At 40.3% G+C, this 72089-nt stretch overlaps 1 protein-coding gene and 1 long non-coding RNA gene across 2 annotated transcripts in view; one reads left to right on the forward strand and one right to left on the reverse strand.

Moving 5' to 3' along the window:
- Positions 1-20950: 20950 nt before the first annotated feature.
- Positions 20951-42945, reverse strand: LOC124287662 (EGF-like domain-containing protein 2). The gene is made up of 15 exons (XM_046724165.1): positions 42873-42945; positions 38724-38801; positions 34675-34919; positions 33984-34065; positions 32999-33303; positions 32521-32611; positions 32104-32232; positions 31784-31921; positions 30889-31112; positions 29193-29341; positions 28944-29083; positions 28646-28736; positions 28080-28251; positions 22915-23035; positions 20951-21165 (listed from the first exon to the last, which is right to left on the reverse strand). The coding sequence occupies exons 2-15, from the start codon at positions 38785-38787 to the stop codon at positions 20951-20953; spliced, it is 2166 nt and encodes a 721-aa protein (XP_046580121.1). The 5' UTR covers positions 38788-38801; positions 42873-42945.
- Positions 42946-71618: 28673 nt separating this feature from the next.
- Positions 71619-72089, forward strand: part of LOC124287670 — a 937-nt gene continuing 466 nt past the window's right edge. The window contains exons 1-2 of the long non-coding RNA XR_006901313.1: positions 71619-71703; positions 71936-72089. The exon at positions 71936-72089 is cut by the window's right edge and continues 466 nt beyond it. This is a non-coding gene — a long non-coding RNA (uncharacterized LOC124287670). The remainder of the gene's footprint in view (positions 71704-71935) is intronic.

Genomic DNA, 72089 nt, shown 5'->3' on the forward strand with positions numbered 1-72089 from the left:
TCTCCCGCCATGGTATTGCTGGGATATAGCTGAATCTGGAATGCTCTGTTGTATTTATCAGGTGATTGTAGGCGGATGGAATGAGACATCATCCTTCTCTGTTGATTGAGGGCTCAAAGAAACACGTTTCAGAGTGAAAAACAACAACCAACATAACACACTCCTAATTTTGAGCAGCAAAGCCCTTACATTTGCACAAACATTTTTTCTTCGGAAACATGTGTATACATACACAACATAAAATCATAAGACAACATTTTATATATTCAACCAACCTATGTAAAGTATTCTGTTTGACTGACACTTTAGATATTGATAAGTAATATGAAAGACATGATCCTTTATGGACGACTTCTTATTACATTATAATGCAACGTTTCGGTATAGATAGTTATACCGTTGTCAAGCAAGACTGAGGTACGATTGCAGAGATCAGACATTAACAGGCATTGACAAAGACAGCATGATAGTTTGCATGAAAGGATTTAACAATAGCAAAGAGTATTTGATAATTTTGGCAACGATAACTGGAGTAGTCTGTTGTTTCTATCAGTTCATTCTGTCAAATCTGTAACTGTGGCAATGCGCCTCGACGTAACGCGTCTGTCTGGTAACTAGACTCAAAAGCCTTTATGGACGACTTCTTATTACATAATAATGCAACGTTTCGGTATAGATAGTCATACCGTTGTCAAGCAAGACTGAGATACGATTGCAGCGAACAGATTTATAAACATCTAACAGGCATTGGCAAAGACAGCATGATAGTTTGCATGAAAGGGTTTAACAATAACAAAGAGTATTTGGTAATTTTGGCAACGATAACTGGAGTAGTCTGTTGTTTCTATCAGTTCATTCTATGCGGAATAAATGAGAAATCTTTAGTCTCTGTTAAAAAGTAATACAACCTATCAGTGTTAAAAAACACAATAAGTCAGTACTAACATGTAACTTCAAGACCCTTACATTTGCACAATCATCTCTCCTCGCCCATTCCATTTCGAGCCATGATCAACACTGAATAATTCTCCACCAGCGTTGGAAGAGGCTTCTAACAGCTGGCTCCACGCGATCGCGTATCCCCACGATCAGATTACACACAACCCACACAGTATCCCACCTTCCAAAGAGTCATACCTGAGGACTTCGCCAGTGGCCTAAAACTACTGGCTCATAACGTTCATATCGATTATCGACAATCCCTGCCATCAGATCACAGTCACCAACAAGATAGCCTTCCAAAAGAGACATGCCAGTTGAAGGAGCAACCCAATATTTCAAAACGGTGTGTTCCTTAAAGAAGCTGCCTTATCTAAAATATCTGCCTTAAATCCATATTATAAACTCATTAAACACCATGAATCTATTCCTTGGCGTCAATGTGGACGTTGTAACGTAACGTCTCTTCAGCTGTTATTCGATATATAACGAGCGTTTAAGTATAAATGAAAACAAATGACAATCGTTTGCAATCAAAAGCATTTTATTGGATTTTCGAAAGAAAGTAGTAATTACGCTCAGGAAACATAATTCAAAGCCGCTCACAAACGTGACCCAGGTCCAACCTAAAAACACTTTTATTGTAATTCGTGTTGTAGTGTCAATCGTATCAACGACATGGCAAGACTTTTCTTTTTGGAGGTAACGGAATTTTGTCTCTTTACGTTGCAAATGTATTTTCAAATATATTTATACGAGGACATCATAGGATTAGGGATTAATTGATTGTGCTGTGCAGATTTGTAAGACTGATAGCGACAGTAAATGGATTTTTATCGCATTTCAAATTTCTCCAATTCTTCGGATTGTAAATCAGGTAATGAAAGAAAACAGATTTAGCTTCAGATGTTTTATCAGTTGTCAGGATAGTAGTACACGCAATATACCACAGTTACAGGGCATGGCCACTCCTAAACTTTATGAAAACGCTACTAAGATGAAAAAAGTCCACGAAACACAGCTCACATAGGATTGAAAACACACTAATGATTCTACTATCAAATAGTCACAATAGACCAATCGTTCCTCAGATTAAATATTTGCAATGGTCAAAACGGGTGCATAGGTTGTTTTGCCGGACATTCAGTTCGACAACAAGGATGGGTGTGCATTCTTCACCAATCTTATTTATCCGGTCTGGTTCACAAGATGTGAAACAAACAGATACATGTGTAGCAAAACATATCCAATCTCACTCATCTTAATCACATGGTGTATTAAAGAGGAAAACGCCGAAGCCTGTCAAATCTGTAACCTTGGCAATGCACCTCGACGCAATGGGTCTGTCTGGTAACTAGACGCAAAAGCCAATGCAACAAATAACTACAATGACGCAGGTGTTTTTTTAACAATACACACAAGGACATTGCATACTCCAGCCGACCTTTCATCTATTGCTTTACAGCTGTTTTCTGGTAGCAACATAGAAAATGAGAGTTATATGAAAATAGATCAAGCAGGGAATATATGTGTATGCTTTGATACAGCACAACCGACATAAGCGGATTTTTTGTGTGTCTGTGTTAATTAAAAGAAAAGACTTGAGTGCATTTAAGCGATATACTTTCCAATAAAGATTTGTTTGGAATATAAAGATTATTCCAACAACAAATTAAACTGAATTAGTAGCCGTATGGGTAATGCTTGTGACTCTTTTCGGACTTCAGGTCGTCCTGCTTGTCTTCTTGCTTGCGTCTTTTCTTCATCAGCAGGAAGCACATGTACATGATGACGATGATAAGCAGCAGGGTGACGACGCAGACCACGATGATGGCCGGGAAAATCACAGACATCTCCAGGAGGCAGTTCTGTGCAGTTGGAGAAACTTCAGTTTCGGCTGGAAAAAAACACATCAGTTAGTTACATCTCCTTTTATATATGTGTTTCGCCTGTTTTATGGTGCGTGATCATCGATCTCATCGCCAGTAAGTCTTGACATATACCATTATAAATTATATCATTGTTCAGGTTACGTCATCCTCGTTGTGATATTTTCACTGTGATAAGAAAAGTGATATCTCACTGTAGTGATGAGCACTTTTCTCACTGTTTAGCATGTAATAAATCTCAAATACAGTTCACTGGATTCTTTTTTCATGCTTGACACCAATCGAAAGAAGGTGCAGGGTCCAGTTGAATTTGGTGACCTTGACATATGTTTTAAGGTCACGGTGACACATTGAAGATTTCAGCAGACCTTCACTATCATTCCGCTTTAATTTTGGGGTTCGAATCCCCACATGGGCACAATGTGTAAAGCCCATTTCTGGTGTCCCCCGCCGTGATGTTGCTGGAATATTGCTAAAAGCGGCAGAAAACCAAACTCAGTCAGTCTTTAATTTAGAATTGTCACCTGAGGAGATTATGTCAACTTAGTCACAATAATTGTATATTTGAATATTTGCACCTAGTTGTTTCCTGTTAATGAGATCATTTACCTTGCATTGGCAAATACATACAAATGTTATTGTTTATTGTGGAATATATGTTTGGCTTCAATGCAAGCCCAATATTTTGTGATATGCACAACACCACAAGTGTTTATGTGATAGTGTAAAAATCATGTTGAAATAACAGATTGGCCTTCCTAACTTATTGATATCTATTTACCTTCATGGATTGTGATATAGCTCAATCATTACTATATTTATAATGGCTTATTGAATATATTACCAGGACTTGTCAATACTTTTTCATTTATAACATAGATGTGTCCATAGCTGTTACATCAAGTGATTATAATGCTAAACTTGTATATCCCAAATGTTATGTATGACTTTAAAATCAAATGTACATGTATTAATGATATAAAATACAAAATACAATAATGCAATCAATGTAACATCTTAGTGTTAAGATTTTTTTTTTTGTTATTTCAAATTAACATTATTAAATGATTACTCCATTGTGAAGATAGTTTAGAATAATATAACCATTTCAGTCAATGGTGAGTAATGCCCAGTGTGTCGAATTTCTTAACTATTCACCTTTTTTGCTTAAAATATCAGATAAATGTTAACATGGATGTACTTAAGGGAAGATATTTTAATTGTCAATGCAGTAGAATTATTCAATTATTAGAGGAGAAACTATTTAAGCCACATATATCCTTAATTTTATCATAAAAAATACATAACATTGGTGCAAATATGTAATATAATGTTACACATTGTGTCATAGCGGAAAAAAATATCCTCAGTGACGCATGTTTTTTAATACTTATTTTTATAGCAAAACATGTCATTAACATATCGGAATTTCGAAAAATATTACAAATTATGAAAATGAGGGATCATGTAAAATGTTTGCTGATTTTCCCATAGACCTCCATTTTAAAAATCTTGGCTAACCAAGGAATCGGTAAGACTCCATATCTCAAGAAAACCCACAGCACCCCCTGCTTTTCCGGGCTTTTTTGCAAAGACAAACGTCATACATTAAAAATATACCAATTAGATAAAAAGTTTAATACCCGTATTTATATTACCAGCGAATATCCTTAAAATTGCATGAGGTATAATATGTCTACATTTAATTTTCATGAAATTTATGTGTGATTGTTTAACCGTATTTGGAAATATAAGGTGAACAGCTGGTAATAATTACGCTACGTGTTATTGTTGTGTCACAGTAATATACTCTCCCAAAAAAGAAACGCATATAGGAATTTCAACTGTATTTTTATGTTTATTTTGAAAATTCTTGTAGGCGTTATGAGTCAATGAAATATGTCGAAATTGCACACTGGGAATGCAGACTTATCCGTCATTGACACCAACTCGAGGAAAGTCCGTATGGTGGCAGTGAAGTCAGTACCTCGTATGACCACCGTGGGCATCCTGAACGGCACGGCATCGCCTCGGCATCGAACGAATAAGTCTCAGAATCTCGTGTTACCCAATCGCAGCCCACTCTGCCTGTAGTGCCTGTGCGAATTGCTGAAGTGTCTGGGGCATCCCACAGATGTTCGATCGGGTTTATGTCCGGTGATCTTGAGGGCCAGGGGAGCACATTGATGGTGTGGTTCTGGAAGAAGTTTCCAGTGTGACGTGATGTGTGGGGCCTGGCATTGTCCTGTTGAAACAACTCCCTCTGGTGATCAATGATTGGAAGGAGGTGTGGGAGGAGGATTTTGTCACAGTACCGTTGAACTGTCAGATTGCCCTGGATCATCACCAAAGCACTTCTCCTACAGCAGGTGATTGCTCCCAACATCACAACACTGCCACGGCCGAACCGGTCCACCTGGGGAACGCAAGCGTCGGCGAAACGTTCACGTCGACGTCTCTACACCCGCATTCTTCCATCGCGTCGTTCCAATAGAAATCGTGATTCATCACTGAACCAGATTCTACGCCAATTCGGTAGGTTCAAGGCCTGAACGTTGGTGCACCATTGAACTCGATGTCGACGATGATGTTCTCGAAGCACAGGGCCAAAATAAGGTCTTCTGGCACGTAAACCAGCCTCTCTCAACCTGTCCCTGACGGTCTGTGCAGAAAGCCTCCTCAATCCGGGTATTTGTTGAGCGGTACTGGTCGCCGTAGCTGTTCGATGACGCAGGTTATGTACCCAGATGTAGCGATCCTGCGCCGCAGTGGTCGCTCGAGGTCGCCCACTACGAGGGGCATCTGCTACCGAATTCTGCCGGCGATGTCTCTCCCAGAGCCGTGAAATGGTGCTTTGGTGAACATTCATGCGTCGGGCAACTGCATGTTGAGACTGGCCAGCTTCAAGCAAACCAAGGGCGATATGACGGTTGGCTTCACTTAGACGTGGCATTTTGCGTTCGTCAACAATATTCCAAATTCAGTGAATAATCGACAGACAGCGATCAACCTTTTATACCCATTATTGAGACTATCTGATCCCCAACTTTCACTTGCATTGCATGTGAATTGTGTATTCTGTGACACTACAAAGCGAAATTGAAAATCATACTTTTAAATACGGGTATTTTACGGATGGTGCGATTTGTTGTGATGTTTCAAAACATAAACACCATAGGACTCATAAACAGAGCAAACCCCTTTGTAAAATGAATCATGTTTTAATTCATTGCTACATGAAACTGCTATTTTCATGATGCTTTTCTTTTTGGGGAGAGTATATTTAAACACGCAGGTTTAGGTTTACAATTAAAACAATACGGTGGCATAAACAAATGACAATGTATCAAGTAAACCTTTATCCTTAAAACAGTTCTTGGGAATTTGAGTAAACATATGGCTTCATTGTATCTGTTACATCTCTACGAACAATGTTTTTCAAAATGATAAAGACTATGATGCAAATTGTGGAATTCAGGATTTGAATATGAAGACTGTTTCCCTATGCTGCCTGTTAGTTCTGAGTTCTTTATGGTTTTCGGTTAACAGTTGGGAACCAGATCCTGCTGTCCCATTAGTGATAATGAAAGGAACAGGAGACATAACCTGCCTGTGCAGGAGTTATGGGCTGGGAAGATGGGGTGGAGTGTGGACGGTCTAGAGTGTGTGTAGGTGAGGGTAGATATGAATAAACGTGCAGTAGGGATGTGCTGTGTGAGATGAAGGGGAAGGGACATTATAGGGTGTCTACACACGAGGGTAAATACAAGCTGGGATATGGCCACTGAAGGGTTTTCCCAAGTAGCTTGCCCGCCGTGATATATAATGTGCCTGACATACATGTACTGTTCACATAAACTGAAAGTGTGTTTCTGCATTGTGCGCACTGGCGCCATTACAAAAACTGGGGAATGTTTAATGGCAAGATAAGGAATGCACATACTACTGGAAAAAGGTAACTGCGAGTACTTTGATGTTATGCCATTTTATCATGCGAAAATTTCTCAAGCTGGAAAATGTTGTTTCGGTGACGTGCGAAATGTGGTATGACGTGGGGTCTGAGAGTTTGGTCGATGTAGCGCACCGCTGTGATGCCGCCTCCTCTCCCTGGAACAAGGTTCTGGAACACCACAGGACCCACTCTCTGGTTCAGGCCTATTTCACCCCATACCATGATGCTTGCACCTCTCAATAAGTCTCTTTCCATAACACATTGGTCTGAGTAACGCTGGCCACGCCGTCGCCATATTCTTGTTCTGCCATCTGCAGTTGATACGCAGTACCGACTCTCATCTGTGAACAGAACAGCTCTCAATTGCCTGTATCGCCAGTTTTGGTGTTGTAGGGCAAACTGTAGCTGTCATGGGGGGGTGCATTTTATAGGGTTGGTCCTTGTGACAGCACGTGCAGCATGAGTTGCATGATAACCATGGAGAACACCGTACCATCTCCGAGATCAGGTTGCGTTTTTGAGACCATTTCCTGGGTTCCATTCTGAGTTTCGGAAGGAGTGTCTTGGGAAGGAAGGTAAAGTTGGAGATGTTGTCAAAAATATACAATCAAAACATTAAATGAGTTTACAGTTATCCGTTTCTGCGAAGGAAAATTCCAAACTGACGTTTCTTTTGCTGCTGAGTATATATTAGACGTATAGCAGGCCAGGGTCGGATGTTGTGCTCCCTAAGTCCGCTCCGTACAGTCCTGGAACTGATTGGACGTAAGTCAGAAATGGTCCGAATTCTCAAAGATAGGTGACATCAAGGTTCATGCAAAGTGCTTTGCTATAAGTTTATTAGGGCTCCTTTGCCTTTAGGCAGGAGACCTATTGTAATCGTTCGTGTTTTATTATTATTATTATTATTATTATTATTATTATTATTATTATTATTTATTCTTCCGCCGTATTTTGTAACAGAGCTACAGAGAGCACCGCTGGACAGAATGCCTTGACAAAAATCACCCAGATGCCCACCGAGGTGTAGATATCGCGCTTTAAACTCTCTAGGCTGTAGGCCCAATAGCAAAGGGCAGATAATTCAAAATTAATTCAAAAATTTCAATTTCAAATGCAAATATCTCCGTAACTAATGCTCCAATGTGTGCCAAAGTTCTTAAGCAGATGCGCAATCAAAATGCCTACAATTTCGCCTGGACGGCTCAAGTCGCTAAAATGCACCGTTTGGCCGCTATGTTGAATTGAAGTTTTTGGTGATGTTTTTCAGCAGAATGCTGACTGCATACCTCCCAAAATGTGCTGCACTAAAACTACAAGGGCTACGGCTTTCAAACGTTGCATATTGTGTGTCTATGCATGTTTCTACACAGTAGCATCGTCAAATGTGCCTATGTTTATATGATGGCCGCCATATTGGACGCTACTTTTGGGCAAAAGTTGTCTTCAAAAACTTTCACGGGCTAATTTGCTATTTTGTGCCAAACGAAACTTACCACATACAACACTTTAAACGCTTGTTCTGAAGTTGCCTTTGGTTGTTGAACATTTTCTGTTCTTGGTCCTATGTCAAAAGTCACATGATGCGGCGGCCATATTGGATTGAAGATGTTTATCGGAAATGTGCAGATTTTGTTGGGTAGGCATTTTTCGCAATCCATAACTCTGAATGTATGAACTGCAGAACGCTGTAAATGTGCAGATATACAATATATACCTCAAATAATAATGCCCATAAGCTATGTTGCGATATCTTTATTAGTTACGGATATCTAGATGTTTGCTTCTGTTGTTTACTTTGTACTAAAATGTATTTTCAAAAAATCGCAGCGTCATAACTATTTCAACTATGCAGCTAGAATCTGGCCGTACGTAGTAAATAAGTGTGTTGAACTTTTTTTGTTCTTGGGTGTATGTCAAAATGTGTATTGCTTGGCGGCCATATTGGATTTCGTCAGATTCTGATGATACTACATTATAAACAGCATAGTTGCTCACGTTCTGCACAGAAGGCAGTAAAACTTGGCAGTATGCATCAACATCAAATGCTTAACATTTCGTTTTCTTACATGCATATCAAAAGTTTGATCGCTTGTCGGCCATATGGCATTAAAAATTGCACAAATGCATTATGTGTCCAAAACGGCACAAAACAGCATATAACTCCACCACTATTGTCCCAATCGCTTCCATATTTGGTATGTGACTTGGTCATGAGATTCCGATCATTTTTGTCTGTTGTCCCAGAGCGATATCTCTAGCCGTTTGGCCGCAATCTTGGATTGAAGTTTTTCATTTATCAGGTTGCCATAGCAACAACAGTTGAAATTCAAATGACTTGATTTTTACAGCATCGTTAGGCACAGTCAAGGGAATGCTGTGTGCAAAATCTCAACTCTGTGCGTTTCATAGTTCCGGAGATATTAACTATACAGTATTTTGACGGACAGACATGCGGACAGTAGGCGGACATATTTGTCACTAAATCTGACCAGCGCATATGATACATCGGGTCTGGGCAAAGCAGAAACACTAATTCCTTTCACCCTACAGGTAATAACAACGGCGTCTTAGCTCGCCAAAAAACGTGTTTTTGTTTTGTGATGGACCAGTCAAATGACCTTGACCCCCGTGACCTTGGTGACCTTGACCATTAGAAAGCATTTTCGACATTCTATCAAGTTCCGGGGTCAAAACCCCGAAAAACTCAAAAATAACGATTTTTAATTAGGGCTCCTTTGCCTTTAGGCAGGAGACCTATTGTAATCGTTCGTGTTTTTATTAGGGCTCCTTTGCCTTTAGGCAGGAGACCTATTGTAATCGTTCGTGTTTTTATTATTATTATTATTATTATTTATTCTTCCGCCGTATTTTGTAACAGAGCTACAGAGAGCACCGCTGGACAGAATGCCTTGACAAAAATCACCCAGATGCCCACCGAGGTGTAGATATCGCGCTTTAAAATCTCTAGGCTGTAGGCCCAATAGCAAAGGGCAGATAATTCAAAATTAATTAAAAAATTTCAATTTCAAATTCAAATATCTCCAAAACTAAAGCTCCAATGTGTGCCAAAGTTCTTGAGCAGATGCGCAATCAAAATGCCTACAATTTCGCCTGGACGGCTCAAGTCGCTAAAATGCACCGTTTGGACGCTATTTGGGATTGAAGTTTTTGTTGATGTTTTTCAGCAAAATCCTGACTGCATACCTCCCAAAATGTGCTGCACTAAAACTACAAGGGCTACGGCTTTCAAACGTTGCATACTTTGTGTCTATGCATGTTTCTACACAGTAGCATCGTCAAATGTGCCTATGTTTTTATGATGGCCGCCATATTGGACGCTACTTTTGGGCAAAAGTTGTCTTCAAAAACTTTCACGGGCTACTTTGCTATTTTGTGCCAAACGAAACTTACCACATACAACACTTTAAACCCTTGTTCTGAAGTTGCCTTTGGTTGTTGAACATTTTCTGTTCTTGGTCCTATGTCAAAAGGCCCTGCAAGCGCTACGGCTTTCAAACTTTGAAGAGCGCCATAAAATTTACTGATCAAAAACATCTGTTCAACATTATCCATGTGGATAAAACGTATGGGAGCTAAAAGGGAAAAAAACTGTTTGAGACGTGCCCCAAATGAAAGAAAAAGAGTGCCAAACAAACTGACCCTCAAATCCAAGCAGAACACGCGAAACGTCACGCAAAAAGTCTTCCAACAACGTAATAGTCATCATAAATAATGCTTACATTCAAAAACCCAAAGTTTGGGCAGATTTAACGAAATAGGGACTTCTTTTTATCGCCGACGGCCCAGGGATACATTGCCGAATGTTTCATAAGTTTCATCGACATTTACAGCACGGCAGATTACCCGTGCAAAACATGCGACAGTCTGAAGGAAAGCGCAAGAACGATATCTCCTATAAAGAGATTACCACTGCAAAGCGTGGTCCACGTGCATATATGGGAGACGATGTCAATTTCAATTGACAATGACGAGAGCTGTCCAGCGTGAGCGGGTTAAACACAAGCTAAACGATACTGAAGTAACAAATAGTATGTCTAAGTGTATTTTCAAAGACAACAGAGGGACAAGTGAAATTCTATTTTCCTCACTGTATAGTTGCTATCTTTATTGGTTCTCTAGAGAGCACAATGAAAATTTGCAGTATGTATCTCAAACGTTTGCTGATCATTTTCTGTTCATGATGAGAGCATAAACATGTGATTCTTTCCGTCGAATGGCACAGGTGTTATGTGCCAAAAAACCCAGAGCGTTACACAAAATTAAAATACAGTGCAGTAGAGGCGTTATATCTTCATTGAAATTCAGTCTTTTGCAAGGGGTATGTCTTTAGGCAGCTTTTAAAGATTGCCAATGAATGAGCGTTCCGGGTCATGGTAAAAGTTGTAGCTGTGGTCTAAGGGGGGGGTAACTCTGGTCTAGCTGAAGGAAGGGCTAGTAAAATCGTTCAACACTGCTCACTCGCCGGCTTTGCAATTCCCGAAGAGTAATGCGCTTTTGCCAATCAGTTCTGTCTTGTGGAGCTTGCATGGATGTAAAACTTCATATGTGACCTTTATCGAGCTGTTAGGTGTATTTCCAGTATATATACCTGCTCTCGATTCACTATTCATTTGCAACAGCCCGAGTGTAACAGTGTAATGGATACTAATACAAACTACTGAAGTACCTTCATTGCTGTGAAATTACAAGTTCACTTGCATCAGCGTGAGAGTGAGTGAGTGAGTTTAGTTTTACGCCGGAGTCAGCAATATTCAAGCTATATGGCAGTACTTTACATCACCGACGGCCCAGGGATACATTGCCGAATGTTTCAAAGAGTTTCTCACACATTTACGACACACGGCACACTACTCGTGCAAAACATGCGACAGTCTGAAGAAAAGCGCGAGGACGATTATAGCCGCTCCTTCAAACGCGCTGTTTGTAATCGATTCCACACAAACGCAGACAAGTTGTGCACGTTTATTCACAGTGTCAGCATGGATAGCACTTGAAAAGTAATAGGTAAGTATGCAGTCATAACATCTACATCTATATCTACATATCAACATGTGCATGGGATACCTTGGCGACAGTTTGTCGGCTTAATTTCCCCCTCATGATATGTCCTATAAAGAGACTACCACTGCAAAGCGTGGTTCACGTGCAGATATGGGAGACGAGAGAAGTGTGTATGGTTGCGAAAGCTATGTAAGTGTGCAAATGCCGCGCTCCTATCGATCTGCCCTTTCCAAGTTTAGATCCGGTTCTGCACCTCTAAAGTTGGAAACAGGCAGATATTCAAATATGCATGTAAATGAAAGAGTGTGTTTTCAATGTAGTGATAAGATTTAAGTCGAACGTCATGTACTGTTGGCATGTCCGCTGTACGATGATCTACGTGAAAGTTTATATGGCCATATGTGGTTCAGCCATTCTCAACTTCCTAGATTTATGTTATAATGAAGAAATGATTTTACTATTTAAAGAACATGTTTATTTTACAGCCAAAACCTGCGTTCTTCAAAGAAGAAAACTTATTTTATGCGGCTAAATCCATAGTGTACCTTTTATCATATATGCCACTTCTATGTAATAGTCTCTCATAACCCCTTAATTGTGGCTCATTTTATGTATATGTCTGTATATATCTGTACTTTTACATGAGGTGAGACTTAAGTAAAATATTTGTCTGTCTTCTCAGGACGTGGACAGACGGTTTTCCTTTGATGTCGTCTGTTTTTAAGTAAGGGATTAACTGGTCGGGAAGTGTTAAAATCCTAACTGTTACCGGAATTGTGAAGGTTTTGAGAGTCTGTTCACTCTGGTAGTTCACTTTTATTTCCCCCACTAATAGTTTTAACTCCAGTTTTATTGTACAAAGTGTTATGCAGAAATTATTTGATACTTTTAGACATGAGTGGAAGGAATCGGTAGGGAATACCTGTGGTCCTTCTAAACAGGGGGCAAATAAGCTACGCTTTTATGTTACTTTTAAGGATGTTTATACCCCAGAATTTTACGTAACTCATCCCATGCCCCGCCCATACAGAAGTGCATATGCTAAGTTCAGATCCGGCACTGCACCAATTAATATTGAGCTGGGTAGATACAACAATATTCCACTCAACGACAGAAAATGTTTTTATTGTAAACACTGTGTTGAAGACGAAGTTCATGTTTTAATTAATTGTCCGGTTTATAGGGATGAACGTTTTAGTCTTTGAAATACTTGTGATAGCCTATGTCAGAATTTTAGTAATCTTACTGATTTACAAAAAACTGCTTTTATCCTGTCCAATAGCAATATCTGTTTTATAGCTGCCAAAACCTGCCATGTTATTTTAAAAAGGAGAAAATCCACATTATATAACTTTTAATTATTGTTATTCATAATACATGTACATGCAATTTTTAAAGAATTTTAGTCTCTCATAATTCCGTATGGAATGGCCCTATGTAAATATATGTTTAATTAGTTTGTATATATGTATAACAGGGGTGAGACTTTAATAAATAATCTGTCTGTCTGTCTGTCACTCTGGTAAGCGTGGTTAGCATGTGACTATGATAGGTGAGTGAGTTCACTCAGAAATCGCTTGCAGTGTTGACTGATTTCATAAAATGTGTTCACTCCGATAAGTGTACACGCTAGGTGAGTAATAATCACTGTCAGGAAATTGTTGCTACAGTTAGATTACAAATTACTTCTGACATTTCGAGGCGGAAGATATTTCTGCGTGAATTGACACACATACAGAATCCTGAAGAGAAGAAGAAATGACTGGTGTTCGTGGCATCAAGTGTTGTAAATCAACTGTATCTACAGGAAACGACATCCTCACACAACCACCCCGCTGATCCAAATGAAACTGAGATTTGTCGTTGTTTAATAACCGTGGGAACATTAGCGTCATTGCCGACACAGTGTATTATAATTTTATTAAAACTGTAAATAAACCCTTGTTTCGTTTCCTTATAATTACGCAGTCTAGTATTGCCTGAAGTCTTGCAATCACAAACTCTGTCTATTGTCTGGCGTTAATTAGCTTAGTAACCCAAAGTGGACACATTTTTCTAGACTTTGCTTTTACGCGACTTAGGATGTCCACGTCCCGAGAATACCCCTACTGGAGTACGTTAGTTGCTGTAAAACCACATGTTCACTTGTGTCAGCGTGAGAGGAACAGTGTTATGGATATTGATAAACGCTACCGAAATACAGAGCACGAGTGCTTCGTGTCGACATGTCTTTTGGTTGCTGTTGATATTTAGATGGAAATGGTGTCTCACCAACAGTGCAGAAAAATCCGCACTAAACTCGCCAGGTACCTCTATCAGTAGGCAATGCACCATAATAAAGAGCATGAAAATGTCATTCTTTCCGTAAAATGGCACATGAGTTGTGTTTACTGACCGTTAAATGTGAATCACGACTTGTCAGCTACATGTGACGTACATTTAAATTCACATAATGTCAGTCACAGTGAACCTTTCAAATTATTTAGTTCAGGCCACAAAATTTTCTGTTTCTCTGACTGTTTGAACAAAGGGTTCTTCTGTTTTGATATTCATTGTACCTAAGTGATATTATTTAATCTACGAAAATAGGTTTTTTGATGAGTTTATCGAAACTTAATGACCTCCCAGTACTTCCAGTCGAAGAGCATTCGACTAGCAGTGATATGATTCATATTAACTAATACCATTACTACATTCATGAGATATGTGAGAGATGCAAAAAGCTCCAAAGAAGTAAAGCCAAGGAGCCCTACATCGCTGGTCGCAGCTATATTTTAGGGTTATTATCATAACGTTTCAAGTAAGTTTGATTTCATGCAATTTTATGTTGTGCACAGTTCCGATAGAATATATTTAAAAGAATGAATATAAATGTCGCTTGTCTGTGATCACTGTATCTTATTGTGATGGGTTGGTGTCCAACAGTCGTATTCAAAGCGTAAAGGAAGAAGCATACGTAAAAGGAAACAAAGAAGCCAAAGAATAATACCACTTGTACGGTAGGACTCATGAATGACCAACTCATATTATACCAGGACAAGCCCAATACCGACTCATACCCCTCTTGAAAGATTTACTATTGGAGTATGAACATTAGAACAACTTCAAACCAGAGCGACGGTGATAAACATTATGAAGCATTCATGAAAACATATCCAATTTGCAATTGTGTAACCGTATCTAAAATGTATCGTGAATAGCTGGTAAAGATTACGTTCTAGAATGTTTTCAACTAACTAAGTAAATCATATTTGCGATTGTTTAATTGTATTTGGAGATGAAGGTGGAGGTGAACTGATTGGAATAATTACATCTGAATGTTTGCAGCAAATCATTATTTAAAATAAAATAAAAAAATAGGTTACGATATTTTAAAAGCACAAACATTTGAGTGCTTCATTTATGTTATTACCGTTGTAACTGAACAGGAAAATACCTTTCGTTCTGGTTTGAATCCTTCACGAGGGGCACGAGCCAGTATTGGGCTTGTCCGGGCGATGGGATAGTCTAGTGATTAAAGCGTTGGCTCGTCGCGACGAAGACCCGGGTTCGATTCTTCACATGGATACATTATGTGAAGCCCATTCGTGGTGTCCCCCGCCGTGATATTGCTGGAATATTGCTAAAAGCAGCGTAAAACCCAACTCATTCACTCACCGTACAAATGATAATATTCCTCGGCTCCTTTTTTCTGTTACGTACGCTTCTTCCCTTAAGCTTGCTTTTTCTCTCCTGGTTTTATCACATACAGGAAATTGCAATGTTAAAAGTAAAATTCGTTAAACCTGACATTCCGGATTAACACTAGTACATTAAGCCACAGATAAAGAACAAGATCTTCAGATCTATCTGTCGGGTCCGTACTGTTTTTCCTTGCCCTGTGAAGAACCACACCCCAATAAACACACACAAAAAAGAACCCTATGTTTCGCTTTAAGATCAATGTTTGTGGACACTGTGTTTTTATGTATTTTTGCAAATGTCATTTTGTTATTACATTTTTTTATCTCGTTGATTTGAGTAAAACTGATACTAAAACATGACATTAGATACAGAAAGTGAAGTGTTTGACAATGACAGGAAACAGATTTTCGTCCAAAATAGATACATACTTCTCACTCTTGATGTGACCATCAACTTGGACCAGTGTACCAGCTCCAAGGTAGGAAATGCACCCCCAAATAATCACAGAATAGTCCTCCCTTTTTGCTGAAAAATCAGGGCACCTGCTGCCAAAACAATATCGTCTGTACTCCTCACCAGGCATTCTCCAAACTTTTGTTATTTTTCACAAGAATAATTTACTTTCTCATCACTAAATATCACTTTGGACCAATTAATTTGAGTTTTCCAAAGAAAATGTGTCCTACACCATGACATTCTCTTGTATCTGTTCATAGCACTTACTGTTAATTTCTTCCTCACTAATCTTTTCCTGTAATTCAGCTTGTGGAGACGTCTTTGAACAGTCCTCTTACTTACTTTAGTTGGTAATGCCAAAAACTCCTTCAAAACTGCCTACCACGTTTGGGCATGTTCTCTTCATTATTTTCCACTTGAACTCTCTGTAAAAACTTGGAAATGGTGCTTTGATCCCTCTGGGCGGCATCTGCACCTCTGACATGCTTTTCCTTCTCTTCCCCATTTTGAGAAGTTGACCTTGAAGACGCAGACGACGAGAGTACCCCACCCCCCTACATTACCTGTGACCCCCTGAAAATGTACCCTGTGAAATTTGACACATCCCCCATCATTTTGTTGCTTGCGCACGCACCAGGCATTTTAACTTGACCCACACCTATTACTCACCACTGCATGGTGGCCATTTTATGACATAATTATGGCACGTCACTGTATGTACATTTCTTATTATACCTATCAAACATATCTTCACGGGCGAACTTTTAATTTCAAGGGGCAGTGTGGTAGCCTCGTGGATAAAGCGTTCGCTCATCATGCCGAATACCCAGGATCGATTCCCCACATGGGTACAGTGTGTGAACCCCATTACTGGTGTCTCCCGCCATGGTATTGCTGGGATGTTGCTAAAAGTGACGTAAAACTTAATTCACTCACTCTTAATTTCAAGGGACGGTAACGTAGTCAAGTAGCTAAAGCGTTCGGGTCGTCACACCAAAGGCCTAGGTTCGATTCCCAACAATGTACAATGTGTGAATATGGAATGCTCTGTTGTATGTATCAGTTGATTGTAGGCGGATGGAATGAGACAGCATCTGTCTCTGTTGATTGAGGGCTCAAAGAAACACGTTTCAGAGTGAAACACAACAACCAACATAATACAGTACTAACTTTGAGCAGCAAAACCCTTACATTTGTTGTGACTTAAAATCTTAACTCTCACTCACCCTTACATTTGCACAAACATTTCTCCTCGGCCAAGGCCTGATCTTCGGAAACATGTGTATACATACACACATAAAATCATAAGACAACATTTCATATATTCAACCAACCTATGTAAAGTATTCTCTTTGACTGACACTTTAGATATTGATAAGTAATATGAAAGACATGATCCTTTATGGACGACAACTTCTTATTACATTATAATGCAACGTTTCGGTATAGATAGTTATACCGTTGTCAAGCAAGACTGAGGTACTACTGCAGAGAACTGACTTATAAACATCTAACAGGCATTGGCAAAGGCAGCATGATAGTTTGCATGAAAGGGTTTAACAATAACAAAAAGTAATTGGTAATTTTGGCAATGATAACTGGAGTAGTGTGTTGTTCTTTATCAGTTCATTCCACGCGGAATAAATGAGAAATCTTTAGTCTCTGATAATTTAGGGCTCAAAGTAATACAACCTATCAGTGTCTAAAAAAACAATACGTCAGTACTAACATGTAGCATCAAGACCCTAACATTTGCGCAATCATCTTTCCTCGCCCATTCCATTTCGAGCCATGATCAACACTGAATAATTCACCACCAGCGTTGGAAGAGGCTTCTAACAGCTGGCTCCACACGATCGCGTATCCCCACGATCAGATTACACACAGCCCACACAGTATCCCACCTTCCAAAGAGTCATACCTGAGGACTTCGCCAGTGGCCTAAAACTACTGGCTCATAACGTTCATATCGATTATCGACAACCCCTGCCATCAGATTACAGTCATCAACAAGATAGCCTTCCAAAAGAGACATGCCAGTTGAAGGAGCAAGCCCATATTTCAAAACGGTGTGTATTCCTTAAAGAAGCTGCCTTATCTAAAATATCTGCCTTAAATCCATATTATAAACTCATTAAACACCATGAATCTATTCCTTGGCGTCAATGTGGACGTTGTAACGTAACGTCTCTTCAGCTGTTATTCGATATATAACGAGCGTTTAAGTATAAATGAAAACAAATGACAATCGTTTGCAATCAAAAGCATTTTATTGGATTTTCGAAAGAAAGTAGTAATTACGCTCAGGAAACATAATTCAAAGCCGCTCACAAACGTGACCCAGGTCCAACCTAAAAACACTTTTATTGTAATTCGTGTTGTAGTGTCAATCGTATCAACGACATGGCAAGACTTTTCTTTTTGGAGGTAACGGAGTTTTGTCTCTTTACGTTGCAAATGTATTTTCAAATATATTTATACGAGGACATCATAGGATTAGGGATTAATTGATTGTGCTGTGCAGATTTGTAAGACTGATAGCGACAGTAAATGGATTTTTATCGCATTTCAAATTTCTCCAATTCTTCGGATTGTAAATCAGGTAATGAAAGAAAACAGATTTAGCTTCAGATGTTTTATCAGTTGTCAGGATAGTAGTACACGCAATATACCACAGTTACAGGGCATGGCCACTCCTAAACTTTATGAAAACGCTACTAAGATGAAAAAAGTCCACGAAACACAGCTCCCATAGGATTGAAAACACACTAACGATTCTACTATCAAATAGTCACAATAGACCAATCGTTCCTCAGATTAAATATACTACCTATCAAAAGTTTAGACTCAGTTATGGCAATGTCAGTATCTTGGAGGAAAATAGCAATCGTGTTAAAAAATCAGCAACAAACACAACATCACTCATTTATGGTTTTAATCCGTATGAAATGAGGACGTGTACATTCCTCAAAACTTTTGTAAAGAACCGTAAACATGGGTACTGTGAAAAAGTGTGTTTCAAAAGTCAATAATGGGTATGTCCAACCCTGGCTCTGGCACAAGCATCGCACCGACGTCTCATGCCACGTACCAAGTATCCAAGCTGCCTCTGGGGGATGTTCTGCCACTCTTGTAACAAGGCATTTCGAAGCTGGTCAAGGGTAGCAGGGGGAGGAACTCTGGCGTAAACACGGCGTCCCAGCATGTCCCACACATGCTCTATGGGGTTGAGATCGGGTGATAACGCTGGCCATTCCATACGATTAACCCTGTTCTGCTGCAACCACGCTGTTACGATGCGAGCTCTGTGGGGCCTAGCGTTATCATCTTGCAGAACAGCCTGGCCTGGCATGGCCCGCAGGAAAGGAAGCACCACAGGAGCGAGAATCTCATCGCGATACCTCTGACCCGTCAAGTTCCCATCCACTACCACTAAATCGGTTCGTCCAGTCATTGAGATACCGCCCCAGACCATAACGGATCCACCTCCAAAATGATCGTGTTCAACAACGTTAGCGTCAACGTAACGTTCTCCCTGACGTCTGTACACAGGTATTTGGCCGCCTTTGAAGTGCAGTTTGAACCTGGATTCGTCGGTGAACAACACACGTGACCATCTGCCTGCACCCCATCTCAAATGCCCATTAACCCAGTCCAATCGAGCCCGACGGTGACGTGGTGTAAGAGGGGGCCTAACGGCAGGACGTCTTGCACGCAGTCCAGCTCGACGTAACCGGCGCCTTATCGTGGATACAGAAACATGACGTCCAGTGGCGTGTCTGAACGTATCGTTGACTGAGGTGGCTGTGATGTGTCGGCTCCTGAGAACGATCAATCGGATGTAACGATCATCCTGTTGCGACGTCACTCGTGGCCTACCCGATCTTGGCCGATCCTGGACAGAATTCGTCTGTTGAAAGCGTGTCCAGAGGTTGGAAATGGCCTTCTGGGATACACCATGACGCCTGGCTACATAACGTTGTGATTTCCCATCTTGTAAGAGTGCCAAGGCTTGATGTCGTTTTGCATTGGACAAACTTCTCCCTCGACCCATGCTGACGGAGAAGTGAAATTTGGCCCCTATCCTCACTGAATCAATTTCAAACCGTGTATAGGTGAAATGCACGAGGTTCATACTGCAACATGTTGTGATGCACGTGCTCACACCGTGCATGCTCATGGCTGCGTTTGGCTTGACAATTTCATGACATTTTCATCATTTTCACCAAAATTGTACCAGGTATGGATTTCAAAATCCTTAGGCATCAAGGCTACGAATATGCCGAACAGTATTTCGAGTTATGCCTTATTCCACACATGTGAAAAGTTCATTAGTTTCGGGCTATTCAAGTAGTCAAAAGTTAATTGAAATAGGGTAATCTGTTAACAGGGGTGAGTCTAAACTTTTGATGGGTAGTATATTTGCAATGGTCAAAACGGGTGCATAGGTTGTTTTGCCGGACATTCAGTTCGACAACAAGGATGGGTGTGCATTCTTCACCAATCTTATTTATCCGGTCTGGTTCACAAGATGTGAAACAAACAGATACATGTGTAGCAAAACATATCCAATCTCACTCATCTTAATCACATGGTGTATTAAAGAGGAAAACGCCGAAGCCTGTCAAATCTGTAACCGTGGCAATGCACCTCGACGCAATGGGTCTGTCTGGTAACTAGACGCAAAAGCCAATGCAACAAATAACTACAATGACGCAGGTGTTTTTTTAACAATACACACAAGGACATTGCATACTCCAGCCGACCTTTCATCTATTGCTTTACAGCTGTTTTCTGGTAGCAACATAGAAAATGAGAGTTATATGAAAATAGATCAAGCAGGGGAATATATGTGAATGCTTTGATACAGCACAACCGACATAAGCGGATTTTGTGTGTGTCTGTGTTAATTAAAAGAAAAGACTTGAGTGCATTTAAGCGATATACTTTCCAATAAAGATTTGTTTGGAATATAAAGATTATTCCAACAACAAATTAAACTGAATTAGTAGCCGTATGGATAATGCTTGTGACTCTTTTCGGACTTCAGGTCGTCCTGCTTGTCTTCTTGCTTGCGTCTTTTCTTCATCAGCAGGAAGCACATGTACATGATGACGATGATAAGCAGCAGGGTGACGACGCAGACCACGATGATGGCCGGGAAAATCACAGACATCTCCAGGAGGCAGTTCTGTGCAGTTGGAGAAACTTCAGTTTCGGCTGGAAAAACACATCAGTTAGTTACATCTCCTTTTATATATGTGTTTCGCCTGTTTTATGGTGCGTGATCATCGATCTCATCGCCAGTAAGTCTTGACATATACCATTATAAATTATATCATTGTTCAGGTTACGTCATCCTCGTTGTGATATTTTCACAGTGATGAGAAAAGTGATATCTCACTGTAGTGATGAGCACTTTTCTCACTGTTTAGCATGTAATAAATCTCAAATACAGTTCACTGGATTCTTTTTTCATGCTTGACACCAATCGAAAGAAGGTGCAGGGTCCAGTTGAATTTGGTGACCTTGACATATGTTTTAAGGTCACGGTGACACATTGAAGATTTCAGCAGACCATCACTATCATTCCGCTTTAATTTTGGGGTTCGAATCCCCACATGGGCACAATGTGTAAAGCCCATTTCTGGTGTCCCCCGCCGTGATGTTGCTGGAATATTGCTAAAAGCGGCAGAAAACCAAACTCAGTCAGTCTTTAATTTAGAATTGTCACCTGAGGAGATTATGTCAACTTAGTCACAATAATTGTATATTTGAATATTTGCACCTAGTTGTTTCCTGTTAATGAGATCATTTAGCTTGCATTGGCAAATACATACAAATGTTATTGTTTATTGTGGAATATATGTTTGGCTTCAATGCAAGCCCAATATTTTGTGATATGCACAACACCACAAGTGTTTATGTGATAGTGTAAAAATCATGTTGAAATAACAGATTGGCCTTCCTAACTTATTGATATCTATTTACCTTCATGGATTGTGATATAGCTCAATCATTACTTTATTTATAATGGCTTATTGAATATATTACCAGGACTTGTCAATACTTTTTCATTTATAACATAGATGTGTCCATAGCTGTTACATCAAGTGATTATAATGCTAAACTTGTATATCCCAAATGTTATGTATGACTTTAAAATCAAATGTACATGTATTAATGATATGAAATACAAAATACAATAATGCAATCAATGTAACATTTTAGTGTTAAGATTTTTTTTTTTGTTATTTCAAAATAAAATTATTAAATGAATACTCCATTGTAAAGATAGTTTAGAATAATATAACCATTTCAGTCAATGGTGAGTAATGCCCAGTGTGTCGAATTTCTTAACTATTCACCTTTTTTGCTTAAAATATCAGATAAATGTTAACATGGATGTACTTAAGGGAAGATATTTTAATTGTCAATGCAGTAGAATTATTCAATTATTAGAGGAGAAACTATTTAAGCCACATATATCCTTAATTTTATCATAAAAAATACATAACATTGGTGCAAATATGTAATATAATGTTACACATTGTGTCATAGCGGAAAAAAATATCCTCAGTGACGCATGTTTTTTAATACTTATTTTTATAGCAAAACATGTCATTAACATATCGGAATTTCGAAAACTATTACAAATTATGAAAATGAGGGATCATGTAAAATGTTTGCTGATTTTCCCATAGACCTCCATTTTAAAAATCTTGGCTAACCAAGGAATCGGTAAGACTCCATATCTCAAGAAAACCCACAGCACCCCCTGCTTTTCTGGGCTTTTTTGCAAAGACAAACGTCATACATTAAAAATATACCAATTAGATAAAAAGTTTAATACTAAAATTTACATTACCAGCGAAGATCCTTAAAATTGCATGAGGTATAATATGTCTACATTTAATTGCTGACAATAATTCAGTTTAATCAAGATGATAGATGCAGGTGAGAACATACTGTTTGTCTGCGATGCTGAAGTGGACTCATCTTCGAAGTAGACAGTGTGGTTGGCTGTTGCCTCAACTCCGCCGGTATTCGTTTGACGCTTCTTCCTCCTTCCGGTTGCTCCGCATTGTGTCTTGAAATAAATACACGAGGCACATACATACACATATATACTCAAAAAGACACTTTACATCAATTTACAATCTGAAAGGACGCAATATGAACCTTTGGTACATATAACAGTTTTTTGGGTTTTTTTTATGATAATTTGTATTGACACTTTTTATCAAATTCATATGTCATCAACAATAGATTGTATGTCGAAAACTGATGCAACGGCAGTTTTAGGTCGAGGTTTTTTGTTACAGGCCCTCGTGTCTTTGCGAAGATTAAAGACTAAGAAAAATATTTTTGAGATGCCCCCACCCCCGCCCCCACCCCCGACTCGAAATGCTACATTTTGACAAGGTCGAACACTTCGGTGCACCCCACCCGCTTGCTTTGCCGATCACTACGCTTCCATCGCAACAATCGGCATGCAATCCGCACAAAACGGGGTGTTATCGAAGCCAGCCCACTGATTGGTCAACGCTTGTAAATCTGCACATTCTTTATTAATTTTCGTCGTCTGCTTAAGGTAAGAATATTTTTAGAACAATGGCTTCTCAAAAGAATGCATCAGTTGTAAATGTCTTCTGAACAAGGATCAACCAACCAGAGGGCTTGTTTCGACCACACACCCGTTTTGTGAGGACACATCGTCATCCATTGTCATCAAGATCGTTTAGTAGATAGTCAAATTCGGGTTTCTATCGACAGAAATAACAATAAAATATAGTTGCGGGCAACGATGAGGTCTCATTGGCTTTACTTTCTATCTATTGCATCTGAGGGCTAGATATCATCGTCCAAAACGGAGCCAGAACACATGTTTTGACAGGCGAGCGGATCTTTCAAATACAGCCGGGGTCACGGGGGTCATGTTAAGTAGTTCCGGAGAAGAAAAGGCTGTATCTCAGTTGTTCTTGGGTCTACGATCAAAACAATTAGTGTTCTGGAATCACCAGGACATCATCTACCATACTGGTTGGAGCAAACTACTCAGAATAGCTGAAAAGAAAAATAACTGCCAAACGGCACGTTTTAGCGACTTGACCCGTCCAGGCAAGATTGTTGGGTATTCGATTGTGCACCTGTACAAGAAATTTGGAAGTGTCGGAACAATTAGTTCTAGAGATATTTGCTGTCAAACGTTGAAATTTTGGAATTAATTTTGAATTATCGCCCCTTTGCTATTGAGCCAAGAGCCTAGAGATTTTTAAGGGGAATATCTACACCTCGGTGCGCATCTGTGTGATTTTTTGTAAGTGATTCGGAGCATTGGTTTAGGAGTTATGTTTGGTACAAACATCGGCGGAATAATAAATAATAATAATATAAATAATAATCCGAACGATTACAATAGGTCTCCTGCCTAGAGGCAAGGAGCCCTACAAAATCGGTAGGTTTCATAAAATGTGATCGATAGACCAATTATCCATGATTATCTTTACATTAAGTTTGAAATCGATTGCATGCGATGGTAGCGTAGCGATTGGCAAAACAAGCGGGCGGGGTACAAGTGTTCGGCCTTGTCATAATGTATTGTACTGTGCAGCATTTCCAGTCGGGGGAGGGGGGGCATCTCAGATGTTATATATTATTTTAACATCTTTAATCCTCGCAAAGACACGAAGGCCTGTGGTTTGTATGTACAACCTTAGGCTGCAATCTGCCTTTGCAGTTGAGAAATGTTCTCATTACCTTACAATATTATACGTCGCAACTGTATTGATTTGAGCAGTAAATAGACCATTGATAAATAAAGTCATTTGTTGTACCGGGGCGTAAAATAAGGCTTTACGTGATCCAGTGATCTTTACGCCTTCCCATCCTATCGAGGTTTCTGCTCGGTATTATTACGTTCGTTAAGACTTCATTAGGATCTAGTTGCCCATATATCATAATATAAGAACATACATTCATCATTCTGTCTATAAACGTTTACTGGTACTTTTAGATAGGGCAGAAGAAGTGGGACACCCAAGTAGGTATTAATAAATTACATGCAATAAAACCCTACATTGGTTACACCTACTTGGGTTGTCAGTCCAGATTCGAAGAGGTCATTATGCGCCGATGTCGCATTGGCCACACTAGATCTACTCACGAATATTTACTGAAAGGCGAAGATCCTCCGTTTTGCATCCCTTGTGATTACAGAATCACAGTCAAGCATGTCCTGCTTGACTGTGTTGAATATTCCATCACAAGGGATAAGTATTTTAATGTCAAAACATTGAAGGATCTTTTTTATAATGTTAATTCTCATTTAATAGTTGAATTTTTAAAAGAATTAGATTTGTTGACTGATCTGTAAAGAGCTAAATATTTTATTGTTGGTAGTTTATATTAGTAACTGAGATTGTTTCTGGCTGTACCCTCAAAGGGGGTTGACGTAGCGTAAAATTATTGTCCTCCTGAGAGGGTACGTAAGCCCCCAAACTTTCAAAGTCAATTTCAACTTGCCAGGATTTTTAGACGTAGCATTCTTGTCTTTTTAATTGAAGCTATCATTTCTTACAATTGCCAGCAGCTGAAGGGATGGTGTAAATCCAACTAGGGTCCATGCAGGTAGCCAAGGTACTGTAAGTCCCCATGGTCCCTAGTTTGGTGATCTACCTTCTGGTGTTGGCGATCTATACCTTGTTTTTATATTGTATTGTCCAAATAGTGTTATCAGTTTTAACTCTCCATACTAGTTTTAGTTGTAATTGTGATATTCTAGTTGTTTTACTGTCCTTCGTCGGCAGGTTTTTATAATATACATATGTTTCATTTCAAAATCAAATATGTTCTCGTCACGATATGGCTGAAATATTGCCGATGTGACGTTAAATAATAACTCACTCACTCACTTTTAGATAGGCTATGTCCTTTTTCGAGTTTGTATCGCGGCTATTAGTTCAGTTGTTTGAATGCTAGTAATGGTATTATTATGTTTTACAGATTAAAGATGAAAATGCAGCAGAGAGGGTTCGGATGATCCTGGCACAGTCAGGGTAGTAAGGCTCATCGTCACTCATCGTCAGCTCAGGGCTCTCGCCCTATCTACACGCAGCCCAGACAGCGAATGGGACTTCTCCGAGGAAACGCAGCCTAGTCGAACCCACCAAGAACTTTCCGGAGAATATGAAAGCTCTCAAAACACTGCAGCCTTCTGCATTACCCAGAGTGTCAGAAGGGCTGTGCTCCCGGTGGAGAACCTGGGCACTCTCCTCATCTGCGCCAAGAGATCAGGAGGTACCAAACCAAGGGCACCGAGAACAATAGGGAGCCTGACGACAGTGTACTTAGGATACAAGCGAGATATTTCAAAGGCGAGGTCCGCATATTTAGCATGCTTGTCCTGAATCTTGCCAATCATGTTGCTGTCAAAAGAGACAGAAAATTCAATGATATAAATATATACATTGACTTTATCAAAAAGGACAAGATCCACAAAGGTTTAAAAGCATCATTTTCCATGACGCCCTGGACTAGTTCAGGGTCGTACCATGGATGGACCTTGGAATCAAAGCCACAGGCATGGCGCAGACGATAGTAAAAGCAACGGGCCATGCCATCATGTCGTTTAAGATATGGTATTTGTGCCAAGGAAGGGCATCCACTGACAAGATGCTGGACAGTCTCTGTGAATTCATTACACAACTGGTGCAGTCACTAGGCGCACCAAGTTCATGTGGCTTTCCCATCCTTACGAGGTACCCATTCACAACTCGGTGGACTGCACGTTGCTGTACCCGCCAACTAGGTGTTTGCACGTATTCATGTGGCCTCCGTCCGGTCATTTACCAACTGATTCGTGGGTTCTGTTAAGTGCACAGGGCTGTGTACTATACATTAGGGGTTGTGACAACACTGAAAGAGTCGGCACACAAAGTTGACTCAAAGGTGGGCTTGATCCCGGCACCTTAAACTTGCTGGATAACTAGTCTGGTGCCTTAGACAATTCGCCCACACGCCCCATGTTTTTCTTACTTTAAACAGGAACAAACCTTATTACGTTTGGAACTTTGAAGGATCCCAGTTAGCTAGCACAGGAAGGACAACAATAAATGGATGAACTCATTATTAGAATGAGAGTGACGTTTTGGCGTAGGTTCGAACACCCTTATCAAGCAAGTGATAGTGTTAGAATCTACACCGAAACGCAACTCTTCCTGTAATGAAGAAGTTGTTCACCCATGTTGTGTTATTCTTCCTTACTGCTCGAACTTCTTAATACCTCTCAAAGAAGTTAGCTGGCATAGATTGTTTCAGGCACAATTGGCCTGATCACTATATAATGTGTAGGTAAGTCCCTTTTCATTCAAAGTGTTTATCTTTCTCTAAATTTTAATCGTAGCATACTTGTTCATTTAATGTATGGCTACTTTGCTAAAAACAATCGCCAACACCTGAAGGTATGATGTAAATCCAGCTAGGGTCCATGTAGGTAGCAAAAGTACTGTAAGTCCCCATGGTCACTGGCATGGTGATTGTTGTTGGCAACCTATAGCCCGTTTATATATTGTATTGTTCTATTTAATAATAGCATTTTATGATAGCATGCTAGTTGTTACCGTCATATCTGTGATATACTAGTAGTTTTACTATTCTTCGACAACAGACCTTTAATTTCTAATTGTATTGTTCTATAAAATAACAATGAAATGTTCCCGTGACGATATGGCTGAAATATTGCCGATGTGACGATAAATGTAAACCCACTCACTCACTCACTCACTATATAGTGTTGGTGCATTGGAATATGCAGTCCTGACTCTCCCTAGACACCGATTCCATTTTGTGTGAAGGTTAAAATAGCTGTAGAAAATATATTAACGGTCCACTGAAATCTATAATAATATTAGGTGTTCGATAACAGGGTAAACATATTGTGCGCTACCAGGAGCACCTGCTATTCACAGAAAATCCCTAAAACAGTGAGTATTTAGAGCCCGACACTAAACAGCACAACTCCTGCCATGTGACAAAGACAATGAAACAGATTAATGACTATTGTATAGAAATTCAGAGATTCACCTGAGTACAAGTAAGAACATATGTGTTGGAAATAGATAATCTCCACGTACCAACTGACAGCTAGCTTGATCCCCTGCGAGGCACAGCCTGTATTTCATATCATGGATCACAGCTGCAGGTCCTGGTCGGAAGTAACCTGGTCTGTACCGCATACAAATCCTCGTGTCACTGACTCTGCGTGGATAGGAGTGCACGATAGCCTTGCCGGACTCGTCGCTGCATCTATAATAAAGACAAATAACCATTCCAATTCCGGCCTCACCAAACATACGTCTACTGATAGTTGGTAATGGAATCATCTCAGAATACTAGATTATGCTTGACCATGATTTGGGGAATGAAAAGGTTTCGTCAGAAACATCCTGTTTGTAAATGACCACTGTAGATCATCGCCTGCATTCCATGCAATGTTACATTAATGAACTGACATTTGTATTAGACTGAGTATTAGGCGTCACGTTGTCAACATTCAGATATTGCAACACGAATAAAGCTTCAATTTTGAATTTAGAAATCTCATCGATTTTAACATATATGTTTCATGCCAGTAGATTCAACAACAGTGAAATGTGAAGAATTTGGGGTGATTATGGAGACACCTTTTCAGGGTTCTTACCCATCATTTCCATACACCACTGCCTCTTTTCGCGAAGAACCCCTCTGACCATTATGGACGATTATTCGGATCAAGCCAATATATGCGAAGCCTGCAAAGATTAATGATTAATGAAAGTGGCACAGGCGTGGAAATCAGGCGTTCAAATGGTGTTTCTGTTTAATGCTGTTGTCAGCTCTACTTGAAACATGTCGTGAGGTCTTCCTACTTAGCATTATAATGTTGTTACCATGGCAACCCTGAGTCTTTCGCTGTTATTAAAACCCCAAACCGATTGGACATTAAAATTCAAACCTACCCTCATCCGTTATGTCTAAACACAATTGGTAGATTTGGTTCAGAGGAAGTGGACTATCTATAGGGCGGCCGTTATTGAGCGTGGGGGACAGCTTCACGCCCAAAAAATTTAAGGTCTCTTGCTGTTTGTTGATATTGTCCCTGGAATAACAAAACAATCAATTCTATATCAAACATACAATCCACACTTAAGATTCAGATATGTTATTATCAGTTATAAGGAATTCCATAAATCTGTTCCTCTACTCACGTTGCTGTGTCTGCTAGGATGGCATCTGTGGAGATGGTTTGTCCTGCTTGGTTGACACAGCATTTAGCGTACACAACTTCATCTGTGGCCGTCATCATGTTAGGGTTGTACTGGATGCGGTATGGAATTGTATAACACACATTCCCATCCTGCTGGACAAAATGACGACACAATGCATTATGGCGAAACTAAAAGGAAGTATTCCTCATCGCCTACCTTTACTATGCCCCTTGCATTTAATGCATGTCATGGCAATACATGTATGTATGCAAAAGTAAATTTCACAAATATACATGCATAGCAAATCTTACATATTAAGCGGTGTCTTGCCTATTTTAAATAGTTCTTAGGTTTATCAGCGATGTACATCTGAATGAATGATGTCATCTATTATTGCGTATATGGATATCCCCAAAAGCGATATTTTCTAAATAGAAAATATATGCAACTTTTTGTGGACCAGGTGTATTTATTCGAGAATAGAAACTTTCCCCTCTCTTACCATGTTTAAGTTTAATAATGTAATTCTTTGGAGATATCTTTGGAGCACTGTGCATGTAACCCACATGTCTCGTTACGACGATGATTTATTATCTATTTAACAAGGGACAGCACTGCCCTGTACACCTTATCTCGTGGTGCATAAATAGAACCCTTTGAATTTTGTGTCATGATACTTGTTAACATACTTTCAGTCATTTATAACCTCCAAAACATAATGATTTTTTAGCAAAAGTAAAAATTCCCAATCGACCGGGTCATGGGGGGGTTGTTTAAAATTCGAGTATTTTAAAACAATAATTTTTAATGCTCAGCTTATATTCATGATAACTGCATGTTGAATTTTGTCAAATCCTGTGTCAGAAACTGGCCAGTGAGGAGAGTTTCTGTCCTTTTGGGTTTCCAGAATAAAATTGTGACGTGTTCTTCATGAACGCTGTTTGGAATCCAAATCTGTCCCTTCTTATGATCCGTTTACATGTCAACATATCCGTGCGTTCTTATAGTTGTTAGAAAGGAATCAAAAACTACATTTCTACTTTAATCATTTAGAAACCGTGCTTGGTGTTGCAAATATATATTGACACATGAGACAGTACTGGAAAATGTTTCTGCTGTTTCAATTGCAGGTTTACTTTCACTGAGCTTAAAGGCACTATATCGATAACGGTGAAGTGTTTCTCTAAACATAAATAATGCTTTTCTCTCAATAACACTAACTTTCACCCCTCAGCGAATCTACCATCTACCATCTAATACTTACGAATTTAGATTACAATATTCAATGTAAAAGTTCGAATGGATTAATGCAACGTTGCATTTAATCGACTCTCACGGCGTCCACCGACCGAACATTATTTCAAGCGAACCCCATAGAGTTATGTCCCTTGGAGCGCTCTTTGCAAATCCTACGCACAGCTTGTGACTGAAACCAGTTCTGCAAACACTGACAACACCGCATGCGACAGTTTTCGATGTACGAAGCAATTGTTTCCATTCCATATATGGCAAGTATTCTTGGGAAGCTGTTCGGGTCGAAGTTTCAATTATCGCGTTTAGGCAAGTCGTAAGGGATAATAAGTCTTTTATTACATCAATTAGAAGCTAAAGTTAGTGCATATGCCCCAATACATATAATATTGGCCAAAATATTGTCGAAAATGTGTGACATTGTGCTTTTAAGGGACAATTATACCTGTGATGTGGCGTTGTATGTTCCACAAGTGCCACTGAAGCCGACAGTGAGACACTGGCCTTGTATATCCGATGGGATCCTGTTTTGATTGTCAGTTATATTTCCAACTAGATCGGCAGTGCATCTATTAGAGGTGTAGCCAGAGACGGTGATTAGAGGCCTGTATGTGTTGATAGGGTTCATGCAGATCGTCATCTTGTTGTTGTTACAGGAAGTGATGGTTGCTAGGCATTGGCAATATGGTCATCAACATACGAAGTAACAGATATGATAAGCAACGGTCTATGAACACATGTTTACGTTTGAAAATGTATCCATGTAATGTCTAGTGTTTTATTGTCAGAACGGTTCATGGTTGTCAATAGACACAAGGTCAGATCCTGCAAAATGATCGTATCAATCCCTTTTCAAAATACACCTGAGGTACAAATTTGGACAATTATGTTTTTAAGTTTGTTTGCCGACTTTCTAGATTTATGACTGCGGTCTGTATGTAATCGAGTCTGAACCCGACAATCCAATGACTAGCATCATGACAGTCTAGTCGTAATTGGGATACGACATGTGTCAACTAAGTCAGCGCGATCCCCTTTTCGCCTCTTACGACAAGCATGGATCGCTGAACATCTTCACAGGTCATCACCACAACCAGATGAAAATTTGACAAAAAGGTAGTGAGGAAACATTTCATTCGGAAGTCATAAAAAGTAACGATGACACGATATTTGGTTAAATTAATGTCATCATGTCCCATGCTCCATATTCTGTTACAGTTATAATTAGACCATAGTAACATGTCTGTATTAAGATCCGCAGGGACGCTGAAGTGTCTTATTTCATTCGATTCAATTATCAGCATTTACCAGAGAATTTAAACTGTAAAATATGAACATACTTCTCTTGAGTTCGCACTTCCCTTCATCACCACTGTAATAGCCCGAGTTACACACACATGCGCCAACTGACCCATCTGAGACGCACCGACCCTTTCTTCCACAATCCGTGCCAGCACAGCCTGTGCCATTGATGTTAGCTGCAATGGACACACAATAATACAAATGTCGCAAGCTCCGCGCCATTACATGTTCGGACTATAGGAACCGCCGCCATATAGCTGGAATATTGCAGAGTGCGGTGTAACATTAAACTCACCTTTACTAAATGATGAAAATATTCTCAGTCCTGTACGAAACGCCAAGCGCAGCTACAACTTACATTGAATAATCCCGCAGTTGTCCCCTGTTCTGTCAGGAGCGGTGGAACAGTCACAAGTCGAACCGCTTGGCAGACAGGTCCCCGCATCGCAAGTAACACCGTACCGGTTACAGTTGAATGGAACCGTGCCTGAAATAAGGATGGAAAAGCAATAAGTTCGACACATGTGCAAAAATTAACGGCCAAGATTTTTTGGGATGTTTTGGAGGGGTTGAAAAATAATTTGACCTCAGGTTTTACGCGCGGTCACACACGCAAGCTATTCCCCACGCAAGCTATTTTTTGAACGAGAGGGGGCCACTTGCTGGTAGAACGCCCGGGTGTTCCAGAATTACATTTCATTTACTTATGTTTTTCAGTGGTTCATTACATAGATGGAAAATACATGCTCAATGTTAGAAACAACACGCTACTTACGATCGTCGTCTTTGATGCATCCCTTGATGGTGATAGGATCATAACCCGGAGCACTGATTGTAATTGAGAACTCTTCAGTTGACTCGACAACCTTGAACACAATACATGTATAACTTCAAGAAAGAAAGATGGCATACGACATCACTACAGAAGGAGAGGGGTGTGCACCCCACTTCTGTCCGGAAAGTTTATTGAATGTCCATTGAAACTCTCGTTAAAACCAAGTGTGTGCCACACACCCCCCCCACCTTCTCAATAGTGCCACCACCCTTTTTTCATAAACGCTGTTTCAGCCCCTGGTGTAAACTCTCATTATGATCAGGTATGTTCAAGATACCTCTGCACAGATCAGACAATAGGCAAATATCATATTGAATAGCGAGCATGAGCAGTCAGATCGCATCCACCATCGCTGTCGTCACTTGTCTATACATAAATGTTTGTCCAAAACAATGAAGTTTGGCTGGACTGGTCTTACCAAATCATCCGTGATGGGTACTTCCAGGTAAGCATTTCTCTTTCCGTCTTGAAAGGTGAGGGTTGTGACACTGTCGACGTAGTCGCTGGTTGAATCTGCATCCACGTCTGAGTAGGTCACTGACGCATTCATTGCAAGCGTATCTGATGATGGTCTCCTTATTCGTATGACCAGTGGGGTCAGGCTCTCTTTGACACATGTTCTTGCATTTGCGCTGAAAGCCAGTGGCGCATTTGTCGTCGGAATTGTCGTGACCTCAGGCGGAATTGTCGTGACCGCAGGCGGAATTGTTGTCGTAGGCGGATCTGTTGATGAGGTGTATTTAAGGCATAATTAAGGCATACCAAAGCTGCCGATAATTCAGTAAAAGTGAAAATAGGTGCCAATGCACATCAAGCCAGGCATTGACACAGTAAAGGATGATATGTCTATAGTTTTAACTAATAGTTCAATTCCTGTGGGGATACAAAATACATTGATGATATTCACCAACGCACTATTTTGTCAAGGAGTACATGTCACATACGATAACATACAAGTTATCAGTTACCGAGAGAGAGGCGGAACATTGATGAATTCATCATACCGCTGTATTGAAGAAATGTTCAATACCTGATTTTGATTCATGGACTCATGTTAGTGATATAGAAGGACAACTGACTAATTATTTAGCAGAAATTTATCCGTCGCTTCTAAATAGAAAAAGTAAGTGTCTCCCATTTTGTAAGTGTTGATACTTCTGCTTAACAGTTCACTGGTCATGATCAGACATTCGTTACCATACCAACTGGCATTACTGAATGTAATGCCTGCTGGCTGTAACCCAAAATCAATATATATAACAAAGTATGACTCGCTCTGTAATAGGTTGTTACAAATTACAACCAAGCTCAACTGGCTTAAACTTAATGTTACTGCACATAATCAACTATAGCAGAGCGAAACAGGTAGTCGTTCATGTAAACTTATATAAAACTATCGTTACCCGAAATGCAGAATAATACATCAAGTGGTGTGTATCCTATGGCTGAAAACCTTAAAGTGAAGCTCTCCTCGCCCTCTGTAATCTGCAACAGAATAAAACAGTTAATTACAGTAACGATTAAAGCGCACGCCTATCATAAAGCTCGCGCCTTAAAAAGGTCAAATGAAGGAAACACAAATCTAACTGTCCATCCATTTGTTTACATGTTATTGAAGAAGCTGTCGTAATGCCCACACCAGATTTAACACAATAACACCTTAACAATAAATGAAGAGGGTTCTACAATTATATACAGGATAATCTGATTCAGCCTCTGAATGCTCTAATTTCTACTGTTAGTAACTATTGTTTCTTTTCAAGGACAGATGAGTTTAATTTGCCCTCTTTCTATGAGAAAGGTTTCAGAAAATTTCAGCTAATACTGATGAAGTTAATATTTCAATCGAAAGATTTATGATTTTTGGCTGTGGCTTGCATAATTTCCCAGCGCCGCTTTGTATTCACATGGTTTGTTGAGACGTTTTATATGATGGATGGTTCAATGGAATATATAACAATGGTAATCTGTTATCTTTGTGTCGGTTGCACCATTTCAGTGATGTCTTGAGTGTGCAAAACATTCCAGATTCAAACATTTATTTATCAAGAAATGAGTATGTAAATACATATCAATAACTCAATACAAACATACCCCATCATCGACAGGATCGATAACTATTTGAAAATTGGGTGAGACAGTGAATGTTCCGGCTGTTCCCATCGGAAGGGTATAATCCGCCGGGAACGTGGCGGAATCATCAAGTGTTTCAATCGTAAATGAAGGTCCAAACGCTCCACCGCTTCGAATAAGATTGAATGAAATTGGAGTTCCCTCCTCAAGTGGAATACATCCCGTTGAGGGCGATAAGTCAGTTGTAAAGGATGGCAGTTGAGCACCTGAAGAAACGAAATAAATTGATCATTGAACGGCATTTAATTGTGGGATAAATCTTAATCATGACATTCTATATTAACAGAATTTATTCGTGTTTCTCCAAGCACTGTTCAATCGAACCATGTGAAATAACAAGGTCAAATGTCTGGTAGCTATTAACTAATGCATTGTAACCAAAGCATGGAAACAAAGCACCGCTTCAACGCCCCAAATTGCATGTGTCCTACCTTTAACAGTCGTGGAATTCACCTGTCAGTTTTCCAAGGATACCAAAGGCATGTAGCTTTACACATAATGTATCCAGCAGTTCGAACTAATTCGGATAAAACATTGACTTTAAACACAAGTAGTAACAAATCGATTGTTGTGGCCTTGTCCGTGTTGGTCTACATATATCAACGGAGCAGTGCTCGGAACAGAACAATTGTTCCAAAAAATAAAATCATAAAATATCCATTCAAATGTAGAATGGTAACCATGGGAACGTGTCAACAGGCATGTGCTGCTTGATAATTGTGAATCTGGCAAAACAAAACTGGTTTGGGGGAACCAGAGATTTCCAACGATACCACAACACCTTGATATACCTCGGGTTGACGTATTACAAATTTTGCCTTTGACATCACTGCTCTATTAATGAATGAGTCCAGCCAACCCCCTAGCCCCCTCACAATACACCGACAGCCTGAGGTAACTGATGCCATGTGATATAATGATATATAAAGGGACTCAATACAAACGTGTCAATCTATTGGCATTTCATATCTTAATTCACAATGTAATAGGGTCATCTCACTGAGATTTGCATTCATCGTTGAACTTCAGATGACCAAATATTTAACAAAATGACTGACCAAAGTGCCCTCCTGTCCATTAGCTTATTTACCATGAAACGTCAATCTTTCACGTGATTCCGTGAATCATTTTCAAATCCAACTAGAATCACGCAACCTTATCACCAAATAATACCATCCCCAAGTGGATTATTCGATCCTGAACTCTGCAACAACAACAAAGGAACACAAATGTGGGTTTCAGAAGTTTATGTATAAAATAAATGATAAACAGATCATGATAAATTGTTCACATTCACTAACCAAGATTTATCCTGACACACATGAAAGAATTGAATGTCAAGGTGAAGGTCACCTGTTCTCTATGTCATGTATACCATGATAGTCCGGAAGAAATCAGATTTTAGACTGGGGAATGTCCACCGACTCTTCCTGAAGTGCTTGTGCCAACTATTGGAGGTTGCTGACGTGGTCGCAGACGCTGATCAAGAGCATCCCATAAATGTTCGATGGAGTTTAGTTCTGGAGACCATGAGGGCTAAAGCAGTACTTGGATGTTGTGGTTCGTCGAAAAGGCCTTTGTCAGTCTTGTCGTTTGGGGTCGGGCGTTGTCGTGTGGAAATATGACTTGTCACTAACTCAAACAGGTCTTCATTGCTGTTGTGGCCATACCCTGTGTCATTGACGAAACTGACAGGAGGAACTGGTTGTCTCGGGCGAATACCTGCGCCGCGGAGACGGTTCCTTACTGTCTGAGCAGAAATCCAAGCCAATCCTGGTAATAACGTAGTTGCAGTGGTGGTCGTAGTGGCCGTGGTGGTCGTGGTGGCCGTTATGAGTCTGTCACGTAAGAAATGAACCCATTTGTCAAGCGTGGTGGACCGCATCTTGGTAGAATACATGCCAACACCTGTTTCAGATAACTGTTCCATAGACCCCTGTTTCCGACAGCTGTTCCATAGACCCCTGTTTCCGACAGCTGTTCCATAGACCCCTGTTTCAGATAACTGTTCCATAGCCCCCTGTTTCAGGTAACTGTTCCATAGACCCCTGTGTCAGATAGCTGTTCCATAGACCCCTGTTTCAGGTAACTGTTCCATAGACACCTGTTTCAGATAACTGTTCCATAGCCCCCTGTGTCAGATAACTGTTCAATAGCCCCCTGTTTCAGGTAATGGTGCTTGACGATACGTGGAAAGAATGGCTGCGGCCGACGCTCAGTTGCCTGACTACAGTCGGCAGCTGTTCCATAGACCCCTGTTTCAGATAAGTGTTCCATAGACCCCTGTGTCAGTTAACTGTTCCATAGTGCCCTGTTTCAGATAACTGTTCCATAGACCCCTGTGTAAGATAACTGTTCCATAGTGCCCTGTTTCCGACAGCTGTTCCATAGACCCCTGTGTCAGATAACTGTTCCATAGAGCCCTGTTTCAGATAACTGTTCCATAGACCCCTGTTTCAGGTAACTGTTCCATAGAGCCCTGTTTCAGGTAACTGTTCCATAGAGCCCTGTTTCAGATAACTGTTCCATAGACCCCTGTGTCAGATAACTGTTCCATAGAGCCCTGTTTCAGATAACTGTTCCATAGACCCCTGTGTCAGATAACTGTTCCATAGACCCCTGTTTCCGACAGCTGTTCCATAGACCCCTGTTTCCGACAGCTGTTCCATAGACCCCTGTGTCAGATAGCTGTTCCATAGAGCCCTGTTTCAGATAACTGGTCAATAGACCCCTGTGTCAGATAGTTGTTCCATAGACCCCAGTGTCAGATACCTTTTCCATAGACCCCTGTTTCCGACAGCTGTTCCATAGACCCCTGTTTCCGACAGCTGTTCCATAGACCCCTGTGTCAGATAACTGTTCCATAGACCCCTGTGTCAGATAGCTGTTCCATAGACCCCTGTGTCAGATAACTGTTCCATAGAGCCCTGTTTCAGATAACTGTTCCATAGACCCCTGTGTCAGATAGCTGTTTCTTAGACCCCTGTTTCAGATACCTGTTCCATAGACCCCTGTTTCAGATACCTGTTCCATAGCCCCCTGTGTCAGATAACTGTTCCATAGACCCCTGTGTCAGATAGCTGTTTCTTAGACCCCTGTTTCAGATACCTGTTCCATAGACCCCTCTTTCAGATAACTGTTCCATAGACCCCTGTTTCAGATAACTGTTCCATAGACCCCTGTGTCAGATAGCTGTTCCACAGACCCCTGTGTCAGATAACTGTTTCATAGACCCCTGTGTCAGATAGCTGTTCCATAGACCCCTGTGTCAGATAACTGTTCCATAGCCCCCTGTGTCAGATAGCTGTTCCATAGACCCCTGTGCCACATAGCTGTTCCATAGACCCCTGTGTCAGATAACTGTTCCATAGACCCCTGTGTCAGATAACTGTTCCATAGACCCCTGTGTCAGATAACTGTTCCATAGACCCCTGTTTCAGGTAACTGTTCCATAGACCCCTGTTTCAGATAACTGTTCCATAGCCCCCTGTGTCAGATAACTGTTCCATAGACCCCTGTTTCAGGTAATGGTGCTTGACGATACGTGGAAAGAATGGCTGCGGCCGACGCTCAGTTGCCTGACTACAGTCGGCCGATGGCGTTGTTGCTTCTGTTAGTCTTGGCATGTTTTCACTTTCCACTTGCTGTGCAATTGTGATGGCAGTCAAATAGAAACCCGTCGTTTTTATAGCCCAGATATTAATGTTTCACGTTCATATTATGCTGTGTTTGACTGCCACGCTCGCAGGTGGCTGAGTGTTTGCGTTTTCCCCCACTTTTTTGGCCGTACTTTATTCTACACGTACAAATCTGTCTGGATGCATGTAGACATGTGAAATATATATTTGGTATTTATTCTGTATTGATATCACTAAAACACTGTCAGACATTTCCTGATTTTATACTTTTTATCTTATTTTGGCAGGACATATTTTGTAACAGTATAACACTGAATTAGCACTGCATCTGTAGCAGGTAAATGGGCCAAGCTATCAAGTGCGTTGCCTTACCTCCTTTCTCCACATGGCACACCATCAGTACAACGACGAAGGTGCAGATGGTGTTTAAGAACATCTTCTCAGTTGTTCCTGAAAAACACAAAAACGACTAGAAACATATCTTAGAATCAGTTTTGTTTGAGTGGCATTCTAGAAGTTGGTGGTATAGGGATGACAAGACTTTATTTTAACAATGGCGACGTTTCGGTATAGATTCTTATACCGTTTTCAAGCATGTCACTGATGCTTGAAAACGGTATAAGAATCTATACCGAAATAATATAATTCATTTTGAACGACAAGGTCTGTATGTTGTTCTTAGTTGGCGACTTTAATTAAAATCCTCTCAAATCCCATGCATATTTGTACTGTTTGCAACCATCCTGTAGCATGACTGACGTCTTTGTTGAGGTACGATCAGCCCAGTCACTGATGTAATAACCTCTTTTGTATAATTAGCAACTCGTTTCCAGTGTATCTGCATGTAGTCATACTTCCACATCTTGAATATCAAGACAGATAAAGTGATTGAATTCGACCGAATTTCTATGCACTATAAATATACTCCAGAAGATAATTAGGGCATGTGCAAAACAGTTAATTACAGAGGTAAGGCATCGACTAATGGCAATGGCTGGTTTAGAACATGGATATACTGTGTATCAACAGAACATGTTGGCGGTGTTTGTAAGGGTGCATAAACGAACGACGAAAGGGTGTGTGCATTTTAGAAACCATTTTAAACTTTGAGATACCTGATCCATAATTGGTCATAACCTAGTAGCCGGGAGAATGTTTGGTTGCTGGATTTAGTCACGAGACAAAAGGTGAACCAGTCTGTCGAGCAAGGACACGACCATTGGCCCCAGTCTGTTGTCCCTGCAGTACTGTCAATTTACCATTTCATGTACAGTTAATGCAGGAGTAGTAACCCCTCCTCATGTCATTGCATATGCATCCCTAAATCTGTCAGGTCACTTCAGGTTGTTGGTTGTCAGAATACCATACGCGATGGCGGATAACGATTCCTAATCGTGTGGTCAATGGCTTGACAAACAGTGACCACAAAATTTAAATTCATATTCTGCTGGTCCGATCATGAAGATACTCCTGAACACTGTTCCAAAGTCTGTAAATGGCCGACACATCGAACATACAAAGTCTGCAAATAACATGCCTGTGTTACACCGAACAAACTGACATCCCCTCGTTGAGTTCTATCAGTCCGAAGCATACTTTATACCGGTATATAGTAACGAGCAGAAAAATTGCGACAAAAAACTTTATTCTGTGGACTCGATCCTACTATCAAAAAAAGCCGAAATACATTGTTTCTAGCCGCCAGTAGCTTGCCTCGTTGGTATGGAATTATTTCCCTTGGGTTCCGGGATGGCTTGATCACGTGACCTCGTTTCTCGCAGACGATACCGAAGCTTTGTCATGACGTTACAAAACAACAGAAATCGACTCTTGGCATATTATGAAACAGGTATTACATCCGTAACTAGACTCGTGAAACTGACTGGACTGCATCGGGCCTCTATTTACCGAAATTTGAAGAAATTTGACGCAGGGTTAGGGACAGAGCGACAGGCTGGATCTGGACGTCGTGCTACTCTTGGGGCAAATGGCAGAAGACGTATCGCGCGTCTCGCAGCGGCGTACCCAAACTGGTCTGCAAAACAGCTTGCTGTGAAGGCGTCAAGTCAAGGAACCCCTAAGGTATAAGAATGGACAATCAGAAGGTCTTTAAAGCAATCTGGATATGTCAAGCGAGTGCCGAAGATAGTTCCATTGATGACAACAGCACATATGGAGAAAAGGTTCGAGTGGTGCAGAGAAATGCAGGGTACAGACTTTTCAAATGTGATTTTTACGGACGAATCAAAGTTTCAGTTTTATAGGATCACAAGAAAGAGGAAGTCAAGAGGTGGACGTAGCTGCAAAATGGGTCCGAAGTTCTCACCCAGTGTCACGGTTTAGGGTGGTATAGGCAAACTCGGGGTAACGCCGCTGCTAACTATTACAGGAAGGATGGATTCACGCAAGAACTGTCAACTAATACAAGAAGGCATAGTGGAATCCCACATAGGACAGAGTGGAATACCTTTCAAACTTTTACAAGTGCACCTGAACACAAGTCAAGACACACCTGTAACTGATTTGAAACGAGTCACGTGACCTTACAGAAATTTCCAGCAGCATCACCAGACCTGAACCCAATTGAAAACGTGTGGCAGATTATGAAGGACAAATTAGAAAAGTAGGAACCGAGGAGTGTCGTTCAGTGGTCTAATCTCATCAGTCAAATATGGGTGGGCCTACCCCAGGACTACAAAGACAATTTCATTAACAGCATGGGACGCTGTATTCAGCAGTGCATCGAGGGAAACGGTGGACTAACAGACTATTGACTTGCATAAATGTAAACTTTAGTATCCAGAGTGGATGTATGAAAATATAACTGAATTTATCAGTAAATAGATTTTGAAACTACGTCTGTGATAAGTCGCATTTGTTCTGCTCGTTACTGTACGTTCATCACGCCGGGGGCTACAAGCCCCCGTCTTATTACTAATATATCTTTATAATAAAAGCAAAGATCATATTTGTTACTGTGGATATTAACAGTCGAACTTCGACAATACTAGTGACTCCGACGTTGCTTTGGAACTTTCCTTGAAATGTCAAAATATATCGATAATAACCCCTGCCAACGTGCAAGGGGGCATTGCATGGTTCACGTGGAATGTGTCTGGGTTGTCGAGGCGTTTAGGTTTGGTTCCCAACCCGTCCATTGCTGACTGTCATTTTCCAAGTTGATCATTCAAAAAGCGTCAGATCATGACAATCATAAACCCTTACAGTTTTTAGAGTATATGCAGTGAACCTCCTGTAAATCTGCAACTTGTTTGTAAGTTTAGTTAAAACATATAAACTGTTCAGAAAGATCAGCGCCACTCTTCCCGAAGATCCGGGAAATACTCTTGGAGGGAGCAACATGATGTCCTTATCCGTTGTTTCTGGACTCTTAAAACACTATCCGTATTTGGACGCCCATTGTCATTTTGATAATAATGCATAAACAAAATCTCATCATATAGTCGAAATTGTACACCCATTAAACAAACTTACATTGTCTTAAAAAGTACACCTTCAGTGGTGTTCTAGATTATCTACTGTAAATCCACATGGTCCCTAGTATGGCGATTTACTTTCAGTTGCTGGTGAACCATAGCCCGTGTTTCTATATTGTATTCTCCTGTACTGTAGTAATGTTTCAGTGCTTACATGCTAGCTTTAACTTGCTATCTGTGATAACCAACTTTGTTTACCTTGAGTTGCTGGTGAACTATAGCCCGCGTTTTATATTATATTATCCTGAATTGTAGTAAATGTTTTAATGCTTACATTCTAGCTTTAAATTTCTATCTGTGATAACCAAGTTGTTTGACTCTCCTTTGTTGACATATTTTGAATTGAGTGAGTGAGTTTTGGTTTTACGCCGCTGTTAGCAATATTCCAGTAATATCACGGCGGGGGACTCCAGAAATAGGCTTCACACATTGTACCCATGTGGGGAATCGAACCCATGTCTTCAGCGTTATGAGCGAACGCTTTAATCACTAGGCTACCCCACCGCCCCGTCAAATTTTGAAAAATAACTTTATTTGTTATTAAAGTATATATTGCTTTAGTCACGATATGGCTGAACTATTGCCAATGTGACTTTAAATTCAAACTTTAAACTCACTCACTCTAGATAACCTACAATGGATATACGTACATGTATATCCCTCCATGCGGGTTCCCTACAGTGGTCGTAAGAAGGGATCAGGTAGTCATGCTATAAGTGACCGCGAACCCCAATTGTATGAATCATTGGTCACAATATAGATGACTGTATTGTCTTGTCCAGAGTTGGTTGCTGGCTGCAAGCAGTGGTCTTATCGAGAATGTTGCTGATTGTGACGATAAACAACAAAGAGTGAGTGAGAATGGGTTTACGCCGCTTTTACCAATATTCCAGCAATATCACAGCGGGGGACACCAGAAACAGCAAGGAAGCAAATAATTATAGGATACAAATATGGAAACGATTCGGTTTTCATAAACTTGAGACATGTAAAGGTGTCGAAGTAGGTGTTTGTGTCTACTTACCAAGATCTGCCGAAAAGGTGTTCCAGATGTTAGGCCACACTCTGAACTGGGAGGTTGCAGCCCTCTTCAGAAATGTGAAGAGACTGATCGCCGTAAGAGGCAGGGGGCTTATATACGTATTACTCCACCTAAGAATCGCCCGAGCTTCTCGTTATGCTTTAGCGCTCTGGATGAGTGAGACAGTTTCAAACTAGTTGTTACTAACAAAAGAAATTCTTAATTCATATATGCCGAACCAATTTATACAAAATGTGTTTCGTCACACCTTGTAATCATTCGGTGCATGTGGCTAGTCTTGCGAGTCCGTTCTGGAAGTTTTGACAACGATCTATAGCAATACGAAAGAACGATGTAGAGATGAAACACAGCGAGTTTACCTATCGAAATGAAAGGTTTCCATTGAATTGTGTCAGATGCGGAGGAGGCCAAATCAACGACCAGTATGTGACTCGGTGATGGTTCAGGGCAAACTGACAACGTATAGCAACATGCACGACGTCAACATCACCTTCTTCCGATTATCGACCGATGGGGGGAGTTTCGTTCTTATTCAAGATATCCGGACCTGAACCCGATAGAGCATATGGGGAAGGTAAAGCGATAGACGTGTACGTCCAAGCCAAACATACGAATCAATTACTTGCGCAACTGGCCAATGTGTTGCAAAAAGAAGGCATGAGTATGTAGACCGAATCTGTTGACTTTATCTAATTTTGCCTGTGGCCAGATGTAGAGTCCTGAAAACCGCACATGAGGTCACACACCAGGCACTGATCGGAACGGTCCCACTACACCACATCCCAGCCTCTCATGGACGTACGAGTCTTACGACAAGGACAATCAATATTATCATTACGTCCGCTGCACATGTGACTATGGCCATGCTACTTTATGTCACTTTAAATAAAATGTCCACATTTTTAGTGGAAACAATTTTCAAAGCCACTATAAACGTTCTGCTTTTTGTTCAGAAGCATTATAATGATCGCCCCTTTCATTCACTCTAAAGCACTGATAGTCGTCCAAGCATAGCGTCTGAAGAGAGTCCTTTGAACAGAAAGATTTCTCCTGATCCGTTGGAAACAGAGCAAGTCCCTGTACACGTCTATTTGATGAGTAGGCAACTTTCAAACAATATATAATCACATGTATAAGTTGTACTATTGTAAGAGGTATATCTTTCATGAATTTAGTATACTCAGTCACCTATAAAGAGGGTAATTTGCACGATTCTGACCACACCTAAGTCAATGTGTTTTTGTGTCACTATCAAATAGTGATCACATGAGTCGACCTTCTACCCAATCTATGGCACCATACAGTGGCAAGTCTACAGCGGCAAGTCAACTGTTAATCTTAACCAACATGGGAATATATGTCAAAGTCCAAAAAGGGATTTGATTCGGACATCATTTTGGTTGCTGATGAATCAAATTTTAAGAATTGTCCTCTTCAATAAAATGTTCCAAATCTTTACTGATGTTTTGAATATCGTAACAGAACTCGGAGACCTTTGTTCATAGACAACGTTTGAAAGGTTTCACATTGATCAGTCTATGAAAATTATAACCTTGATCAAGCAACGTTTGCATAACAGTAATATGATAATCTTTGACATATTCGCCGAATAAGCATCCATGCTTGTATCTGCTTGAATTGAAGGCACCAACGGCTAGGGCTGCTTGAATTGCTCTAGACAAAAGAGAAGCTGACTACTGGAAAATAACATTATTTTCTAGTTATTCAGTCTTGTGGGGAGGCGAGAAACTATGGCCCTAGTGATGCCCTCTGGCTTGTCCATTTCATTCACTGAAATGAGATTCATTTTCAACAGTCCTATGATTACTTAAAGCAAAATGCGAACATAAGAAACTAACCTTTTGCTTAAAGTTTCAAGTCTCAGCATTGTACCGTCATTACACGTTACGTCATTGTGTTTCTAAGCAATATGACACTTCATAGAACATGCGTGGTTCTGCATTCGGAATTGATTGTTGAATGCATTTTTTTGGTTAATTTGTTAAAAATACTTGCTGAAGCTAATGAGATATAATGTATGCTATTACATTTCTTGAAGTGTTGAATAGATATGCGCCGAACCTATTTTTAAAACGGTAATAATTAATTTGAAAGAAAACATAAAATGTTATGCTTATCAACATACTTCGACTGAGACATATTGACATCGTATGCATGCCTATTAGTGTGATTACACATTTAATTTAGTTCAGAATTCAGCTAAAGAATCTGTTGGTTTGGGGCACACCTCTACACTTTCATTCCCAGTTGGACTAGTGCACTATTAAAAAAAAAAGAAACGCATAGGTGGTTTTGAGAATATTGGACTCAAGTAGTGCGGCAAGAACAATATATTTCTTTCCAAAGTTTTATCTTTGTGCAGTTGTAAACAGATTCAGCGCCAAAACGCGGTGAATTTAACTTTTCCCCTTGTTTAAGAAGGGTTTGAAGAAATATTTGCCAAACGTCACCAAGCAAATATGCAAAGCAAACAACACGTGCAAGAAAATTTTGCGGTATCGATCACTATAAGGAGGCAAACGTTGTGTTTCATTTTGTCATTCATTTTTGCCTGGAAAAGAGGAAATAATCATGCCATGACTGAGTGACGCCAATAGAAACATCGCCATAGGCCGCCATGAAGCTGGGGAGCTGTAGTCTGCAGTTGCCGGACATTTCAACGTTCAGGAGAGCACCGTATATCTCCTCTTTCCTGCAGACCAGTTCCGCCCATGATCACCCGAGAAGCGGCCGTCCTACCAAGTTACCACCCACGTCCAGGACCGCTGCATCTGGGCTGCTCACTTGTGTCAGCGTCTTACCACAGCCGTGGAGACTGCATCAGACGCATCCCTGGTTTGAGAAGAATTTCGACCAAACTGTCAGGAATCGATTGTCTGAAGTGGGGATTCGACCAAGAACGCCAGTTGTCGCCCTTGTTTTGAGAGATTTCCATCGGCGCAATCGCTTGCGGTGGTGTCGTTGAGTCCGGAACTGGAACCTTAGCAACTGGAGGCGAGTTTGGTTCAGTGATGAATCACGATTTCATCTTCAGCGGCGAGATGGAAGAAATGAACATTTTGATCCTAACTGCATTCGACAGGTCGACAGATTCGGTGTAGAGAGTGTCATCGTTTGGGGTGTGATATCCGGCACACAAAGATCTGATTTAGTGGTGGTTCAGGGGAATTTGACAACAAATGGGTACATCAACGAAGTCCTTGCCCGTCACATGCTTTAGATTATGTATCGACAGAGGGAGCTGTACCTGCATGACAACGCTACTTCACATACAGCACGCGTCACGGTCCGCTATCTTGCCAATTCTAACGTTTATGTTTTGCGGATGAACTCGATAAACGTGTACGACAACGTCAAAACATGCCTCAGATACATCCACAACTGGCCATAGCATTGCAGGAAGAGTGGGAAAGAATTCCGGCGCCTAGCAGTAATTGCTGCCAATGGTGGCGATACAAAGTACTGACTTGAAATCACGCCATCTTGTTGACTCAAGTAAACAGAAACACAACAATAAGAGCTGCTGCGAACTCTTTGTCTACAAACGTGTGAATTTTCACCTTTTTACCATTGAAATTATATGAAAATATTGCTCTTAAACTAACGCAATAAATACTTCTACAAATGGCTTGTGCTTTTCATGTTTGAAGAGTGTATATTCTTATAGTATCTTTTAGAGTTTGAAAATACAAATATTGTAAGAAAAATATTCCTTGTTTCTGTAAATGCTATTCAGAACGTAAATCAACGTACGTATTATAATCCTACCGAATATATACAGAAATGCATAAATTATTGATCATGTTTCGTATCTGTCACTTTGTATTACATCAGTTCAAACAGGACAGTAAGCATTGGTCTTCTTTCTATAGTATTTGTTGTATCTTAGATAATATATACTTATTTGATGAGATAAATTCATTATAGTTCTGGGAGTAATAATACTTATATCATAGTTCTTATACCCGTGAAGATTCGGGTTAGAATTAATCTTCTGTAACCCATGCTTGTTGTAAGAGGCGACTAACGGGATCGGATGGTTTCCACATCCACGCATATTACAGTGTTATTCCATTTGAAACCCACAAATATCCTGGTTCGAATTGGTCTTCACCTATCCTTGTCGTAAAAAGGCGACTAACGGGATCGGGTGGTCTGACTTGGTTGACGACATGTCATAGTATCCCAATTGCGTAGATCGATGCTCATGCTGTTGATCACTGGATTGTCTGGTCCAGACTCGATAATTTAGAGACCTCCATAAGGTTGAATGTTGCTGAGTGCGGCATAAACCTAAACTCACTCACTCAACGTTCTTTTTCGGCTGTTTTCATGAAGTAATTTCATTCTTAAAACAATCAACGAAATTAACTTTCAGATATATTCTGTTTTTATACATGTATTTAGCATTTAGGTAAACTTGTGCTGCCAAACCAAGTCGTTCATAACACGAAAGTACTTCTAAATATACATTTTAAGTCAGTAACCTTCTACAATTCAAAGCCGTCTACGTTGAAAAGCCTGTTTTCAAAGGCTGACTATTACAAAGAAGATATGCTCCAAAGACCTTCAAAACGCCAGTCATAATGGTATTCCTCAAAAGTTTCCTCAGTCGGGAGATTCTTATTCAAAATTGTATATAAGTATGATAGTAAGTAATCTATGAAGATTCCTTGATGCTAAAGAACTTGTGCACATACCCTGCATATTAAGGTTCGATGGACGTCATCAACACAAGCATCCTTTGTGTCCAGTGAGTGCGTTTTAGGTGTGTCTTTAATGCCCCGCTCTGTTATCTGTCTTTACATTGACATCTTAACTCTTACGTTTTGTCAATTTCATGGAGTAGCTGTGATCCTTTATGTATGCTGGGGCGGCATGATAATTATGTGCAGCTGACAAATTGTTAGTTGGTGCACTTGAGATTTGTCAGGGCTTGAACGTGTCCTACTGTTTGTTAAATGTATGTCCTATAGCTTTATGTGTCACTTTGACTAAATCCCGTTTATCTTAATAAGGTAGGCAACGCTACATGTAGGTTTCTTTTCTATCTTTAAAAGTGAACATACACATACTCTGAATCTCACACCTGGATAACATTTCCATACTCACTCACTCTCATGCAAGTGTTGACATATGACAAGCACTCATTACCACGAGTTAGTGATGAAAAACGCTGACTAACTGCTAGTATTCAAAAATTACTTTTAGAAATAAAGAAGAAGAAAATATTATCAGGTTAACACTAGCATAGCAACAAATCCCAATTATAACTTACATGAACCTGTGAACACCCAATTGCGGTTAATGCACACCTGACCATAATACGCTTCCAACGTACAATACGTATGTTACAATGGGGCAATGCTCATATGTAATAACCATGAGCATGATAGACCATGTATTACATACAAGAAACGTTGGACTTTGCATTTAATACCACTGTAATATGTGAATGTCATTTAATAGAATGTGTCTACATGAATGTAAATTGTTGACGGTCAGTGGAGAATACAAAAGCTGACGGGACAAGCTACAGCCTATTTTGCCACAAGAAGTCATCATCTGTTGGAGATGCTTGGGGGTCACATACTGGGTAAAGCGTTTGCTCTGCACACCTTATACCCTGGTATGACTGCCCAAATGGGTACAATGTGTGAGGAACATAGATGATAGGATGTTACTCGGATATTGGCGGAAAACATAATTATTTACTCACTTCTGTTATGATGGAAAGTGCATGCGTGACCTAGTCGTCAAGGGCAACGCAATCTGTCAGTTATCTCCTCGTCTTACGAAAGTTGCTGATAGTTACGAGTATGATCTTGGTTACAGAAAAGGTCAAGATTTCAATGAGGAATGCCCACATGCCGTAGACGTTTACCGCACGCCTGAAACGCACTGATCACTGATCACAAATCAAGAATGATAATCACATCAACCAATCGTTTTATTCAGTAGAAAGGTCCTAGAACCACGTACATAAAAATTACCTTTTAACAAATTTGGAAAACATCAATCAACCTAAAGAGTTGCTTATTGTTAAAGGCGTGTCTTTAATAGTGAATCTTTAACGTATTGAGAGCACGTGTCTGGATGGGAGATAGTTGTTAGCATTGATGTACAAAGGTATTTTTCTAAAATATTTTTGAAGAATGTCAAAGTACAATGGACATTTATAAAGAAGGTACAATTCATCTCAACGCAAATTAACTTATATAAAAATGAAATGAAACATGTCTTCCAGTATTCCTACACCTAGGGGGTTCATCAATCTTTGAAAAGGTAATTCCACGTCGTGCCTCTACAGAGTTTCTACGGAACAGTTGTTCTATACAAAATGTAAATTGGATACCACACATCCAAAGATAAACTGGCAGAAATATCTGAAAATATAAACTGCACATAACAATTACAGAGATAATCGTGTAGTATACCTACGACAACTTCTTCAACAATATTTACAATCTATTTGTGCTGTGAATGTGTATCGTATATCTACGTGAACTATTTCTTATGCTTTTTCAGTTATTTAATTATAAAATAACCCCTGCCAGTCCAGACTGTATATTTAAATGTTTTTTTTTGTTAAGGTTATCCCGGTTAATACACACATTGGTATTGCAAGGACTATGCACATATAATTGAATAGAAACTTAATAATGGCGTGGAAAGGAAACAGGGGTTTGTAGAACACATAGGGCAAACACTAAACGAGGCCTAAAGAAGTTTTTCAGTGCATGAACAAGTAAGGCGTGGCGCGAACGCAGTAATAATCATCTCTTGGAAATGCATGTAATCAGAAAGCAATTACTAGCGAACTATTAAACTAAAGCAAGTAATAGACAGATAGAGCCCCGGGTTTTTACTTGAGCTGTTCAACATCATACAAAGCACTGTGGAATTCAGGTCAGAGAAATGTGCTGTAGAAATTACATTGATATTTCAAACTGACACTGGTGAATATACATCGTTTCTTGGCAAGGCTGAATGAACGTGGATCCCCGCTGGTCTTTGTGGGGAAAGCTCATCAGCACACACGTGTCTGGCTGCCACGGCGTGGGACGGTGCTTACAAATACAATCACTGGATTGTCTGGTCGAGAATCGACAGTGCACACACTGCTGTCAGCTGCAGATAGCTGGTTTGTTGGTGTCATTACACAATAAAACAGAGATTTATTATCAGGTCACAGTAAATACTGTGTCTATTTGTGCTTTTCTTGTTGACAATGCTAAAGACGAAAATGACCCGCACTAAGGTTTTATTATCTAACGACTCGTTGTATGTTTATTTCTAATCTCAACTCATAAATGTAACCTTAAAAAAGTTGTTTGTAATAAATGAAATAACTCTTTAACAGCAAGTTCTGTAAACTAGTTCTATTGCACACATTATGCACAATAAGTCGTCTTATATATATTTAAACGCCTCCATGGTGTAGTGGTTACAGCGTCCGCCCAGAAGGTCGCGGATTCGATCCCCGACCGGGTCATACCAAAAGACGTTTAAATATGGTACTTGTTGGTCCCTGCTTGGCGCTCTGCATTAATGGGTACAACAAGGACTGGTCGGCTCGGAGTCAGTATAATGTGTCTGAGTGGGGTATTCATGCTTCACTGCGGCATGGTATCTCAGTGGGCTAGCACTATAAAACCAGCTTCAGTGTGGGCTAGTACAAGCAGCCGCACATACACATACACACGCATGCACGTCGTCATATGAGCGAAATATTCTCAAGCACGACGTTAAACCCAATTTCACCTCACCTTTAATAGTTTTGTCAGTCTCTTGTTGACAAAGGTGACGAGCACACACGTGCACGCTGTCCTCCCGCTTCACCATTTTGTACCGAGAACCAATCAGCTTATGTGGGTATGTTTTGCCTGGATGATTGTTCCGGATGGTTGTATCCTCTTTTGCCAGTCGGATTAGCTGATTTGGTATGCTGGAGTCCATAAATGTTGTTCAGAGGGGGATTAATAGTACCCATTTCACCATAAGAACAAATGAATTACAGTAATAGATTGAGCAAATACGTTTTACTGGATACGTGGATGATGTCAAACATTGTTTTGGATGGATGCATGTCAAATACTTTGTTTAATGGATACATATCACATCAATAAACATGATTTATGAAACAGAAATAAATATTTTCATAAGTTACATAATTTACGTGCATATGCAATAATGAGACACATGAGTGAAACATTCGGCTGTCAAAACACAAAATCAGATTTTATTTCAAGTCACAAGTACATTGTCTCTCAGAGGCCCTATCTACCCAGGCCATCACCACACAGTCTGTAAACTTCCTAGTTCTCATCCAGTTGGGCTCCTGCAACTGCAGCTAACAAGACATTGTCGTCTTGATCTAGAGGTGCAAGTCTGGGGGCCTTAGCTCTCTGTGTTGTCTGATGTCGACATCCTTCTTGATGCAAGTTCAAGATGCTGAATCGCTCTTCATAGAGGATGTGCGTAGTTGAAGTAGCGGAGGGACGTCTTCTGGGCACATAGACAACGTCCCTTAGCACCTAAGACAACAACGCAGCTTATGGCAACTAACTGATACTGACAATAAACACTTAACTAACCTATAATTATTATATACGTTGGTCAGTGTAATAGAATATATGCTTCGTTTCGCTTCAAGTTTCTAACTTTTTTTCAGAAAGACCCTTCCTGTTGGTCTTCAAGCTTTGAAAGAAATTGCAGGCTTTATTAACATTATGAGAAATACATTTCATTTATTTTTATAACGATACACTCATTTATCCGTGATCTAAGCAGTAGTTATATAATGATGGTTCTATTACAGGGGTCTTCTAAGGCTTATTTGGGCTTAATTCCGCTCCCACAGGTTATGAAATGCGATGCAGAATGATGGCCGAACGCCCCTGTGTTGCCGGGTTTTGTTTTTAATTTTTGATATTTAAATAAAAAAATTATTCTGAGGAGTCGGTTCCGCTCGTTGAGATAATCTTTTTTTCTTATCGTAAATAAGTTGGTTTTGGACCACGTCGGCTCCGTGGGCTTTGCACAACCCATAATGGCATTTCACCCCAATACCACATACCGAATACGTGTAGTTCACGAAACCTTTTCGGATCGACATCATGTGTATTCTGCAGTACTCGTCGGTCCTACATTTTTTACCGCAAGTCTCGGGTTTTCCCAGAAGCTCATATTTGCAACGACACGGAGCAGGTCTCATCTTCGCTATATGCACTTAGATATACCTTAGTCTAATTGATGGACGATCAACACGGTCGCGGCCAAACCGAGCGCGACGAAGATCATTTCCGGGTCTTTCTGCTCCGGCGAAGGCGTGTAATACTGAGATAGGATGGGTTCCTCGCCGAGAGGTTCGAGTCGTTTGCTGGTGACGAGATAATACACGTGCAAGGCGTCGTCCACGTCCTTAAACGTTCGAACGGCGTGACCTTCTCATTGGAGTTGATCGTGGATAAAATTAACTAAAGCCACACCAAGCATCATGCCAATCGTAGCCATTTATATAATTGATATCATGACTCTTACTTTAATATCTTTTCTGGAATGATCCCTTGCTTGATGAGCATATCTTTGGTGGCTATCGCCATTCCCAACTCTAGGACGAGCATGCCATGTCTTGCAGGTTGAAATCGAGTTTGGGAGTTGGTTGTTTGGTGATCATTTTACTTAAACGCGCGTAGCCGATGGCCAGTCGACGAATGTTTTTTCCGTCGGCGGTAGACATGATTTAACATAACGTGTGGGTTTACCTCTAATTGTTTTGTTAATGGGTTGACCATCGCCGGTGGTGTGGTCTTTTTTCTTTGTTGATATAACCATACGGCTGCGGTGATACCCACGAAAGTGGCTGCCAAGGCGTACGGAATCCACAGTGGGGTATGGATCGACTTATGTTGCCTAGCTAACGCCCCTTTTTTACCGACGGCTACTCTTTTCGGATTCTTGGGTTTCTTCGTGACAGTATCAGTCACTTTGGGGGTCTCCTCCACAGGCGTCGAGGTCGTTTCGATGTTTGGCTCCATCATCTTGTATATCATTAGTCAGGCATTTATGTTTAACTTGACAGTGCTTCACCGTAATGATCGCAGCGGTGATGGGAGCTAAGGACACACCGTATTGGTGATACAACTCACAACTGAGGGTGTTCAAGGCGTGACCGATAAACGGATCTTTGTCGAGATCTTCACATAAATAAGTTTGAGGTTCTGGTGGAATGGGAAGCAGAGACGAAGGTATAATGGTGTAGAATTGCGTGATAGCCGACCATATGGTTTTCGACATTTCAGCACCGAATCAGGCTTCGTATCTCGTGTACAGTTTATCGATGTCAACATCGGACATTTTATAAATTTGTGTTGATGTTTTCACCCAAGTATTGTTTCCCCTTCCCACCCACGACTAGGGCCACGAATCTTTCTCACTTATCCCAAACGCGGGAGGGCACATCTTTACCCTCCTTCTCCTCGGATATCATTTGTTAGAGCATGTCGTCCAACTCCATCTTATAATACATCAATCGGTAGGTATCTGTACCAGCCCGGTGAACTCGTAGGAGGGGATAAACGTCGTGCCACAGATCCCGTATGGTCCGTTAAAACGTATCTTATCGATCGGGTGGATATCAAAAAAGATGAACCCCATTTGTACTACTTGAAAGACGGGCCAGGTAGGGTATAATATAGAGAGAGGAATTGCAAATTGCCCCTCACGATACGGTATTTCCCCCTTATTAAAGATTCGTCTATTTATGTGTATCATCATGTGGACATTGATCGAGAAACGGGTGTTCAGGCGCGTCGGGCTGGACGTCAATGGACTCGATATTTACTCAGCCCTACGTCGAGTGATTCGTCGAGGGCATTTCACGACCCTGTACAATAGTTTAGGTCTCGTGGGTACCGAACGGTTACAACGTCTCATGGATACTTTAGTCGATTATAGCCTGGAGACCAGAGAACGCACGTACTCGACCTACTCCTTGCCTACTTCGACGTATTTATGACAGACCCCATCCATAAAGTCGTCGCTAAATATTACGGCTATACTTTAAAAAAAAAAAAAATATATATATAAAATTTAAAAGAAACAACTCAACAACACAGGGGCGTTCGGCCATCATTCTGCATCGCATTTCATAACTCGTGGGAGCGGAATGAAGCCCAAATAAGCCTTAGAAGACCCTGTAATAGAACCATCACTATAAAACTACTCAAGCCGTTGCTAATCACTTCCAGGTCAACGTTGGGACCATCTATAGGCTGCAGCAATGTTTCCGGGCCACAAACACCACAAGTGATCGCCACCGTACTGGCAGACCAAGGGTTACCACAAGACGACAAGACCGCCATGTTGTGCGACAGCATGTACAGAATCCCTTCATGCAGGTATCCGAAACAGCACGCCAGACAGTGGGAACACACGGAAGACCAATCAGTACTGATACAGTACGCCGACGTCTTAACAGCGGGAACCTCCATTGCCGTAGACCTTACCGTGGACCTATCCTCACCCCTCGTCATCGGCATGAACGTCTACAGTTTGCCCTACAACACCAAAACTGGCGATACAGGCAGTGGAGAACTGTTCTGTTCACAGATGAGAGTCGGTACTGCGTATCAACTGCAGATGGCAGAACAAGAATATGGCGAGAACGTGGCCAGCGTTACTCAGACCAATGTGTTATGGAAGGAGAACCCTCGGGAGGTGCAAGCACCATGGTATGGGTTGAAATAGGGCTCAACAAGAGAGTGGGTCCTGTGGTGTTCCAGAACCTTGGTCCAGGGAGAGGAGGCGGCATCACAGCGGTGCGCTACATCGACCAAGCTCTCAGACCCAACGTCATAACACATTTCGCATGTCACCAGAACAACATTTTCCAGCATGAAACCGCCCGGGCCCATACTGCCAGAGCTACACGGGACTTCCTACAGCAGAACGGTGTCAACATTATGCAGTGGCCAGCCCTTAGTCCTGATTTTAAACCCAATTGAACATCTTTGGGATGAAATTCAGAGGCGACTGAATAAAGTCATACGAAGGCCGAACACAGCCGATTTATTGCGCCAGGCCTTTTTCAGAGTGTGGTTCCAGGTGCCAATGGCCTTCATCAATCAATTGGTGCACTCCATGCATAGACGCTGTGCTGCAGTTATTGCCACTCGTGGTGGTAACACTAGATACTGAAGTCAAGATTCTGAATGGACTGCAAATGTTCACGTAATGACTTGGAATTGTGCTGAGTTATTCATTGATTTGTCAGGATATTGTACACAAAAAAATGGTTTTGATCCGCTTATTATGTCCATTTCTGTAATGATTTGATTACAGTGCCTATCTTATTTTGAATTCGTACTGACGCTTTTTTTTGCTGCTGAGTATATATGCAACTGACATCGTGTCCGCGAATATACTCTCAATACGATGTTTGTTATCGATGATGTGATACGACTTCAACATACACCTGAAAGTATATACTTTCAATGCAATATATATTAGTGGATTGCCACTTTTATATCAGCCAGATGAGATACTTCCGTATCGTGCATCCTTTGTGGATATACTTTAACTATGGTACCTGTTATTTTATATGCAATGGACACGTTCAATGCAATGCATGTTATTATATCACACAGTGATATGTAATCCAACTGCAATGGACGTTGTGTAAGGGGTCGCCACTCTAAATTATAGGTATTGCTAAATCCCACAATAATGTGTTATACAACTGCAACATAGATGTAACATGGTAGTTACCCCGATGCCTCATGTAACATGCTGTATGTTAAGAGGGTAGCCACTCGACAAGAAGGCGTTAGTCAGCTCAACTAGGAACACAACACACGATTTCAGTTCACCTTTCAAAAACAACATTTTCCGAAACACTAATTTGAATTGTGGATTGGCTGACAGATGTAAGTGTTGCTGGTTGGGTAGTTTTCATCCTGTGTAATAACAGCTGACTGTGGTGCGACAACAAACAGACTCTCTCCTTTGGAAAAGTGGGTATATGGTACCAATTCTTCTGTGATTTGAATCTCATTGTGGTGATCTAAACTATGTGCGGCGCTCTTCAATAGTTGAAATACAGCCCTGAATACCACTCTTCACAACGTATTACAATGACAGTTTATTTCGACAGTCAATGCACAGCCCCGTCCCAATGGTTCCATTAACCTCAAGAATCAGTACAACAGATACGCCCAAACGATAACTGTCATAGAACATCAACAGATTATGTTCGTTTCTAAAGAATATGTTGTATGAGTAAGAATATTATGAGTTCATGCAGTATATTTACTGAAGTCAAACGGTTACTTAAAGTGAAAACACCCCAAGTCGTGCTCTAATTGACACCATGTTTAATGTACCGGACATGGCAAAGAGCTTTCAGCTCTCGTGTTTTTTGAAGAAGTGGGGAAATGAGTAATTCAAGGCGTTATGCAGTATGGGCATATCTGAATGTGTCTTCTCCGGATTGTGAGTTTGAATTTAAGCTGGTTCACATTGGAGTAATTGCAAACCTCAGACGTCGGTAAAGCTCTGACAGAAAATTCATTTTATAAAATTTTTTATAAATTGGAGACATTGTCATGCATTGTATTTACTCTTCGCTCTTGAAACATTAAAACATAAAATGAGACTTTACAGGGAATTGTGCCTTTAGGCAATTTGTTGTGATTTTCTACATTTCTACAAACGTTGATATGCTGCTGTTTTGTGTACCTGACATTTTGTCTTAATCACAAGTTAGCATGGTTGTCTCACAAAACCTCTGCATGACAAAACCTTTGCATGCTAAAATTATAAGCAAATTCCTGCACCTACCAAAATGACCACATGTGAGAATGTCAGAAAATTCAGAAGCATTTACATGCCAGAACGTCCACTAGTAAAAAGTGAGTGAGTACGCCGCTTTTAGCAATATTCCAGCAATATCACGGCGGGGAACACCAGAAATGGGCTTCACATATTGTACCCATGTTTGGAATCAAGAACTATAAAAACTAAGAACTGTGATACATTGTTAGGCCTTGTGTTAATGAATGTGTTCATGTTAGCGATTGTATTGATGAACTAATTGGTGTTAGGCCATATTTGAAACCAGTGCTGTGAATGACGCTCGGTATAAAAATCAGATCGCACAGAATTTTCAACTGGGAATCACAGTGGACCAATGAGATGGATGTCAGTCCATTTGTTTCAAGATCGGGACCTGTGTCGTACACCACTGGTGTAACGAATGGGGGTTTGTTCAAATATACCACCCATCAAAAGTTTAGACTCGCTTAAATCAATCACTATAAGTTATGTATGTACATATGGTTACAACGAAGATGAACTTGGGGGAAACATCTGCAAACCTGATGCAGATTAATTGCACGAGGATCATGCATCAAATTGCTGAAAAGCATGTGCAAATATCACGCATGTGAACAGCTGCGTTATGGTATAAAGTTTTGATAAAACAATCGCCTTTTTCACCGAGTTTCATCATTTATTGAACACATGACAATAAACTTTTCAACGTCACGAATTTGTTTTACAATACATCAGCTCATGTATAAACAGTACCTTTAAACTATATGGATTATTTTACAAAGTCTAGTTCAGAACAGTTCACTGAAGTAATTATAAGTGGCTACATTTATTTTTTGTAGTGAGTCTAAACTTTTGATGGGGATTGTACAATTCAACAACCTGTTCCCCCATCAGGTGTGACAGATACAGAGACCTGTAAAACAGTTGATCCACAAATTATGTCTGGAGACTTGAGCATGTCACGGAATATTGAACTTGCTAATGACGTCACGTCCACAGCTGCCGCAACTCCAAAGCCAGTATCTATCAGTCCACAGAACCCGCGTGCGTCAACGGAGGAATAAACAATTTCAAAAAGGCGTTACCCACTCAGAATCCGGACACCAGTGAAATGGAATATTTCAAACACAAAACCTAAAACATAATAACGTTTCAAGTCTAAGACTAGTGTGGAGGAATGTTGTGAATCAACAGTCAAAACCGCCCGTGATTTACGTTCGACCTATAATCATAATAATCAGTAGAGCGCAATCGCATTCTATATGCAAACCACTTAGATGTCATAACGTTATTGGCAGTCGACTCCCGTGGTCGTGTGGGAACTCTCGTGTTACTTTGACAAGTTCACAACAGTATTGAAGTCTGAATGGGTGATAAGACGTTGACTAGCTGGATGGATGGAGGGGTTAAATGGACTGATCGTATATGCTGAATGAATTAAGTGGATGGAGAGACACACACAAACTCACTACCTCAGACATTCCCACACACTCTCTCACACTATCTTTCTCCCTCTTTCTCTCTCTCTCTCTCTCTCTCTCTCTCTCTCTCTCTCTCACACACACACACACACACACACACATACATACACACACACAGACAAACAAACACATACGTGCATGTATGCTCTAGGTGGAGGAATCTAGAACCAACATGAAACTCTTACCTCGCGTCCAGTTCACCTTTTGGTGTATGAGCGTTGATTGAACCTATTTTTCCCATTATCTTTTGAAAAGCAAACATAAGAATAATAATAAACGAAACAGCGTGATTTGTCAACACCCTTACTGCGAATCGCAGGCAATAGTGTCGTAGCCTGGGTCCTATAACTCTATGCGTTATCATAGGCTTACGAATGGCATAGGGCTACGAACGTTTGGTGGATCGGGTCCCTGCCTCGTTACTCCAAGGCAAAAGTAAGTGGGTACAAGTTCATCTCAATTAGATTTGATTCAGGTTTTGTACTACATACTTGTTATAGTGACTTGAGGCATATCCTTCCAAAATACTTTTGATAATATCCCATAGAAAGCTGGTCTAGCTGTTCAGGTCTGAAAGTGTCCCTGTAATTAATAGACTTAGAAAGTTTGATTTTTCAGAAGTGAACTAACGCAGAAATATGTTGTTTGTAGAATTTCAATGGCGTATTGACGTGTAGTCATTCTTACCTCAGAATCATTTAGCCTTGTGTGTCCCGAAATGATACTATACTGGGTAGAAATCAATGCCAGTGGTATCGTAATCATAGATAAGTGTCCCTATTAACGCGAGTGAACGCCAAGCACAAGCAAGCAATCATTGTGTGTGAAGTCATGCGCGATAAGCCTTTACTGATAAAGGTCTGCGTTGTGATCGGGAGATGCAATCTGTGTCGAGACGTCCCAGAATTTACACTCTGTCGGTCAAGCTGATGTCTTACTTGTCTTTTTTCACTTTTCACAAATTGTCTATGACGGTGACAGCCGAGGTTCGCTGCCTGAGCGTTCGTTGATCCTATCTGTATTGTTCGGCTCGTGCTCGCTGTTTTGATGGTATCACGGGACCCTGGTTGTGAAATATGTGAAGATGATTTATATACATGACTGATAAATATAAATTATAAAGGGTTGGCTAACACTTCACTTATCATGGGTGTAATATTCACGTCCTCACGTTATTTCAGGACAACTGACAGAGTTACTAAGAAAGTGTAATCCCAAATATGACATGTTACAACTGACAGAGTTACTAAGAAAGTGCAATCCCAAATATGACATATGTTACAACTTACAGAGTTACTAAGAAAGTGCAATCCCAAATATGACATATGTTACGACTTACAGAGTATTTTGAAACAGATATAATTTTCACAATGGTAATTATTTTGATGTCATCCCACGAGGCCTAAAATTATTCAATTAGGTAGGTACAGTTTATATTAGGCTATGTGGGACTTCATGCCTCACTGGTTTTATGGGATTACGGTGGATTATTGCTGGACTGGTCCATTATTGACCACAGAAGGGGTGAATCATAAGAAACAACAAAAATCAAATATGATTGTGAAATATTTATTTTAACAGTGACTTATCACATCTGTATCACTGGTGTTATTGGATAAGGGTGGATTGACCACAGGAATCATAACAACATTATACAAATATAGACTCTTGTAGAGGTCGATATCGGTTTTTATTGACCTGAGTAAAACAATATCGACCGAGCTAAGTGTACATATCTACATCCATAACACTAAACGATTTAAATAACTCTGTCTGTACATATCTATACCCTTTGTCTGCCTCTTGTTGAACTTTTTTGTAATATACACTTGTAACTATGTGGAGAGGGCTTATTTAAGTTGGATAACTTGTGCCCAATCCGTTTCTTAATTGAATAAAATATGTTTCAATCAATCAATAATATCCACTTCATGTAAATACTCCTCCAGTAATAATAGATCTAATCTTATTAAGATTAACAGTAAGTGCTTTCATCTATCCAACCTTAATGTCTCATTACTACACTAACCCTAACAGAGTGACCCCCGTCCACTGATCAGTGGCCTCTCCCACTCTTGTTTCACGACCCAATTACCTCATTAATTATGTCATGTGGGCAAACTGTAATTAGGCCTTGTGGGGTTTATTAGGTGTGAATTCTAGTTGTTTTACTGTCCTTCGTCGACAGGTTTTTATAACATATATATAATTAATTTCAATATCGAATGTTCTCGTCACAATATGGCTGAAATATTGCCGATGTGACGTTAAATATGAACTCACTCACTCACTATTAGGTGTGAATTTTAGCCCTCGCGGACTGTACCCATTTTTGTATGACATCGGATTAGAAACGTTAATGATGTGATGATTTTGGTATACGTCAATGATGTGATGATTTTGGTTAACGGTTTGACGTCAAGATCTATTCACATGGGCTGAGCCATATGAACAAGCTCATAGTGGCATTTTGACGCTCTTTGAAACTTTCACTCAAGAAGCATGTTCGATTGTACCGTGAACCTGCAGACATTGTGCTCGGGGGAATATTGACTTCAAGAATGTTGATGTCATCCCTGTTGGGACAAACATTACATAAATACGTATGAACACAGACACGTACACACGCATACACACATTACATACATCGATACGTACATCACATATACACACACACACATATATATATACATATACACATACATGCCTGCATGTACGCACGCACGCACGCACGCGCGCGCGCACACACACACACACACACACACACACACATACATACATACATACATACATACATACATACATACATACATACATACATACATACATACATACATACATACATACATACATATATACAACCGTCTATCCCTCCCTCTCACTCTCTCACTCTCTCTCTCTCAAACATAAACACATTAAGGTCTAAACATATGTCCGGGCTAGTACAAGCAGCTACGCACACAAACACATACATAATGGTCGTACTATAAGTGCAATAATCTGGAACGCGACTTGAAACTCCATTTCACCACCACAACAGTTGCATTTAATATACCGCCCATAATGTATATATATTGCTCTGTGTATCACCACACTAACGTGTCGGAAGAGTTTCCATCAATGTCCATATCTGTATTACGTACAGTAAGTGTTACCATACCGCCCCTACAGGTAAACAGAGCCATGCCCATCGTTCAGGCATCCACTCATTTTCATCCCTCTTACAACAGTGGGTCATACAAGGCTACTTCAGATACCCCCATCATATATTTACATATATCTGCAGCGAGCTGCTGTATCGTCAAATATTCTCCACTGAATACATACAGCTGACTTGATAATATCCAGCCCTATGCTGTTCAGTGACACATTACTGATACACATGTGATGTAATGATCGCTCACATGAGAAACGTGTAGATCCATTTACATAGCATCCTTCCCTGACACGAATGTCCTATCGTTGTGTTACCCGGTTGCCAATAAACGGGTGCAGTGTTTGGTTAAGGCGAAGCGTCTTCTTCAACGCATATATATAATGAATAGACCGGGACAAGCCTCTCTTCATCTTTCTATATCCCCTATTTACGATCATTGTGCACAAACTGTTATTTTACCAAATATAGCTGCATTAAGGCTGGGAAAATCTTCTTGTGTAATGGCGAGCCGACACTGATAGATACAAGATGGTTGCGCAGCGACTGATTTTGGTAATCTACGTCTTTTCTTTCACGGTGCTAGCTCAAATTAACGGTGGGTTTTTATTGTTTTATTACCTTTAAAAACCTGAACTTAAGCCTTGACTTCCTATATTTGTCAATAGGGAGTGTACGAGATGTAACATTCTGGACTATCATGTATGTATGTATGTATGTATGTATGTATGTATGTATGTATGTATGTATGTATGTATGTATGTATGTATGTATGTCTGTATGTGTGTGTATGTATGTATGTATGTATGTATGTATGTATGTATGTATGTATGTATGTATGTATGTATGTATGTATGTATGTATGTATGTATGTATGTATGTATGTATGTATGTATGTATGTATGTATGTATGTATGTATGTGTGTATGTATGTGTGTATGTATGTATGTATGTATGTATGTATGTTATGTTATGTTATGTTATGTTATGTTATGTTATGTTATGTTATGTTATGTTATGTTATGTTCTGTTCTGTTCTGTTCTGTTCTGTTCTGTTCTGTTCTGTTCTGTTCTGTTCTGTTCTGTTCTGTTCTGTTCTGTTCTGTTCTGTTCTGTTCTGTTCTGTTCTGTTCTGTTCTGTTCTGGATGTGTGTGTGTGTGGATGGATGTGTGTGGATGGATGTGTGTGTGTGTGTGTGTGTGTGTGTGTGTGTGTGTGTGTGTGTGTGTGTGTGTGTGTGTGTGTGTGTGTGTGTGTGTGGTTTTGTCTTTGCAGTGTTTCGGCGATTGTCTTCTTTTGTTTGAAGTATATATTGTTCTGACGATCAGCATATTCAGCTTAGATCCACTGTAACCTTTTTGCAGATTATCATTGGTATTTTGGTTATACAACTGACTGAGGTCATTTCTTAAGAAACAGTGAACTGTTGGGCAATGTTCAGTGCCACCATCCCGAGCCCTGGTGAATCTACTGGGTCAGACAAATATGATTATTCAGTACTGGTGCTACAAATACAAATATACAAATATGCTTTAAAGGAAAACTTACAGTTGAAACAGATATAGTTAAGCTTTCATGAGATGTATACAGTTACGAAATGAATATAAATTTGTTTTGAAAAGATAAATATAATTGTGTCAAAAATAAACGGAAATCGGTATGCGTCTTGGATATTGCTATAGTTATGAATCAAGTAGAAAGAAATCGTTATGGTTGCAAAGGATGGGTACGCTGATACTAGAAGAAGAATCATATACGTAATATATAGTATGACCAGAAATCATTGAGAATTTTAGGAATATGTTTAATTGGATTTCTTGAGCACCAAGGAGGCGCCGGTAGGCCCAGAAAATTGACTGTCGGTGACAGGAGGCGGCTTGGTATTCTTGTTTCTAAAAACAAACGAAGAAGTTCAGAAAACGTAAGGCTGGATATGATTGATAGAGGAACTGTGGCTGTCTGTAAGGAGACAATTAGAACTGAGTTGCATGCAATGGGTTGGCAGAAAGGTCGAGGAATTCCATCACCGATCATGAAACCTGAACAAAAGGAGCGAAGGTTGAACTGGTGGTTACAGCATAGAAATTTTAACTTGGACAATGTGATTTTCACAGATGAAGGTTCTGTGTGGCTGTTTCCTAATACACTGAAATTCTTGACCAAACAAACTGAAAAACCTTTGTATCAGCGCCCAAAGTACAGTCCGAAATTTAACGTGTGGGGTGGCATATCTGTGTTAGGGGCAACGCCCCTCTGTGTATTTTGAAGGGAATATGAACAGTGAGCGGTACATAGATATTCTCGAGGGACATTTACTTCCATCTGCTCACGTGTTCTATGGAAATGTTTGGATTTTCTAGCAGGACAACGACCCAAAACATCGTTCAAAGCATTCACAGACCTGGTTTCGGACCCAAAAAATGACATTATTAGATTGGCCAAGCTATAGCCCTGACCTAAATCCAATAGAAAATGTTTGGGGACTTATGAAGGAAAGTGTCAATAAGAAAATTCTGACAAATATTGCTGAAATGAAAGAAGAGGTGGTCCGATATTGGGACAGTATGGACCACGACTTTCTAACTTCTTTGATCAGCAGTATGCCCCGCCGCATTGAAGCCTGCATTGCTGCCCATGGTGACTTGACAAAATACTAACTGTTCACCTGTCTTGAATCTGGCGTTATGTTCTGCTAATATTCACATTTAATACGTGAGTAATGAGTGAAATGTTTTTTTAAATTTACAATCTTAAATTCTAAATAATTTCTGGTTGTACTATACTATGCTTAAAGGATGGCGATACCGTAATGTGTCACTGAGATTATGGTGATGCCTCAATTAGATGGATTGGGTTAGAGTTAAAGGAAATTAACACAGGCTGTAAAGAGAATGATAAGTGATGCTTGAAGGAGATTATGTTTCAGGAAAATAACCATAGTAATGCTTCCAGAGACTGATATGGCGAGATGCGCACAGTTATGTTTCAAGGAAATAGCTGTAGTAATGCTTCCAATGACTAATATGGTGAGATGCGCACAGTTTTGTTTCAAGGAAATAGCTGTAGTAATGCTTCGAGAGACTAATATGGTGAGATGCGCACAGTTATGTTTCAAGGAAATAGCTGTAGTAATGCTTCCAGAGACTAATATGGTGAGATGCGCACAGTTTTGTTTCAAGGAAATAGCTATAGTAATGCTTCCAGAGACTGATAAGGCGAGATGCGCACAGTTTTGTTTCAAGGAAAAAGCTGTAGTGATGCTTCCAGAGACTGATATGGCGAGATGTGCACAGTTTTGAGACTGATATGGTTTAGATGCGCACTGTTATGTTTCAAGGGAATAGCTGTAGTAATGCTTCCAGAGACTGATATGGTGAGATGCTCACAGTTATGTTTCAAGGAAATAGCTATAGTAATGCTTCGAGAGACTGATATGGTGAGATGTGCACAGTTTTGTTTCAAGGAAATAGCTGTAGTATGCGTCCAGAGACTGATATGGTGAGATGTGCACAGTTTTGTTTCAAGGAAATAGCTATAGTAATGCTTCCAGAGACTAATATGGTGAGATGCGCACAGTTATATTTTAAGGAAATAGCTATAGTAATGCTTCCAGAGACTGATATGGTGAGATGCGCACAGTTATGTTTCAAGGAAATAGCTATAGCACGCTTCCAGAGACTGATATGGCTAGATGCGCACAGTTTTGTTTCAAGGAAAAAGCTGTATTAATGCTTCGAGAGACTGATATGTCGAGATGCGCACAGTTATGTTTCAAGGAAATAGCTGACAGTGTAGTGATGCTTCCAAAGACTGATATGGTGAGATGCGCACAGTTATGTTTCAAGGAAATAGCTGTAGTGATGCTTCCAGAGACTGATATGGTTTAGATGCGCACTGTTATGTTTCAAGGGAATAGCTGTAGTAATGCTTCGAGAGACTGATATGGTGAGATGCTCACAGTTATGTTTCAAGGAAATAGCTATAGTAATGCTTCCAGAGACTGATATGGTGAGATGCGCACAGTTATGTTTCAAGGAAACAGTTGTAGTAATGCTTCGAGAGACTGATATGGTGAGATGCGCACAGTTTTGTTTCAAGAAAATAGCTGTAGTGATGCTTCCAGAGACAGATATGGTGAGATGCGCACTTTTATGCTCCAAGGGAATAGCTGTAGTGATGCTTCCAGAGACTGATATGGCGAGATGTGCACAGTTCTGTTTCAAGGAAATAGCTATAGTAATGCTTCGAGAGACTGATATGGTGAGATGCGCACAGTTATGTTTCAAGGAAATAGCTATAGTAATGCTTCCAGAGACTAATATGGTGAGATGCGCACAGTTATATTTTAAGGAAATAGCTATAGTAATGCTTCCAGAGACTGATATGGTGAGATGCGCACAGTTATGTTTCAAGGAAATAGCTATAGCAATGCTTCCAGAGACTGATATGGTGAGATGCGCACAGTTATGTTTCAAGGAAATAGCTGTATTAATGCTTCCAGAGACTGATATGGTTAGATGCGCACAGTTATGTTTTAAGGAAATAGTATAGTATTGCTTCCAGAGACTGATATGGTGAGATGCGCACAGTTATGTTTCAAGGGAATAGCTATTGTAATACTTCAAAGAGATTGATATTGGTATCCTTTAAAGAGATGTACTCTTGAATGAGTACGTATGTCGGGATGGCTATATCGCTATGTGCGTGATAAAGTTATGCTTCAAGAACATACATAGTTCGTATATAGTAGCAGAACATATAGAAATGATTCAAACAGATCGATACAGTGATGCTTCAAGGCGATAGATAGATACAGTCAAATACCGATGAGTCGAATGCCGGTGTCTCGAATATTATGCATAACTCGAAGTACCTGTCGGTCCCGACCATTCCCTGTTACAGTTGTCATCATTTGAATACCGGTTACACGAATTCGTCTCATAAATACACACGATGACTCGAGAAGAAAATCGGGTCCCATGAGATTCAAACAACAGCAATCTTGTATACATAAGCCGAAGTCAGTCAATGAGAAGTTGATTGGTGTAGCAAACTGATCCAATTAACAAACCAGAGCGCCTCACGCCTTTCCGTGACGGGTGAGTTAAAAAGGCAGATTAGTGATTTTACGGAAATCACTGTCTGTGCTAATCAGGCTGGAACTGATAAGGTGCCCCTATTAGTGATAGGGAAATCATTAAATAAACAAATGCTTAGGCGGAGGAATTAGGACTGGATCATCTTTTTTCTACCCTCATAGACATACCTATGTCTCGAATACATCGATAAGTCGAATTTATTACTTGGTCCCCAGAGATTCGACTCATCGGGATTTGACTGTATATTGATGCTTCAAGGAAATTGATGTGGTTATAGAGAGAGACATAGTAATGCTTTAAGAAGACAGATATAGTTGTGCTTGAGTGAGTGAGTGACTGACTGAGTGAGTTTAGTTTTACACCGCTCTTAGCAATATTCCAGCAATATCACGACGAGGGACATTAAAAATGAGATTCACACATTGTACCCATGTGGGTTATGCTTGAAGGAGATAGATAGATAGACAGATATCCTTCAAGGAGATGGACGTGGTTATGCTTCAAGGAGATTGATATAGTTATGCTTAAAGGAGATGGATACATGTTTGCTTCGTGGATATGCTTATAGTTATGCTTTAATGGGATAGATACAGGTCTGCTTCAAGGACATGGATTTAGTTGTGCTTCAAGGATATGGATATGTTTATGCTTCAATGAGATGGATACAGGTAAGCTTCAAGGAGATGGATACAGGTATGTTTCATGGATATGAATATAGTTATGCTTTAATGAGATGGATGCAGGTATGCTTCAAGGAGATGGATATGTTTATGCTTCAATGAGATGAATACAGGTATGCTTCAATGAGATTGATACAGGTATGCTTCAAAGAGACTGGTGCAGTTTTTCTTCAATGAGATATAGATATAGTTATGCTTTTAGGAAATGGATATGGTCATGCTTCAATTCAATCCTATATATCTATGGGATCGATCCTGTCAAATATCAGGTTTGTTTCATGCGAGCTTTTTCACTTTTTTGAAGGCTTATTGTAAATTGTAAGACCTCTTGCGAAGTAACATTCATGTATGTAGTTTCGATCTGAATTTATCATTGACAAGCCCAGTATCATATTGACAGTCAAGCGGCTCCTTCCTATTTTGTGTGCACACGAACATTACTGCTGTTTCCACATATCAGCTGAATGGAAACATTTCCAAGCATACTAAATAATCATGGTATACTGTATGACCTTCAAGATGAACATGACACACAAACTATCTGGTACATTATTCAGCGCAGATAAACATACCCTGAATTGACAAAGGGGATGGCAGAGACGCCAGGCTGACGACTACTGTGAACATTGTTACCACGCTTAGTTAGGTTCCAAAGGCGTCCGTGGACTTTTAGTAATTCGGGCCACTTCTTCAGTGACACTGGACATATTTTTACTATAGTCGGCCGGGATGCCTTTGTTAAACCAAATAAAACGCAATTACACTACACATTTTCCTTGAAGAGTCGAGCTTAAAAAACCCAATGATGATAAAGGAAAACGTCAATATACTTGTCAAAAGACTATTTCCACTTCGATGCGCAATATATGCCTGCAACTGGTTACAATGTACCAACAACAACCATATATATTGGAAATGGGTTTTTTTCATGTATCAACGTACTGATACGTTTCTGTGGGTGATTAAAACGGTTTAGTCCAATATGTGTTATGACTATATCAGTCTTATCGTATACTCTGTTCCGTGCAGTCGTGAAGAGTAAATGCTTCTGTGCCGACCGGCCGCCTTGATTGTTACCCCTTACACCATGTAAAACTTGGGTAAGGTATGCCAGTGGGCTGACAGCAACAAAAAAAAACATTAGTCGCACGCTCACACGCACGCACACGCACACGCATTTGCCCCTGTAGCGATCAGCAGCATCAATATGAAAATGGTTTTGCAACTTTATATTTGCTGTTGTAGTAACCACTATTTATTTTCCATTGCGCCAATAAAGGCCAAAATACAACGGGCGTTCTTCATCCCACATCAACTCCTGCAATTCCCCCGAAAAGTTCTTCACGAAATGCCACGACAGCAATACCAAACTCTGTCTCAAAAGCGACAGTGGTGCGAACAAATGAGCAACGGAATGACACCACAGGAGACAAGTTGCCATCCTCAACATCAGAAAGCTCGACTTCATCAACAACAACACCTAGTGTTTCTGCAATGGCAGTGGCTGTGCCGACCTCATCAACAAGCATGAATGTTCCTACGATGCCTGTTAAGTCTTCGCCAACTGTGTCAAGTTCGTTGGCAACCCAGAATATTACTGGTCCAGTGACTCCGTCCAGTTCAACCAAGAATGTTACTATGAAAGTAGTGTCAGTGTCGAGTTCTTTATCTTCTACTGATGTAACTATGCCAATGACTGTGTCCAGTTCTTCGTCAACCACGAATACTATGCCAGCGACTGTGTCAAGTTCTTTGCAACGAAGAGTATTACAAGTTCAGAGACTGTGTCGAGTTCTTCGTCAACCAAGAATATTGCTATACCAGTGACTGTGTCGAGTTCGGTGGCAACCGAGAATATTACTAGTCCAGCGACCGTGTCAAGTTCTTTGGCAACGAAAAGTATTACAAGTTCAGAGACTGTGTCGAGTTCTTCGTCAACCAAGAATATTGCTATACCAGTGACTATGTCGAGTTCGGTGGCAACCCAGAATATTACTAGTCAAGTGACTCTGTCCAGATCAACCACGAATGCTACTATGAAAGCAGTGTCAGTGTCCAGTTCTTCGTCAACCAAGAATGATACTAGGCCAGTGACTGTATCGAGATCCTCGGTAACCAGCCAGACGACACTGCCAGCAATGGTATCGACATCGGCCACTATCGATACTGTGCCAACGACTGCGTCAGACAACCAAACCAAGTCATCTTCCGTGATTATAAAAGACGTAACATCCATCGCATCTCCTAGTACAGATGTACCAGAACCTTCAGTACCTCTTCCAGAAATTACAAAGCCAGGTGTCCCTACAGAAGGTGCTTCTTCCACTTATACAAGTACGATACAAAATGAATACACATCAACATCGACGCCTATTTCAAGAGAGATATCAGAACAGGTCGGAAGGTCTACATCCGGTACAAATAACCCAGTATCAACTAAAAAACACCCCTCTTCAAGCAACATCCCCGCACCAACATCAGAAACCTCAGCGTCCACGACTTCACCAAGCACATTAACTACCAGACCAGCTTTATCTAATGCCACACTATTGCGGACTCGCGTGACATCAACCAAAGAAAGCATGATTGCTGAAACACCGACAGCGACCCCTGACAAAAACACATTCCCTGACACAGCGCTGCAGACTCAGTCAAGCAAAAACGGTAACCATTTGAAATGATAACTTTGTTATTGACGTCTACCCCGTGAGGGCAGAAGTGGTCCTAAACAAACTAGGCTTGTCGGAAGAGGCGACTTATTGGATTGCTTGTTCAGGCTCGGTGACTTCGTTCATTCCGTGCTATCGTTCACCGAGGGCGAGGATCATAGGTTGTAATACCAATATCTGGATTATATGACAACGCATGGTCATATTCAGGCCGCCGTCATACAGCTGGTGGCGTGTACAGATATGTCTGTCTATATGTGCCTTAACACAACTTTTCGAATGAGAACCTACCAGATACATTGTGTGAGTGAGGAGTGAGTTTGATTTTACGTCGCTTTTAGCAATATTCCAGCAATATCACGGCGGGGGACACGATGAATGACCTTCACACATTGTACCTATGTGGGGAATCGAACCCGGGCTTTCGGCGGGAGTGACGAGCAAACGCTTTAACCGCTGGATATATTGAGGGAAGATTCTGTGAATAATAATATTTTAATAGAGATACTATATGTAACATTCTGAGGAGCTTCACAGAAAGAATCACAAATGCTACAGAGTATATGAAGATTTAAATAGATCGGTTTTACACCCGTCTAAAAAATGTCATAAGATGTTGAGTTTTCTCACGGTTGAGGGTAGATCATTCCATAGGGTTGCTGCAATCGTGCTGAAGCATCTGTTACCATATACTACAGTCCGTGTGTCGAGCACAGTGATCAGAGATACAAACTCTGATCGAAGAGTTCGCACTAGCTCGTATGGAATGACGAGCTCCTTGAGATATGACGGAGCAGTGTTATGCAAGACCTTGCACGTGTACATCAAGATCTTGTACTGACATTGGAGGTGGACTGTGGTAACCAAGGCAAGGTATTCTGTGATATGGTCGCGTTTTCGTGTGAGAGAGTGTGGTAGTCCACGTAGAGAGTTATCATTGTCCAATCTAGATTCAACAAGTGAGTGAAGGTTGAATCTGAATATTTCCAATTCTTTGAATAGTCTCAAACCAAAAAAGAAAATCTTCTTCCAGAACGAGTCATGGCGGCCGTCGATACGATTGATGTCAACGCTACTGCGAGCAAAATGTCGAAGGAAAGCGTTGAAGAGAAAGAAGACAGACGTGAGTGAGCTACAATACATCTTTATTTATGAACAAAATATATGTCTGTATGTTGCAAATGTTCTCAATCCTATACGAAAAAATAATAAAATAATTTATATCATCATACACGTTGACCAGCCATTCCATTCATATATTATATGAATCAGACCTTGTAAGGCACTAATGTGATTCTAGGTAAGGCAATAAGCGTCAGCTTGCTGTAATTGAGAAGACTAAATGGACAGGGAGCTCAGACTGATTGTGTGTCAGCTTATCGCAGTAAAGCGGACTGATGCTCAAGATGTCAGTCACTGGATTGTGTAGTCCAGGATTGATTATTTTTGACCGCCGCCCTATAGCATCGATACTGCTGAAAGAAGAGTCATACACAGAATAAACTAAACTTGCGTTATTGATACAAGATGGGGTGGTCTGACACGGGAGTATAAATATAGGCAATCATTATTATCATCTGTAATTGCTCAATACTCCAAGTGTTTCGTTACCTGTTGTTGTTTAGTTGACTTGGTTTTTATGTGTACTTGAATGTGATTTTTTATTGCACAAGCCGATGGGCTAAATCAGGAAAAAACATGATTTGAGTTCATCCCTAGATTGTCTTGACCAGACTCTTACAGTCTGATATCCTAATACTCCAATGCATTTAATGATTTTCTTGCAGAATTGTTTTACATTGCTATGGGCATCATGGGTGGCACATGTGTACTCGTCCTGGCCGTGGCTGTAATTACCTACTTCACGCACAGGTGCGTCTTCCCTTCATCATTTGATCATTATTTCACTTTTCTGTATTCCCTATTCATGGATACTCGTTCCAAGCTAGTAGTTACCTGTCATTACAACACTGAAAATTAGAAAAACTGTTCTTCACGAACAATTATCTTTTCTTTACCTGTGTATACCAAATCAAAACGTACAGTTCGTCATGGAAGAGATCAGCTATTGCTGCACGTTAATAACATTAATCTTTCCTTTCAGGGAATTGCCAGCTCGAGTGGATATAAAAAAGTTCTCGTCTTTCACGTCCAACGCCTGATAGCCCGGACCCACATTACGCATTGTTAGTTGTCAGAGAATGGAGATGAGGACCGTTCTAGGTCACATAGTTTTTGTGATAATTATATATGTTCAC

Source organism: Haliotis rubra, unplaced genomic scaffold (assembly GCF_003918875.1).
Source record: "Haliotis rubra isolate DU_JTF1 unplaced genomic scaffold, ASM391887v1 Scf404, whole genome shotgun sequence".
NCBI lineage: Eukaryota > Metazoa > Mollusca > Gastropoda > Lepetellida > Haliotidae > Haliotis > Haliotis rubra.

Coding starts and splice junctions, on each gene's coding strand:
- LOC124287662 (XM_046724165.1), bottom strand. CDS start 38,787: ATGTTCTTAAACACCATCTGCACCTTCGTCGTTGTACTGATGGTGTGC. Junction 34,920..38,723: donor GTGCCATGTGGAGAAAGGAG/GTAAGGCAACGC, acceptor TCGTTTCTTCAG/GTGCTCAACTGCCATCCTTT. Junction 23,036..28,079: donor ATCAAGCTAGCTGTCAGTTG/GTACGTGGAGAT, acceptor ATTTATTTCAAG/ACACAATGCGGAGCAACCGG.